Genomic DNA, 72,089 nt, shown 5'->3' on the forward strand with positions numbered 1-72,089 from the left:
AGATGGAAATGCGACAGCACTTACATAATACCACCGCACTCATAAGGACACAACGAAGCACCTATTGGCACGACGACGACACCACTACTTTACACGGCGCTGATTGGGAGAAAGCCGTTAGCTTCTTCTTCCCTTGGGCTGGGACGGTCATGAACAGTTACCGCATTGACAAAATTGCGTTAATCTTAGAAACTGTGGCCAACGCCACCGCTACAGCACACGACGAAATGTTGGACACAGTTGTCCATCTGCGTACAATGGTTATGCAAAATAGGGTTGCATTAGATATGCTATTGGCAGAACGAGGAGGGGTATGTGGGATAATTGAGGGTAAATGTTGCACTTTTATTCCTGACCCCTCACAGGGTGTCAGTGCTGCTATTATAACGTTAAGGGAAAGCGCTCACTCATTGACAAGGGATCGATTGGATCGGGAAGCCTCCCACCAGTGGCTTACCGACTGGTTCAAGGGGTGGACAGGCACAATTGTAAAGTGGGTACTAACCGCCTTGGCAATAGTCCTTGGAATCGTGGTTTGTTGTGTAATAATCAAGGCTTTAGTCCTTGCGTGTGTGAGGAAGTTTTCCACAGGATGGACACTGAAGACGACAACAGAAAGGGCCATGGTGATGCTTGAAAAGCTGACCGTGGGTCCAGAGGACACACTGGCCGTCGACGTGACTGCAGACCGCGGATCCTGGAACGACGACCCGGACGAGCCACTGGGCCGCGACAATGAGATCTCCGCTTCCGAAGATTGTTCTTCCATTGTTGATATTACCGATAATGACGTCGAGTACACTTATGCGGACCTCGAAGCATTTCAGGCTACCAGGAGGCCGTTTAAACTGGGCCCCGACACGTCGGAAGAAGAAATCGACGATTTCCTGAAGGATTCCTCTCGTTTCTTCACGATATGCCATGCCGTGGCTATGACTATGGGCCGTCCACTCCGCAGGCCTACGCCACCTGAAAATAATGTTACTGATGATGTTACCAATGATGATGTGGGCCACTTGCGAGGGTCCCCGGCTGATGTTTATGTTTCAATGCAGGCTCTGCCTCTCCATGTTTCACGAGCTCACCTTTATGTCTCACAAGCCCACAGTGAGTCAAACGCCACTGACCCAGTTCGGGATTTGGACCCAGCTGTGAACCCAAGCCCGGATGGAGAGGAACTCGATCGTGAAAATACTCTGAGTTCCGAGTCTGATTGTTTTGGAGATTCGCCCTTGAATAACAGCGAAGCAAGCAGCATCGCCTCGGACGATCTCGACTTTGACCCAAAGGAAGTTTCTCTCCCACCTTTGGATCGTTATGCTTTATTTCATGGCCATAGGTTTGAGCCACCTGATACTGACGATGTTGTGTCTTCCCCAGATCACCAGCACGTAAGAGACCTCATGAACATGAATATCGATTGAGCGCTGAAGATCGACAAGGATTTCACTTGGGGAAGCCTGGGCGAGCTCCAGTTGGGGAGGAGTCCGGCTGCACCTCTGTGGACCAAGGGTGGGTCGGAGATCTTCCTGGGTGTGGACCCCGGTGGAACCAGAGGTCTTCGTTGTGGATTTGGCGCGCTATTCGATCTTCATGTCTCTACGGTCTCACCTCATACACCCATTTACACCCGACTTACATCATACATCCACTTACACCCACTTGCACCCACACACCCGCGGATCAGCCTGCTGGGTTCGTTGTGCGGTACTGGGTACGGGACATGCTCACTGGGCTGCATTCGTGTGGTACGTTACGTTTAGTTACACTCTCTCTCTCTCCCACCTCTTTTGGTGGATTTTGTGTGCCATTTGATCATTCTGCTTTTACGGCCTTACATTGCATACTCACATACAGACGCGAATCATCCTACTGAGTTTGTGTGGTGCTTTGGTACGGGACATTCTTACGGGGCTGCCTTCGCGTGATATGTTGAATGATTTTTCTGTTTTTGTTTGAAATAAAGGCCTTTGATTGGCTCGTAGATAACTTTGTATCTTAGATCCAAAAGGGCGGTATGTAGGGAGCTGTAATGCCCCTCCCCCTTTGTATATCCTTGCTGCTTTACCAATTACCAAGTATAACCAATTATATGTTTTGTTTTGACTTGCTACTGTACTCTTTTATGATACTGAGTTCTTTCTACTGCATTGAGGATGTGTAATATCCTAATAAGGAGTTCTCTGCCTTTTGCTTTGGCCTGCGTGGGCACAATCTCTAGTTCCCCTTTCCAAGCCTTGGAGGCAACTCTTATCTCTCTTTGCCTTTTTCCTGATTTTGCCATTATCTTGCAAGTTGACAGTTTTACGAGTGTCCACTCCCCTTTGTACTTTCCCAAGCCAGCTGCTATACAGAAAGTTGTAAACATGTTGTCACATAATGCTGACCATCTCCTTATCAGAAGCTAACCCATGACTGGCCTTGGATGAACTTCCTTTAATTAACTGAACAACAGGATGGGACTATGGTGGGGGACCCAATGAGCCCATTCTGTCTCTGTGTCTTGTGAGCTAACTCCACCCCTGACTTTCCTTTATATAAAGCAATGTTAATTGAATTATTTCAGAGCATCTTGTTGTACTGTTGGTCATTCCTTGTGAGTTTCAATGCAACTTTGCTGTCCTCAAGCTTGAGTACTCGAGTTCCAATAAATATATCCGTTGCTCCTTTCTTCTGAGTTCTTCTGAGTCCCAAGTCCTAAGTCCCAATCCGACATATATATATATATATATATATACTGTATATATATATATATATATATATATATACAATATATATATATATATATATATATATATATATATATATATATATATATATATATATATATATATATATACTGTATATATATATATATATATATATATATATATATACAATATATATATATATATATATATATATATATATATATATATATATATATATATATATATATATATATATATATATATATATATATATATATATATTGTTGCGGATATGGGATTTGCATCCACCCATATCCGCTTGTAAATATTCCCCTATTTCCTCAATACTTCCCAACTATCCCCAATCCCCCATTCCCTAGTCCCATTTTCTGTAAACAACACTCTGTAGACCCGACCTCCCCCTATTTCCCCCATTAAATGTCGTGCCCAGGTTCACCGCATCTCATGTAAGACAACTATAGGACATCTTGCTAGTTATTCTTAGGCTATGTCAGTTAAGGACTCGTTTCCATTAATTCTGACCCTTCGTTGCACCAGAATGTGATTGTATGGCACCGTTAGGAAGTTTAGGACCTCCCAATACCTCCCCGCAGCTCTTCCTCACGGTTCAGCAACAACAACAACAACAACAGCAATGGCGGCGGCGTGCACAGGGAGTGCGCGTCCTCACTCCGGCTTGGTTGGTAGGGGGTGTTGGGAGGGCATGAGGCCTTCCCAACGAGCCGCCATCGAACATGTGCTCGACGGGGTTACCAAATAGGGGCTCCCTGTCAGCTCCTCGTCAAGGGCAGAGCCCGGTAACCCCCGCACCCAATGGAAGCGGCGGACCGGCCCCAGGGGGGCGGAGCCAACCAGCCGAGGGCGTGTCACTCCCCGCTGAGCATGCGCAGGAAGAGGGAGGTGACGTCAGATGCGCGCTGAGCTTGGAGCAAGCAAGACGTACCCTCCGAGCGCTGTGAGGCCTCCCCGCATCTCTGGACTGGACCGTGCTTTATCCTGTCCCCGAGCCAAGGTGCACCTTGTGCTATCGACTACCTGTCCCTTCCTGCCATCAATCCCTGTGTAAGTCAGCCTTGTTCCGTTTGTCTGTGGTCTGTCTGGGCTAAGATAAGACGGTAATTAAGTGTCCATCTCTTCTGTGTCTTTTACCTCACTCTGCCGTGTAATCTACCCCCTTTTCTCCACCACTGTAATTATACCCTCCTCCGGAGGTCTTGAGAACTGTACCCCTTGCGTCGTTTCATCTATCCCAGTCGTTGTGTCCTTTCCATCATTGATTTAGCATAGCGCGATTTGGTCAACGTCTGGGTGGAATCGGGGTCTAGTCGGGGAATAACTGTTCGGTCGCGGTCATACCAACCGCTCTGTCAAAATAACATCTAAACCGCGTCCGTAACAATATATATATATATATATACTGTATATATATATATATATATATATATATATATATATATATATATATATATATATATATATACACAGACTTGGCATTTAATATGGAATATTTTTTTGTGGGGGTGAACTTACTTTTCAAGATGACTTAGAACCAAAAGTTCATTGGAATTATGTTGAAATTATTCTAGATTTTGTTAATGTGACCTTTAAAAGAAACAAAAACCACATTTGACATTTTGAAGCAAATAAATTGATCCTTGAAAGTGATGTAAACTGATATCGAACTCAATTCACGGACAGTACTGTGTTAAACCTCTGTACGTTTTCCAGAAGTATCTCTTTATTTTGCACATTAGCCAAAAATTTTTTCAACAAAAACAAAAGCTAAATTATGACTGGGATTACAGACAGTAAAATTACAGTTCAGTACTTCGTGTAACCCCCACGAGCATTCAGGAGAGCACGTACATGTCGAGACATGCTGTTCACGAGATTTGCCAAGGTTTGGACAGGAATCGCTTGCCATGCAGTGACAATAGTCTGCTGCAATTCACGCACAGAGGTCGGCTGCTGGTCCAAGTTGTCGATTTGATGCGTTAATTCTGCTCACAAGTTCTCTATCGGATTCATATCCGGGGACATGGCAGGCCACTCCATATGCCCTACACCATGGTCAGCAAGAAAGTGTTGGATCATGCGAGCACGATGAGGCCATGCATTGTCATCTTGGAAGACAAAGTTTCCTCGAAAGGCTGCACGAGCAAATGGAAGCAATGTTTCTTCCAGAATGACCCTGTACTTGAACTGGTTCAGGTTTCCATTCAGAACAACCAGGTCAGTTTTGCCCCCTGCATGAAAAGCAGCCCAAACGGGCACCCCACCACCTCCAGCTTGGACTCTTGGCACTATACAATCTTCGTTGTGGGCTTCTTGCACTTGTCTGCGCACTCGGACGCGGCCATCTTGACGATAGACCAGAAATCTAGACTCGTCACTGAAGGTCACATGATTCCAGTGTCCTGGTTGCCATTGACGGTGCTCTCTGGCCCACTACAATCGGCGCTGCCTGTGTTGTCTGGTCAGGCGTGGCTTTCTCAGGGGACGCCTGGCACGATAGCCTGCTTGAACCAGTCGTTGGTTGACTAGCCTTCTGGATACAGGCACATTTGTCAGTTGCTGCCACTCAGCCCTAAGCCGATTAGCTGACTTGGTACGGCCATTGCAGACTAACGTGAGCTGGCGATCATCTCTCCTTGTGGTTCTGCGTGGACGTCCTGGCCTCGGTATTGGAGTAGGGACACCCCTCTGAGCATTTCGTTTCAGGATCTTTGACACCTGACCTTGAGTGATGCCATACTGCCGAGCAATAGCACGCTGTTTCATGCCAGAATTTCGTAAAGCCACCACTCCATGACAAACAGCATTGTCAAGTTGATGGACCATCTCCAGAGGAAGCGGCAATAACTTTTGTAGACGTGCAGCAGTTGTTTTCCACTAATACAGAACACAAAAACCCTTATATACCCGATTGTGAAGCCAATCGTCAAATGTACCTGTCCTTACATTTTGTCACGCCACCTGTGATATAATCCTGTTATTGACGTCTTGCTGCGAAAGACAATCAGTGACATGGTTCTTTCAACAAAGACATCACCGAAGGGTAAAAGAAACTCACCAGATTGATATACTGAGGTCAGAAAGTAAACCCAAGTCAAAAAAAAAAAAAAAGTTCCATATTAAATGCCAACTCTGTGTATATATAAATATAATGTCTTCCTCCCAGGAAGAAGTTATAAATATAAATCTCTCCTTCCTTCCTCCCAATCTCTTCCTGGCGTCAGGAAGGGCATCCGGCCATAAAAACATTGCCTCAAACAGGGAACCATGATTGTCATGGGGCCCGCAAGGCTAACCCCCGCTCCAGCGGGGAAAATGGCCTTAAAACGATCATTCATTCATTCATATATTCTTCCCAGGAAGGGATATATATGTTGGAACCCATCTGTGGATCGGTCCCATCGGCTGATGGGTCTGACCCGTTTGCGGATCCGCAGATGGGCGACCCATCTGTGGATCCGCAAACGGGTCAGACCCATCGCTGAGGGCCTCATAGAATCACATAGGGCCTCATAGAATCACACTGAGGGCCTCATATAATCACATAATGCGTTATTGTGTTTATATAATTGACAATGCCCCGATTACGAAGCCACACCTTCATCTTTAGCTTTGGGGTGATTAAGGCATGCCAGGAATTGCTATATAAACAATGGAGAGCTGAGTCTGCCAGTGCCACCAGCGAAGTAGACCAGCGTTTTTAAATGGAGCGACATTATCTTATTTTTATCTTTTCGACAAACGGTTATCGACAAACCACATGTCACGGACTGCTTTATAAACATTTATGACATCGATTGCTTATTTTTAGGTTCAAATAAACATACTCATCCACCATTGATGCATACACATTCCTTCAAGGTGAACAACACATCCGCAGATGGCGCAGACCCATCGGCCGATGGGTCTGCATTGTCATTTCTCGTGCATCCACAGATGGGTCGCCCATCTGCGGATCCGCAAACGGGTCAGACCCATCGGCCGATGGGACCGATCCACAGATGGGTTCCAACATATAATATATTATATATATATATATAAAATAGGTTTTGTCAGTCTTGGAGTCCATCAATGTGGACGATGAGTCGTAATAAGGTAATGATGGCAAATTTATCGGCAAGTCCTTTCATTACCTCTGCCACCGATGGTGGATGGAGGTTGTGTTTTTACCCATGTCTGTCTGTTTGTCTGTGAACAAGATATCTCAAAAAGTTGTGCACGGATTGGGACGAAATTTGGCAGTGTGGTGGTGTATGTGACGAGGAGGAGATGATTAGATTTTGGTGAAGATCAGGATTCGGATCCGGCCAGTAGAATTTTAAAGTTGTTCTTCAGCATTGGAAGATAGGGACAAAACCAACATATAGCAGGATATCTCAAAATGTTATGGACGGATTTGGACGAAACCTGGTGGACAGGTTGGATGTGTGACAAGGACGAATCGATTCGATTTTGGTTAAGATCTATTTATGGATTCGGATACGAGAATTATTTAATTTGTAAGTGATTCTTCACCATTGAGAGATCGGGCGAAAAGCGATTATATTACATGATATTTCCAAAAGTTATGGACGAGTTATGACTAAACTTGGTGGACGAGTTGCTTAGGTGACAAGAACAAGCTGATTAGATTTTGGTTCAGGTCCGAATCCAGATCCGGCCTATCTGTGGATACAAAACATAAACTGTTCAGCCTGGCGGAGGTGTGCGCCCTGCCGAGTGCCGTCCTAGTTTAGACAGTAATGGAGAATCGACAGAATTCACAAAGGAGCCATTTTTATTGCATTTAACACAATGTTCAAAGTGATACATATATGTTATCTTTATCATAAACAGGGCATTGCAATTCATTATTTATTATTTCATGCTCTTCACTTGCTATTCACTGTAAGGTAGAACTTCCTATCTATCATTTTTGTGACTTGTGGACTTTTCTTATCCTGAGCGTTCTTTTCATGCTTTTTTATTTTATTTTACTGCAGTTACCTGTGGCTTTCTCTCAGGTAAGAAATCCTTGTGTGCAGCTGGTTCACCCCTGCGTCCTTCTTCCCCGTCCCCCTTTATTCCACCCTCACTTTCGCTTCGACTCTGCTGTTGGTGTTTCATCTTCTCCCCTCTTGTTCCATTTCATTTGCTCTTGCTCTTCCATGAGCCTCGATCATGTATACAGAAAAAAAAATCTTCCTCTCCTCATTTTGATGTATTTGATGAGAGGTACTGAAGCTTGCCAAGCAGATTGGATGCACAAAATGGCGCAGCTTGTGTGTATTCTACCTTTGTCTGTGTTTTGTCTTTCCAGTTCAGACTGACATAAATTCACAAATCTAATTCATTTGTGCCATTTCCTTGTGATGATCTGATCTATTTTGCCATTTCGATCTCAGATCTGCACGTGGTGCCACAACTCCTTTGTGTGACGTTTAAAAAGCAAAAGCAAAATATTCGCCACAAGCTGTACCAGTGCCCTCATGCCATTCCTTCAGGGTGTGTGGGTGTTATGGTGTGCCCAGCCTTCATGAGTACACCCTGAAAATTGATCTCCACCTGGGTATCCCTCTACCTCTGAGCCTGCACTCCCCAGCGTGACAAAGCCACTCTCACCACCTGAACCCGGGCTCGCCGCTGGTCCCACCATAGCGGAACCGCCTCGAAAGGATGACAGGGGGGCGAGCCCCCCGATACCGTTGCGGCTCCCTGTTCTGTTCTGCTCTGATATAATACGGTGGAGGTCCAAGCTTGATCCCTGCCCCGGTGAAGTCCACAAGCCGGCCGGGCAAGATGGCTCTGTCGGGGGCTTGGCCGAACGTCTGGGGATGAGGTCGGTGTTTAAGGAGGTTAGAGAGAATTAAAAAACAGTCTTTGCAGCAGCATTTCAATCCATAAAGTATCAGGTGCAAAATGCCCTGGATGAGCTCAAATAGGACATATGGACCAACTATCCCTCCTATTTTATTATTTATGAAAGCACTAATCACACGACACCTTTATACACAATTGTAAAAATAACCTGTTCATCCCTTACAATTCATTTCTGCCAAAGGTACCCTTGAACTGCCAAAGGTACACCTTGAGGCCATTTCAGGTGTCATATAAAGTACCTCTTTCTACTATATGAAGAGGGTATGACTGCCTTCGTCAAACACAGAGAAGTCTTTTTCTTGCTTTTTAGCATCCATGTCTTTATTCATCTTTGCACCTTACTCTTTGTCGCCATTTTTGCTGTGTGTTTACCGAGTGTTGATGTAAATATTTTCATACCGACCGTATACTTATAATTAAATGTATTTATCATTATTGCACAATGCCTTTTTGCTTGATGATGTGGATATCACCTGTACGGACAGTGACTTCAGAAAGTATTCACACCCCTTGACGTTTTTCACATTTTATTGTTACAGCCTGAAATTAAAATGAATTAAATTGAGATTTTTTTCTCACTGATCGACACATAATAACCCACAACGTCAAAGTGGATATTTTTAAAAGAAGCTTTACAAAATAATTAAAAATGAAATACTGAAATATCTAATTTACATAAGTATTCAGCCCCCTGAATCAATACTTCATAGAAGCGCCTTTGGCAATGATTACAGCTTCAAGTCTTCTTGGGTAATGTCTGTATCAGCTTTACACATCTGGATTTGGGGAGTTTCTCCCGTTCTTCCTTACAGATTTGCTCAAGCTCTGTCAAGTTGGATGGGAAGCATCAGTGAACAGCAATCTTCAAGTCTTTCCACAGATTCTCAATGGGATGCAAGTCTGGGTTTTGGCTGGGCCACTCAAGGACTTTCACGTCCTTGTACTGTAGCCATTCCAGTGTTGCTTCGGCTGTATGCTTGGGGTCATTGTCCTGTTGGAAAGTAAATCTTTGCCGCAGTCTAGGGTCTTCTGCACTCTGAAGCAGGTTCTCCTCAAGGATTTGCCTGTATTTGGCTCCATTCATCGTTCCCTTTATCCTTACAAGTCTCCCAGTCCCTGTCACTGAAAGACATCCCCATAGCATGATGCTGATGCTGCTACCACCATGCTTCATGGTAGGGATGCTGATAGATGGGCGATGAGCTGTGCTCGATTTCCGCCAGACATAACGCTTTGCATTCAGGCCAAAGAGTTCATTAAATTTTCATCTCATAAAACCACAGAATATTTTGCCTCATGCTCTCAGAATCTTTCCCGTGCCTTTTTGCAAACTCCAGGTGTGCTGTCATGTTCCTTTTTCTCAGGAATGGCTTCCATCTGGACACTCTCCCATAAGCCTAGATTGGTGAAGTGCTGCAGAGACTGTTGTCCTTCCGGCAGATTCTCCCATCGCAGCCAAGGAACTCTGGAGTTCTGTCAGAGTGGTCATTGGGTTATTGGTCACCTCCCTAACCAAGGTCCTTCTTACCCGGTTGTTCAGTTTGGTCGGACGGACAGCTCTCGGAAGAGTCTGGGTCATTCCATGTGCTTGCCATTGCCTATTGATGAAGATCATTGTGCTCTTGGGAACGTTTAACATTCTAGAAAATGTTTTATTCCCTTCCCCGGATCTATATTCCTCCTCACAATTCTATCTCAAAATTCTACAGACAGTTCTTTGGACCTCATGGTAGAGTTTCTGCTCTGGCATGCACTGTCAACTGTGGGACCTTGTATATAAAGGTGTTTCTTTCTAAATAATGTTCAATCAATTGAATTGGCCACAGGTGGACTCCAATCGAGTTGTGGAGACATCTCACGGATGATCAAAGGAAATGGTATGCACCTGAGCTCACTTTGGAGTGTCATTGCAAAGGGGTTGAATACTGATTGACTCAAGACATTTCAGCTTTTCATTTTAAATTATTTTGTAAAAAAATTCTCAAAATAAAATTTCACTTTGACATTATCGGGTATTATTGATAACAAAAATCTCAATTGAATCCATTTTAAATTCAGACTGTAACACAACAAAATGTTTAATGAAAAAGCAAAATACTGTATATTCTCTATCTCTTTATCCCATTTGAAGTAAAAGCATCAGCTTAAGAATGACCTCAAGGTGAACACTACTCATTTAGACATTGGGTCTTGTACCTTGCACATGTTAAGACACACACCTAACCCTAATGGAAACTGGGAGAGCCGACTGAACCACAAGTGCATTTTGGACCCCAGCACCGCTCGGAGTCAGGGTTTCTTTAGAAAAAGGAGTTTTTGGCCTATGGTTGATGACTAACCTTTGTCCAGATCGGGTACACAAGAGCACAATCACAAGAGCAGCAATGAGAATCAAGGGCAGCAGAGGGAGGAGCAGAAGAAGAAGAGGCTTTGATCCTAATAAGAAAATAAACGAAGATTTCATTGGCTACAAATAAATCACAAACATTCAGTAATTTTAACGCAAGAGGCAAAGATAAGGCAATATAGGTTTTAGTTAGGGTTATAATTCAAGGAGTGGGGTGGGGAAGGAGTAAGATTAAAGTGAAGTAAGGTTGAACAAGGTGAATCTTGAGGTATAGTAGAGGAGAATGCCAGGTGTAAGCGGAGTGAGTGTGTTCTTGCTTTCATCTTTACCAAAGCTTTCCTTGGAAATGATGGAATCATCAGGAAAAGGCAGGATCGAAGGGATTGAGGTGTAATCTTCTGAATGAGGGAGGGATGGTTGAGGTGTAAAGTTAGTTAATATTCAGATAATGAGTACAGTATTTCAAATTTCTACTTTCTGCCGAAAATTGCACACACACACACACACACACACACACACACACACACACACACACACACACACACACACACACACACACACACACACACACACACACACGTAAGAGGATGTTCTCGAAAGAAGTTGGTGACCTAGCTAAGGTTTAGAGGCTTGAAGGAAGACAGGAGAGTAGGCCGCCACCAGGCACACATGGCTCAAGAGCTGGCATGCTGTCGACGCAGGGATGCATGATTGGGACTCCGAGAAAGATGCGTCCGGGTTCGGAGCGGACGAGAAGCAAACGAGGCTCTACAGATGGCAGAGCGGGATGTTTAGGCTCCATGGATGGTTGCCTATCAGACGTGTTGTATGGATCTGTGGCCGGTTGCTGTGCTGCGAGTATGGCGACCAAAGTCGAAGCCCTCCACAAAGAAGAAAGCTAAGCACAAAGTGGTATGACACCGGACGGAAACGAATGGTGCCAAGATGGCGAGAAATGATAGGGGAGCGTCAGAACGGATAGGGGAGGGAAATGCGCAACAGGACACATTGCATGGAGCTGTGGACAGTTACTGTGTCGTGATTATGGCGACGAAAGTTGAAGCTCTCACGAGCCGGATACAGAGAAAGGAGATGAACCCAAAGCAGGATGATACCCATCAACCGAGGGAAGTGAACAGCGCTGAGATGCCGGGAGAGGATGTGGAATGGGGCAGAATGGCGAGAGGAGAGGCAGGATGTGGGAGAGGGAGGATGATGGGTGGAGAAAAGTGTGTTGAAAATACAACACGAAATGTTGGAACACAAACTCCATACAGAAATTCTACATTCAGGATGCACACTGAAAAGGAAATAGCCTGCACCGCATCATCTCACACAGAGACAGGAATCTGCATGGAGTCGAAAGACTGATGAGGTGCGACCTGTTTTTGGCAAAGAAAAGATGAAGCTCCACAGAAAAAGAATAAATAAGGAAAATTATAGCAAAGAGTAGAAATACATCATCCTTCTATGCCAGGTCTATTCAGCCCATGAGCTTTGGAGAATGTAAGGCGACTAGACTAGAGACGGTCCAATTGTATAAATTTGACAGGATTGATTTGACATCGACAGCATATGGGTCACTAGATAGAAAACTAATAAAGAGATAACAGACAAAGCCAGAGAACGAGCTGCAGAAGATTTGAGGCGAATGGAAGTCGAGGAGTCACCATGCGATAGACAACGGGTGAGTGAGGAGGTGACTGAGGGCACAGGGAGTGTCTAGGTGGAAAAACCAGGTCTTGTAACATGGCGTAGCGTCCAGCACCCACCAAGCCCCAGACAGCTTCCAACTTCAGTTCGTTTGTATTAATATTCCCAGGGATGGTTTTTAAGATCTCTGTATTCAGGGCCGGCGCTACCATTAGGCCAACTAGGCAGCCGCCTAGGGCGCAGACATCAGAGGGGCGCATTACTGAACCTTAAAGGGTCACAGTTTTATACAAATTATTGTTTTAAGAAAAAACATAATAAAAGGAAAATATAATAGTTCATTGTTCATAATAGTGTAAGTGATTAATTTTGAGCATGTACGTTTCGTGGCACACGTCACATCCTGGTTGAAACAGATTTAGCCTCCTCCCATGCGCCTTCTCCCATACCTCACATCCGGCATGTTCAAAACGCTGCCGCCATTTCGTCGTTGGGCGCATGGATTGATCATCGTCAGGAAAACGGGAGAATTAATAATCGAAGTTGGCAAAAAAAAAAAAAAATTGGGGGTGGGGGGCGGGGATGCAAGTAGCTGGCCTAGCCGAGGGTGCAAAATAGTCTGGCGCCGGCCCTGTCTGTATCTTAAAAAAGAACCAACTCATTGCAAATTCAAAGAAGGAGAAAAGGACATAAAATGTCATAGCCCCTGTGGTTTTAGTCATTTTGCTGTATGGAGTTGAAATCCGTCAATTGGCCATCTTTGGTCAGATTACAAAACAAAAAAATCTTCTGCATATGTATACTCTCATGTATTGTCTTTGTGCCAAGTTTGAACAAAATCCGTCTATGCATGTCGAGAAATGGTTGGGGACACGTTTAAGTAACAAAATGGCCACCAGTCGGCCATCTTGGATCTGATCTCGAAAAAAAGGACGTGTATACGCGCAACAGGACACTTTGCGTGGAGCCGTGGACATTATCTGTGTGCAAAGTTCTAACAAGATCTGTAAATGCATGTCCAGGAAATGGTTGAGGACGTGTTCGACATTGGTTCTTTTTTTTACAACTAAAATGGCCACCAGTCGGCCATCTTTGATTGCATCGTGAAACAAAATGATTTACTTATGTATACCATCATGTATTGTCTTTTGCCAAGTATGAACAAAATCGGTCCATACATCTCTGAGATGTGGCTGCGGATGGACAGACGAATAGACCAGACCCAATACCTAAGCATCCGTTTCAGACTAAGTCCAATGGGGGCTAATAATGGCCGTCTTGGAATCGTTCATTTGAAGGTGCACCTGGAGAGCATATGACATCAAAATCTATCAGTTGGAATTTCTAAGCAATGATTGTCTGACAATCCTGTGTGAGAGGAATTGCAGTAAGCAGGTTGAAAATCCGTTTTTAACCACATGACCCAGTAACCCATCTCATGTTTGACTAACCACATCCCACATTTGACTCAAGACTCGAGATGAACACGAAGAAACAACACGAGTATCACAAGACGAATACCTACAAAGTCCTGACATATTCGACTTAATTCCCTCTTCCCTTCACATACCAGCAGTGGAAATGCAGGCAGGCAGGCTGGGAATCACACCTGGGGAACCTCAAACACAGACGTCATTGGCAGACATAGAAACCTCATGCCTCATGTCACAGATCCAAGATGGCCGACCGGCGGCTTATTTTGTTACTTAAACGTGTCCCCATCCATTTTTCAGACATGCATGGAACAATTTTCTTCAAACTCGGCACAAAGATAATACATGTGTATACATATGCAGAAGATTTAGTTTTGTCATCCGACCAAAGATGACCGACTGACGGCCTTTAACTCCGTGCAGCAAAATTACTAAAACCACGGCGGGGACTATGACATTTACGTCTTTTTCTTCTTGTTGATACTCAATATCCCTATCTGTCTTGTTTTTTTTTACATTTTGACTGGAAAGAGGATATAAGAAACCCTGTTGTAGGAATGGGCGACACAATGTATCAAGATGAGAGCCTATTGAGATTCCAAGGTGCTCATGGTGTGGAGGACATTTCCACAGCCTCCGATAACACGAAATAAGACCTTCCTCATGCTCCTCACTCTGGAACTTTGGGATTCCTAGCTCATACTTTGTGTCCTTCCGATTGTTTATTTCTGGTTGATTCTCAGTGGGGTGGTCACATAAGATAATTTTTGGCAGGAGCTACTAGTAAGTGGCTCATCATGCGGTAAAATAATTTTCAGGTTATGGCACAACTCAAAAGCATCTTAGTTGTTTGCATCCCCCCCCCCCATGTTGAAGCACAACATATGTGGAAAGACTTTCGCTGTTGGTATTTGAGCTTACTTACGCAAAACAGACGAGTTGGCAGTCTCGGACATCTTTTCTGAAACAAAAGAGTAAAACTTGTGTTAGTGTACTTTTTTCAATCAACAGTAACAACAATTACAACATAACATGGCAGTGTGCCACATAATTCGGTATTCTGGCTTCCTGACTGTGATTGAAGCCATCGAGACCTCATCTCTACAAGGGGACAGAAAGCACAATGACTACCAAGTGGGAACATCACATAGTGCTTGTTATTTCAAGTTTTTTTTGCATACATGGTCGAGGCTCGTGGAAGAGATGGAGCAAAATTCAAGAGAACAAAATGGAAATGGGGAAACACAAACAGCAGAGTAGAAGTCAGAGAGATGAAAAGGAGAGGCAGAAGGACATATCAGGGCGAACAAACTGCGCATCGGCTGAATGAAACACAACGAGAAGAGGAAGGGGAATGTGAGGATGAAATAGAAAAGGAACAAACCAACTAAAAAGAAAACTAATGTCAACCCTGCATATTTTGCATTCACATTGTTGATGCAAAATTTCATTCTGAAAGTCCCAGCCAGCTCTGAGATACAGTTCGGAAATTTATACAGTTCGGAAAGGTTGTTCTATGTGTTATTATTATGTCAAATGCTGGCAAACTATGATGCTGTCCAAGGACATTCATAGCAAACTCCATAAATATTCCACACTCCATTGGGAATAAATTATCTTACAAATGTAATCTGGGACACCTTACTTATGCTTCAATTTTATTTTCATGGATGTGCGATGTGTACAAATGACTTTGCTGTGGCAATGCCTTGTGTAAGCGGAGGCACAAAGTTTAATGGATGGTGTATAATCGCAGTCACTGGTTTGAAAAACTTACATATTCACAATCTTTTCTCTCATCTCCCATTCCTGTTCAGGCTGGAGTTCCCCAAGGCAGTGTTTTGGGCCCTGTGCTTTTTCTGATCTTCATCAATGATCTCTCTGACTCCCTGGAAAATCCTCTCTATCTCTTTGCTGATGACTCTACTCTCTGTCGCTCCATACCTCATCCCTCAGATCGGCAGTCTGCAGCCTCCTCACTCTCTGCAGACCTGGACAAAATCACAGATGGTCAAACAAGTGGAACATGTCTTTCAATCCTGACAAATCTCACACTCTTACTATGTCTCTCCGAAAAGACCGACTGGACAACCCTCCCATCTACTTTCTCAACAATCCTCTCCAAGAAGTTCTGTCACTCAAGCTTTTGGGTCTCACAATCTGCCATGATCTTTCCTGGGAAAACCACATTTCCAAGCTGGCCTCCAAAGCCAGTCACGGACTGGGCATCCTCCCTCCGTCGTGCAAAGTCCTTCCTTGGCACACCTGAGCTCCTCACCACATATAAGGCTTTCATCCGCAGCTCAATGGAATACTGTTCCCCCCTCTGGGCTGGTGCACCTGCCTCACACCTAGTTCGGCTTCACGCTGTTGAAACCAAAGCTTTCAGAATCATTGGAATCTCCCACGATGAAGCTAACTCCAAGAACCTTTCACTCACTCACCACAGGCAGGTTGATGGTCTTTCTGTCTTCTACCAACTCCTCTCCGGCCTTGCTCCCCCAGATCTATCTGTGCTGTGTCCCCCAAAGATCCGCCAGCAACCTTCTTCTGGTGAAACTGCCAAAAATCACAACTCTCTTCTACCCCCGTTAATTCACCCCAGATCCACTTTTTTGAAATACCGACTTCTTTCCTGGAAGTCCTAGCAGTGTCCATTTGTTTTATACCTCTCCCACCCCCCCGCCCCCTTTCCCACGCCTCCTCCCCCAAAGCCCTCTCCCTCCCACAGATCTCCCGATGTCCCTGTTCTCTACTGTTGTACTTGTGTGCTTCCCTCTCTCTCCCCATCTTGTCTCCCGCTCCCTTTATCATGTTTTATGTGTCCATTTATGCTTTTTGTGTTTCATGTTAGCTCTTCCACAAGCCTCGATATTGTATACAAAAAAAACAAAAACTAAACAGTCAATTCCGTCGAAGGTATAATTTCCTGTTCGTAGATTTCCTTCACAGAGAAACTTCAGCAGTATTAACAGATAGTGGGTATTCAGATTCATGGTTTGATTTTGTGCTGGATGTTCAGATTCTTTTTTCAATTTGGTGCTGGATGTTGAGATTCTTTGTTCGATTTGGTGCTGAATGCTCAGATTCTTTGTTCGATTTGGTTCTGGATGTTCAGATTCTTTGTTCGATTTGGTGCTGGATGTTCAGATTCATGGTTTGATTTGGTGCTGAATGTTCAGATTGTTTGTTCGATTTGGTGCTGGATGTTCAGATTCATGGTTTGATTTGGTGCTGAATGTTCAGATTGTTTGTTCGATTTGGTGCTGGATGTTCAGATTCATGGTTTCATTTGGTGCTGGATGTTTAGATTCTTTCTTCGATTTTGTGCTGGATGTTCAGATTCTTTTTTCAATTTGGGGCTGGATGTTCAGATTCTTTGTTCGATTTGGTGCTGGATGTTCAGATTCTTTGTTCGATTTGGTGCTGGATGTTCAGATTCTTTCTTCGATTTGGCGCTGGATGTTCAGATTCTTTTTTTCAATTTGGTGCTGGATGTTCAGATTCTTTGTTCGATTTGGTGCTGGATGTTCAGATTAATGGTTTGATTTGGCGCTGGATGTTCAGATTATTTGTTCAATTTGGTGCTGGATGTTCAGATTAATGGTTTGATTTGGCGCTGGATGTTCAGATTATTTGTTCAATTTGGCTCTGGATGTTCAGATTACTTGTTCAATTTGGTGCTGAATTTTCAGATTCTTTGTTCGATTTGGTGCTGGATGTTTAGATTCTTTTTTTCGATTTGGTGCTGGATGTTCAGATTATTTGTTCAATTTGGTGCTGAATTTTCAGATTCTTTGTTCGATTTGGTGCTGTATTTTCAGATTCTTTTTTTTGATTTGGTGCTGGATGTTCAGATTATTTGTTCAATTTGGCTCTGGATGTTCAGGATATTTGTTCAAGTTGGTGCTGGATGTTCAGATTCTTTGTTCGATTTGGTGCTGGATGTTCAGATTATTTGTTCGATTTGGTGCTGGATGCTCAGATTCTTTGTTATATTTGGTGCTGGATGCTCAGATTCTTTGTTCGATTTGGTGCTGGATGTTCAGATTCTTTGTTCGATTTGGTGCTGGATGTTCAGATTCTTTTTTTCGATTTGGTGCTGGATGTTGAGATTATTTGTTCAATTTGGCTTTGGATGTTCAGATTATTTGTTCAATTTGGTGCTGAATTTTCATATTCTTTGTTCGATTTGGTGCTGGATGTTTAGATTCTTTTTTTCGATTTGGTGCTGGATGTTGAGATTACTTGTTCAATTTGGCTCTGGATGTTCAGATTATTTGTTCAAGTTGGTGCTGGATGTTCAGATTATTTGTTCAATTTGGTGCTGAATTTTCAGATTCTTTGTTCGATTTGGTGCTGGATTTTCAGATTCTTTTTTTCGATTTGGTGCTGGATGTTCAGATTATTTGTTCAATTTGGCTCTAGATGTTCAGGATATTTGTTCAAGTTGGTGCTGGATGTTCAGATTCTTTGTTCGATTTGGTGCTGGATGTTCAGATTATTTGTTCGATTTGGTGCTGGATTTTCAGATTCTTTTTTTCAATTTGGTGCTGGATGTTCAGATTCTTTGTTCGATTTGGTGCTGGATGTTCAGATTAATGGTTTGATTTGGCGCTGGATGTTCAGATTATTTGTTCAATTTGGCTCTGGATGTTCAGATTATTTGTTCAATTTGGTGCTGAATTTTCAGATTCTTTGTTCGATTTGGTGCTGGATGTTTAGATTCTTTTTTTCGATTTGGTGCTGGATGTTCAGATTATTTGTTCGATTTGGTGCTGAATTTTCAGATTCTTTGTTCGATTTGGTGCTGGATTTTCAGATTCTTTTTTTCGATTTGGTGCTGGATGTTCAGATTATTTGTTCAATTTGGCTCTGGATGTTCAGGATATTTGTTCAAGTTGGTGCTGGATGTTCAGATTCTTTGTTCGATTTGGTGCTGGATGTTCAGATTATTTGTTCGATTTGGTGCTGGATGCTCAGATTCTTTGTTATATTTGGTGCTGGATGCTCAGATTCTTTGTTCGATTTGGTGCTGGATGTTCAGATTCTTTGTTCGATTTGGTGCTGGATGTTCAGATTCTTTTTTTCGATTTGGTGCTGGATGTTCAGATTCTTTTTTTCGATTTGGTGCTGGATGTTGAGATTATTTGTTCAATTTGGCTCTGGATGTTCAGATTATTTGTTCAATTTGGTGCTGAATTTTCAGATTCTTTGTTCGATTTGGTGCTGGATGTTTAGATTCTTTTTTTCGATTTGGTGCTGGATGTTGAGATTATTTGTTCAATTTGGCTCTGGATGTTCAGATTATTTGTTCAAGTTGGTGCTGGATGTTCAGATTATTTGTTCAATTTGGTGCTGAATTTTCAGATTCTTTGTTCGATTTGGTGCTGGATTTTCAGATTCTTTTTTTCGATTTGGTGCTGGATGTTCAGATTATTTGTTCAATTTGGCTCTGGATGTTCAGGATATTTGTTCAAGTTGGTGCTGGATGTTCAGATTCTTTGTTCGATTTGGTGCTGGATGTTCAGATTATTTGTTCGATTTGGTGCTGGATGCTCAGATTCTTTGTTATATTTGGTGCTGGATGCTCAGATTCTTTGTTCGATTTGGTGCTGGATGTTCAGATTCTTTGTTCGTTTTGGTGCTGGATGTTCAGATTCTTTTTTTCGATTTGGTGCTGGATGTTGAGATTATTTGTTCAATTTGGCTCTGGATGTTCAGATTATTTGTTCAATTTGGTGCTGAATTTTCAGATTCTTTGTTCGATTTGGTGCTGGATGTTTAGATTCTTTTTTTCGATTTGGTGCTGGATGTTGAGATTATTTGTTCAATTTGGCTCTGGATGTTCAGATTATTTGTTCAATTTGGTGCTGAATTTTCAGATTCTTTGTTCGATTTGGTGCTGGATGTTTAGATTCTTTTTTTCGATTTGGTGCTGGATGTTGAGATTATTTGTTCAATTTGGCTCTGGATGTTCAGATTATTTGTTCAAGTTGGTGCTGGATGTTCAGATTATTTGTTCGATTTGGTGCTGAATTTTCAGATTCTTTGTTCGATTTGGTGCTGTATTTTCAGATTCTTTTTTTCGATTTGGTGCTGGATGTTCAGATTATTTGTTCAATTTGGCTCTGGATGTTCAGAATATTTGTTCAAGTTGGTGCTGGATGTTCAGATTCTTTGTTCGATTTGGTGCTGGATGTTCAGATTATTTGTTCAATTTGGTGCTGAATTTTCAGATTCTTTGTTCGATTTGGTGCTGGATTTTCAGATTCTTTTTTTCGATTTGGTGCTGGATGTTCAGATTATTTGTTCAATTTGGCTCTGGATGTTCAGAATATTTGTTCAAGTTGGTGCTGGATGTTCAGATTCTTTGTTCGATTTGGTGCTGGATGTTCAGATTATTTGTTCGATTTGGTGCTGGATGCTCAGATTCTTTGTTCGATTTGGTGCTGGATGTTCAGATTCTTTTTTTCGATTTGGTGCTGGATGTTCAGATTATTTGTTCAATTTGGCTCTGGATGTTCAGAATATTTGTTCAAGTTGGTGCTGGATGTTCAGATTATTTGTTCAATTTGGCTCTGGATGTTCAGATTATTTGTTCAAGTTGGTGCTGGATGTTCAGAATATTTGTTCAAGTTGGTGCTGGATGTTCAGATTATTTGTTCAATTTGGTGCTGAATTTTCAGATTCTTTGTTCGATTTGGTGCTGGATGTTCAGATTATTTTTTTCGATTTGGTGCTGGATATTCCGATTATTTGTTCGATTTTGTGCTGGATGTTCAGATTATTTGTTCAATTTGGTGCTGAATGTTCAGATTATTTGTTCAATTTGGTGCTGGATGTTCAGATTAATGGTTTGATTTGGCACTGGATGTTCAGATTAATGGTTTGATTTGGCGCTGGATGTTCCGATTATTTGGTCAATTTGGTGCTGGATGTTCCGATTATTTGGTCAATTTGGTGCAGGGTGTTCAGATTAATGGTTTGATTTGGCACTGGATGTTCAGATTAATGGTTTGATTTGGCGCTGGATGTTCCGATTATTTGGTCAATTTGGTGCTGGATATTCCGATTATTTGGTCAATTTGGCTCTGAATGTTCAGATTATTTGTTCAATTTGGTGCTGGATGTTCAGATTAATGGTTTGATTTGGCGCTGGATGTTCCGATTATTTGGTCAATTTGGTGCTGGATATTCCGATTATTTCGTCAATTTGGTGCAGGGTGTTTGGAATGTTGGTTTAATTTTGTGCTGAGTATTCAGATTCCTGGTTTCATTACTGTTGTGCATATGTTACATGTTCTGCATATATTGTACCTCCTGCATATTTGCAGATGTAGTTGTGCCGCATATTACAGCGATCATCATTCCAGCGGTACAGGTATCGGCCACCAAAACCTGGTCGTGCTGTGGGTTGGTGGTACATGACTACGCATGCCTCTGCACCACATGATGGTTCATCGGTGTACCAGTGTCTGCAGTACCACACCACACACTGCTTCTTAATATTACTTCACCACACACCACGTCATTCATGTTATAAGCTTCTTCTCATTTACTCTGGTTCAGCAAAACGAGGCCTCGCAGGAAAATTCTCTCTCACAGAATTTTTCATTTGTTTGATGAATGATTTGATGATGTTAAATCCTTGTGGTTGTCACACTAAGGAAATCATTGGTTTATTACTCCCGCGAGGGAGTAATGCATTCACTCGTGTCCGTGTCCGTGTGTGTGTTTGTGTGTGTTCGTGTGTTTGTGAACAAGATATCTGGAAAAGTTCTGAACGGATTTGGATGAAAGTTGGTGGGATGATTGCCCTTGGGATAAGGAAGAATTGATTAGTTTTTGGTGAAGCTCAGGGTATTATTCCCGATCCAGGAATTTTTTGAAGAGTTTTTTTTTACCATTGGAAGACGGGGCTCATTTTTTTTTAACATTATCTTCTATATATTCTATATTTAACATTGTGATATGCAAATAGTTTTCATATTTGTTGTAAATGTAGTTTAAACTCGTGGTTATGCATTAGAGCGGTGTATTTTTTTTAGCAGTGTCGTCTTCAATGTTCATTTTTTTTCTAATAAAGACATATTCTGTCATTTTAAAACCACCAAAGTGTGTATTAGGTTTCCCCGTTTCATAAAATGTATCGTTTGATACGTATAATGCTTTAAAGCTTTTTTTTCCTTTTTTTTTTTCTTACCTCAGAAGAGATATCAACATTTAGCTCAGCGAATGTCATTCGCAGTGTCAGTATTTGATGAACTTATAAAGACTTAGTTCCAGATTTGTCAATGGCTGAGGTATTTTAACAAACGAATAAAACAGATTTGGCAAAATTCCAACTTTTTTCTAAAAGATCGCATATTCACCCAGGGTTGTGAGAGGCTGAAGAAGAAGAAACCTCGCATGGGCTTCCCAGACCAAATAAATAATTCTGGTTCTGGCTCTGCGATTTTCAGCGGGAGTAACACATTCGATCGTGTCCGTCCGTGTGTGTGTGTGTTCGTATATTCGTGTGTTTGTGACCAAGATATCTGGAAAAGTTCTGAACGGATTTGGATGAAAGTTGGTGGGATGATTGCCCTTGGGATAAGGAAGAATTGATTAGTTTTTGGTGAAGCTCAGGATATTATTCCGGATCCAGGAATTTATTTTGGAAATTTTTTTGGGAAAGATTTTTTTCTGTTCTACTGCATTAAAGCTTTTATTCTTATTCTTAAATGATGTTTTTCTCCTCTAATTCCGAGATATATCAAAATTAATTCTCTGACAGTTAGGGCTTACTTTCTTTTTCATTTATTGTTTTGGGGAGAGGGGATGTTAAACAAAACGTATTATTCCAACTAAACCCACGGCGGGAGTATGCGCTCTACTGAGTGGCGTTCTAGTTACCTCTGCAACCAAAGGTGGTTGGAGGTTATGTTTTCACCCCTGTTTGTCTGTTTGTGAACAAGATATCTCAAAAAGTTGTGGACGGATTCTGACGAAATATTGCAGGGAGGTAACATGTGTGACAAGGACAAAATGATTAGATTTTGGCGAAGATCAGCATTCGGATCCGGCTACTGGAATTTTAAAAGTGATTCTTCACTATTGGGAAATGGGGCCAAAGACGACACATAGCAGGATATCTCAAAAAAACTGTGGACGGATTTGGACGAAACTTGGTGGATCGGTTGGGTATCTGACAAGGACAAATAAATTAGAGTTTGGTGAAGATCTGAATATGGATTCGGATATGATAATTATTTAATTATTTAAGTGATTCTTCACCATTGGGAGATAGGGCTAAAACCAACATGTAGCAGGATATCTCAAAAAGTTATGGATAAATTTGGACGAAACTTGTTGGACAGGTTTTGTGTGTGACAAGGAAGAGTCGATTCAATTTTGGTGAAGATCCGGATCCGGATCCAGCTAGTAGAATTTTTAAGTGATTCTTCACCATTGAGTGCTATTGAGCCTGGTGCCTGGTGCCATTGAGCCTGGTGTTGGCTTAGCGGTTAGGGTGCCGGCTTGGGATCCTAGGATCCTGGGTTCGAATCCCGGTCGATCGCTGAATCGACAACGCCAGGGGGGTTGACTCAGCCTGTCATCCTTCCGAGGTCGGCAAATTTGAGTACCAGCTTGCTGGGATGAATGATCCCGGTGTGTACCCCGGTTTAGAATAGGTACACCGTATCGCTGCGCATCGTAAGAGGCGACCAAGGGTTGGCGTCAGGAAGGGCATCCGGCCATAAAAACATTGCCTCAAAACAGGGAACCATGATTGTCATGGGGCCTGCAAGGCTAACCCCCGCTCTAGCGGGGAAAATGGCCTTAAAACGATCATTCATTCATTCATTCTTCACCATTGAGTGCTATATGGGCAAAAATGATAAATAGCAGGATATCTCAAAAAGTTGTGGACGGATGAAGACGAAACTTGGTGGACAGGTTGTGTGTGTGAAAAGGACTAATAGTTTATATTTGGGTGAAGATCTGAATATGGATTCGGCTACAAGAATTATTTAATTTTTAAGTGAATCTTTACCATTGAGAGATGAGGAGAAAAGCGATATATAACATGATATTTAAAAAAGTTATGGATGATTTATGACTAAACTAGGTGAATGAGTTGGTTTGGTGACAAGAAGAAGCCGATTAGATTGTGGTTCAGGTCCGAATCCAGATCCGGCCTATCAGTGGACACAAAACGTGAAGAGTTCACCAGGTGGAGGTGTGCGCTCTACCGAGTGCTGTTCTAGTTTACCGATTTTGTTGTTTTAAATCCTTGAACTTGTGACACTCACTAAATCAACAGTTTGTGAAATGATTTGTTATTTTAAATCCCTGTGCATGTAACATTCACTATAATCTTTGGTTTGTGTAATGATTTTGTTGTTTTAAATCATTGTGCTTGTGACACTCTCTAAATCATTAGTCCTTTGCAAAACTTTTTGGAATGACAAATGTTGATATAATTAGTGTTGTGGAGGGAATTGTCGAGCTTTCTTTAATTTTGGTTGAAATTTTAGGTGTTCAATACAATTGCATTCAACTTGCATTCCATCCACCCTGAGGTTTTCTCTTCATAGACTGGGAATCTGCACTAAATCGTCTCCACATTCTGTTCTTCCTGTGGATCTTGTGATCTCAGGTGCTTCAGTGTGTAGATGAAGCTTTGGGCATGTTAACATTTCTTTCATGGAAATGAAGGTTCAATGGCGCGAGCTCGAGCACCAACACTTCAAAATGTCTACACTCTCACAAGGGTACACAATGGCTGGTTATTGCACTCTGGTATGCAGAAGCTGAGAGAGCTGATGGAGATCTCTCTGAGGGAAACGAAGAAGAATGAGGACACATTAAACCAGACCAGTAGTGTCTTCTGAGAGTCTGCGAGGTCAGTCGTTCAAAGACTTCCTTGTTTGATACTGAACATTTAAAAGGATAGAGCATGACCAACCATGGGTTGGGAACCATATAGCACATGTTTGATGGGCATAAGGTCCTCCTCCTGCATTGATGTTCCTTGTCTGGAAACTCATCATTATCTGGAGGTGGACACAGGAATAAGGGACTTTGGTGAACACCGAACAGGCATGGGAGGTACGTGTAGCTTGTTTGGGGCATGTGCTCAGTAAGGATGTCGTAATGTGTTCACAATGGAGGGGAATGTACTCAGGAAGGTCTTTGATTGTGGATGCAGATGGCGGTAGGAGCAGGGACGCACCAAAACTGAGATGGAAGGATGGAGTTAAGAGAAACATGAGAGAGGATGCTTGGGAAATAGTGTAGCAGCATAGCAAACCTGTTGTGCATTTTGTGATACAAGCACCAAATTTGGTACACTAGTAGACTATCATATTATGAAAAGATCTGGATATTGGGCCATCTCAGATTCAGAGATTTGATTTTTGCAAGATTTCGATTCGATTGGGATCGAAGAGAACACCTTCTTCGTCTTCTGTACAGTGAAGTTGCCAGCCCTGAATTCTCTGGCTACATCTGGGTGCTTCATTGGGAGTGCAACCGTGTCCCTCAGGTGAACAGGGACCCACCTGGCATAGTGTGTGTGGTCTAAGGCATGGAACCATGGGACCAGTTCCGTCAGGGCATCAAGGTACGTCGTGAATGAAGCCTGCCGCAGAGAACGCACGTAGACCAGTACCAACATCTCTAGTTCCAGCACAGTTGCCCAGTACTGAAAGTTGGGAATGTCTTCTCCTCTCTGGTGACACCAGTCTTCGAACTCAGGCAGGTCTTCTGCATCATCAGCATATGTCATACAGTGGCGTTCATACGCACGGTGTTGCAGGATGTGCAGTGCCGCTGCAGTGATTTGATGAGCTCTTCTTGTGCGGGTGACGTGGGCAGCTCGTAGGAAGGAGTCGGCCGTCCCTGGCGTTGCAATCTCAGCTTGCAAAATCTGCAAATCTTGCAAAAATCAAATCTCTGAATCTGAGATGGCCCAATATCCAGATCTTTTCATAATATGATAGTCTACTAGTGTGCCAAATTTGGTGCTTGTATCACAAAATGCACAATTCTTTTGAATATTTGGGCTAAGCCGCCCCACTAAAAGAGGAAGGTAGAGAGGGAATATGTGTGTGTCTGACCTCACAAGATGGGATTCGTTGGGGCCATTGAAGTAGTGGAGGATGGGGAGCCAGTCCCCACTTTTGTCTTGGTCAACTAGATGAGCACAATGCGCATTGTGTTCTGTGAATGTTACGTTGAGATCCATTCCCATTTCAATCCTCACAGTCCTGACCAAAATAAACTCCAGTGCACATTAATAGGACATCTACCACTGTAAAGACTTTTGCCTGGTGTTGGCCTAATGGTTGGGACAGCGGGCTTGGGATCCGAAGGTCCTGAGTTTGAATCCCGTTCAGCTGTTGAATTAATATCAGGTGGGGTTGACTCAGTCTGTCAGTGACAGGGTACTGGGTCCTCTCTCAAGGAGGTTGGTGGCAGGATTTGCACTCCGGCCGTAAAAACACCCCATTCCGTAGCACACACAGTGGTGTGTGTCTGGATGGTGCTGAGGATTTGTCCAAGGATGCAGTGACGCACTGATCCAGCATACGCTCCCATATGTATATATATATATATATATATATATATAATATATATAATATAATAAAAGGAGCTGTGTCTATCTGTCTGTTTGTCGTGTTATAAGTTGAGAACGGATTAACAGATTTTAATGAATCCAACTCTGGTGGATTCGGGTAACTCCCGGGAATGTCTGTGATACAATTTTTTTTTCATGGGGACATGGACACACGTGTCAAAACTGCAAATGCCAACACGTGACGTTGGTTATCTCTGCACGGAGAGCAGGATCTCCCAGGAATCCTTTTTTTCGCCATGGATTAGTCATCGCAGCAACGATTGGTATTTCCGCTAGCGAAGCGACGTGTTTTATAATCGAGTGTATATAAAGACTTTTGCAATTCCACCACAACCAATAATTGTTTCCTACACAATCCTGTCACAGAGAAACCTCCCCTGTGTCATTTGAGATCACACACCCCATTCTCCCACTGAGCTCAGGCTTTCCTGCAATCTGATTAGATTTTCCTGCTACACGAGGCGAAGGAAATCTGCTGGAAAATGTCTCTCCAACAATAAATGGAGAAGGGATTGGCAAGAAAGTGACCACAGATTGAAGGGATACTGACCTTAGCCTCAGCCCCTACACCTCCATGCACCGGAGTCACCCATCCATGTCACTCTGAAGTTCGATTCGACAGACTCCTTACTGGCCTCCGACGCACAGCCCGGCTTCGGACGCACATCCCGGCCTCAGACGCACAGCCCGGCCTCAGACGCACATCCCGGCCACAGACGCACATCCCGGCCTCGGACGCACAGCCCGGCCTCGGACGCACAGCCCGGCCTCGGACGCATAGCCCGGCCTCGGACGCACAGCCCGGCCTCGGACGCACAGCCCGGCCTCGGACGCACAGCCCGGCCTCGGACGCACAGCCCGGCCTCGGACGCACAGCCCGGCCTCGGACGCACATCCCGGCCTCGGACGCACATCCCGGCCTCGGACGCACAGCCCGGCCTCGGACGCACAGCCTCAGACGCACATCCCGGCCTCAGACGCACAGCCCGGCCTCAGACGCACAGCCCGGCCTCAGACGCACATCCCGGCCTCGGACGCACAGCCCGGCCTCGGACGCACAGCCTCAGACGCACATCCCGGCCTCAGACGCACAGCCCGGCCTCAGACGCACAGCCTCAGACGCACATCCCGGCCTCAGACGCACAGCCCGGCCTCAGACGCACATCCCGGCCTCGGACGCACAGCCCGGCCTCGGACGCACAGCCCGGTCTCAGACGAACATCCCGGCCTCAGACGAACATCCCGGCCTCAGACGAACATCCCGGCCTCGGACGCACAGCCTCAGACGCACATCCCGGCCTCAGACGCACAGCCCGGCCTCGGACGCATAGCCTCAGACGCACATCCCGGCCTCGGACGCACAGCCTGGCCTCGGACGAACATCCCGGCCTCAGACGAACATCCCGGCCTCAGACGAACATCCCGGCCTCGGACGCACAGCCTCAGACGCACATCCCGGCCTCAGACGCACAGCCCGGCCTCGGACGCATAGCCTCAGACGCACAGCCCGGCCTCAGACGCACAGCCCGGCCTCGGACGCACAGCCCGGCCTCGGACGCATAGCCCGGCCTCAGACGCACAGCCCGGCCTCGGACGCACAGCCCGGCCTCGGACGCATAGCCCGGCCTCAGACGCACAGCCCGGCCTCGGACGCACAGCCCGGCCTCGGACGCACAGCCCGGCCTCGGACGCACAGGCCGGCCTCGGACGCACAGGCCGGCCTCAGACGCACAGCCCGGCCTCGGACGCATAGCCTCAGACGCACAGCCCGCATGCTGCTTCACTGGGACACCTGGCACTGTCTACTGTGATTGTGGTGTGCACGAGTGAACAGCAGTTCATATTGTCGAGTACTGTCCATAAATATCCATGTCTAATGGTTTTGTAGAGTTTGGCTTTGCAACAAACACCGAAGGAGTTGTACGACTCTATCGGACAACCCTTTCAATGCTCTGGAGACAATGCACATGTCAAGTTGCTGCACATGAGTTATAAAGTACGAATGTTAACGGTATGCTCATAAAACACAAGTTTTGGTATAATTTTGGCAGATATATAAATTAGGACTAAGCTTCATGTACTCTATGTAATTTGTTCTTCGTCTTCTTTGTCAACATTTGATTGTCCTAATTTATATTTGCTCGATTGGTTTCCTGATGAAAACATCCCAATGGGACGTCCGGGACTTCGTCGATGTAAATTTCTACAAATCGACAAGACCGTGTTACTTTGCCCTTTGAAGACGTTAATTGGTGTCCAGACCTTTGGAGATGTCTGTTATCCCATGTGTTATATTTTAGTTCAAATCTCTAACCTCGTCCGAATGAAAACTGAGATGATCACTTCCTTTTGATGTCCCAAGATTTTCATATCTTCCCTATCAATCTTCCACATATCGGACAACTTCCGGATGCATACTTTTAAACATTTTCCCCCCCGATATCCCATATCCTAACGTCAGCATTTATATCTTCACTCAACTTCAAGCAATTTACCTTTTGCACACCGACGCGTCGTACCTGTACTTGGACTTGCTGCCATCAATCCAACTGTATCTTTGAGCACACGTGGAACCTTCTCTGGAATCTCGTCTCAGGCCAATCCAAAAGTCTCCATCTCCTCCTGGTGGAACCCTCAGGCTGGAGAGCAGCGACTCCAACAAACGCTGCTCTGCCGGAGAGTCCACCGACACCAAAGTGGCTCCTTCTGTCTCGCAAGCTCGTCGAGCGGCCATGAACGGCAACCGGCGCGACGCATATGGAAAAGCAGCCATTTTGTAGCAAGGACGTTGAGTTCCGTGCAGACAGACCGTCTGTCCTAATGAGATCGGAGACCAGAAGATGTCTAAACGAGTTAAGAACGCATCGACCAAACAGGATCATCACTGATGCACTCGTTTAGCCTGCCAGGTAGCGTTACCATGCAAAAACTCACCTGTTCAAATTCAGATTGGAATTAGTCGTATTATCAACTCACATTTCAGCCTCACAGAGGTTGACCTTCCTCCAAACAAGATCGAGGCTCATGTAAGAGTGAGACGACAGAGGGTAAAAGGCACCACGAACTAACAGTGAGACAACAGGTGGACACAACAGGTACGCGGGTGAACGAAGAGGAAGGGAGGAAACCCAGGAGATCGCAGGTAAGATGTTTCGGTCAGGAGGGTTAGTGGGGATAGAAAAAAACAATGGATAGGGATGGGAATGCCATGAACATCTGGAGGGAAGAGTGGGATCGAACAACCTCTCACTTCCATCTCTCGCTGACAAATTCCCAACCCAAGGCTGCTCTTCCCGATGTTTCCCTTCCTAAATCCCTGCTTCCCGACTCACCGCTGAGAAGAGGTTTTTCCGTTCCTTGCGTCCACACCTCTGAGCCTGCAGCACTCGCATTCATGAGGCTCAGCACACTCGTCCACGTCCACACAGCTAATATTACACACCTTGCCATCTCTTGCATTCCGTCTACCTTTTTGTCCCAGATTGTCTTGTGCTTTTCCTCTTTTTTTTTCTTCTTTTTTTTTTTTACCCCTTTTCCCCTTTTTATGTAGCAGTCCCTGTCCTTGTATCTACGCCACTGTCGCTCTTCAGATCTTCTCTTGCTGTTGGTCTGTCTGTTCTTCCTTTCTGTGGATGATGTTCATCGTTCTCTCCCCCTCTGTCTCTCTCCTGGATTTTATCCTATTCATTAGGAAAAAATCATGTCCCTCTCCCTCTTCCCACCACATTCCACTCCCCTCTCTCCTCTCTCATCCACTCCCCTCTCCCTATCTGCACCCCCGACCTCTCCCCAAACCACCGAACCCCCTCCCCATCTCCTTCGTCACTAAATAACTAAATCTGTCCCCAACGGACATGTTCATCTCTTTTGTCACATCTTTGTCTTTCTGAATGCTTTTGTCTTTATGTTAATGTCTCTATTGTAGCATTGTCTCTTTGTGTTTGTCCTTAATTACCTCGAAATCTTTACGATCGTAATCGATAGCTGATCAACTCTAAATACATTAGGAGATGGGGTGACGGAACTGCGACATACAGAGAGCTCACGGATATGCAAGTAGTGCCCCCCATCGCCCCCCTGAGTTTTTATGGAGTCAAGCTGGAGGGATTTAGGGGGCTGGACGGGGCTAAAGAGGGTCCACCTGTGCGACTTGTAACCCACACTGTTCAGTACAACCTGATAGTGTTTGCACACTTTAAAATGGTACATTAATATTCAAGGCCTCGTTACATGTACTTACCCCCCCCCCCCCCCACTTCCCCAATGGGGTTGGTGATTGATGTGCCCTTTGTTGTAAGTATCCTGATTAACAGGCTGATGGAGTTTATACCTGATACTTTAGCAGGAGTCGATGGTGATCTGATTGTGGAAGAGACATATTGCTTTGCTAACGACAACAAACTCAACATCCAGCTTAAATATACGACTCACCATGACACGTGTCATACGGAATGGCACGTTAAGCCGGCCGTCTCATGTGCTTGCACTTCTGTGTAAACACTTGAGATCCGCCTTGTGCCGTGGAGGAGTGCGACAGCTTGTGAGATTCATTTGCTCGTGGTGGATGAACGTGCAACCACTCAACCACACATGTATCAAACCTTTATAAAAACACCCAGTGGTTTGGAAAATCCATGAGGTTTCGGATTTAATGAAGCTCGAAATGAATGCTCCACTCCAGTGTGGCCGTGTGCGGTTTTACAAAACTTCATTTGAGTGAGCACTTACAAATCATTGTTATTTTGATGGGGAATTGCCATTAAACTAAACTAATATGGGAATTTTGTATGGGATAAGTCAATTCTGTATACACTGCAAAACATTTAAAGGACAACATCGGCTGTAGATTGGAGGAGGAACTTGTTTTAAGTTACATCACCATACATATGTGTGTGTGTGTGTGTGTATAATTATTTTTTTGTATAAAATGTACAAATAAATAAAATGTTCAAATTTTTTTTTGTATATATATATATATATATATATATATATATTTATTTATATATATATATATTTATATATATATATATATATATATATATATATTGTTACGGACCGCGGATTGGATGTTATTTACCGAGCGGAGGTAACCGCGGCCGAACAGTTGCTCCCCTTTTCTTCCCTTACACTCACCCGATTCACCCAGACGTTGGCCAAATCGCGCTATGCTAAATCAATGATGGAAAGGACACGACGACTGGGATAGCTGAAACGACGCAAGGGGTACAGATCTCAAGACCTCCGGAGGAGGGTATAATTACAGTGGTGGAGAAAAGGGGGTAGATTACAAGGCAGAGTGAGGTAAAGACACAGAAGAGATGGGCACTTAAATACAATCTTATCTATTCCCGGACAGACCACGGACAAACGGACAAGGTAGACTCACACGGGGATTGATGGCGGGAATGGGCAGGTCGGTCGATGGCACAAGGTGCACCTTGGCTCGGGGACAGGATAAAGCACGGTTCAAAAGATGCAGGGAGGTCTCACAGCGCTCGGAGGTGGTCTTGCTTGCTCCAAGCTCAGCGCGCATCTTACCTCACCTCCCTCTCACTGCGCATGCTCAGCGGGGAGTGACACGCCCTCGGCTGGTTGGTTCCACCCCACTGGGGCCGGTCCGCCGCTTCCATTGGGTGTGGGGGTTACCGGGCTCCGCCCTTGACGAGGAGCCGACAGGGAGCCCCTGTTTGGTAACCCCGTCGAGCACATGTCCGATGGCGGCTCGTTGGGAAGGCCTGGTGCCCTCCCAACACTCCTACCAACCAAGCCGGATTGAGGACGCGCACTCCCTGCGCTCGTTGTTGTTGTTGTTGTTGTTGTTGTTGCTGAACTGTGAGGAAGAGCTGCGGGGAGGTATTGGGAGGTCCTAAACTTCCTAACGGTGCCATACAATCACATTCTGGTGCAACGAAGGGTCAGAATTAATGGAAACGAATCCTTAACTGACATAGACTAAGAATAACTAGCAATATGTCCTATAGTTGTCTTACATGAGATGCGGTGAACCTGGGTGTGACATTTAATGGGGGAAATAGGGGGAGGTCGGGTCTACAGAGTGTTGTTTACAGAAAATGGGACTAGGGAATGGGGGATTGGGGAGAGTTGGGAAGTATTGAGGAAATAGGGGAATATTTACAAGCGGATATGGATGGATGCAAATCCCATATCCGCAACACTGCACCCTTCTCGACCTCGGGGCGTCCCGACCCGATAAATTTTTACCTACTTTAGTGTGGCACTCAAATGTAGTTCCCTCTACTATTAACTCAACCCTGAGTGCGGCAGTTTTACAGATGTTCACAAATGAGTAAATATGTCCCCCTGCGACGTTGCACCCTTCTCCTAACAGAAACACACCCACAGGATAACCGAATCGCGGAAAGCATCCTCAAACTAAACATACAGCCGGTAGGGAGCATTATTTACAGTTGACACTACTTTTATTTACAAAACTAACCCAGGACCTGTGATTGTTCTTTCTGGGGTGGGGGGAGACAGTCTGCTCTGCATCGACGCACCATGAAAGCACCTATAACGCACCAATACACCCTCAAGCACCAATCGGTGTGGTCACCATAGTTCATCAGTGTTCAATGCATGAAAATAAACTCAACAACCCCTAACCCTGCAGGTGGTCTCTTGCTCTTCGGCTCCCTCTGCTGGCTATTATTATTCTTCCAGATGTTGTCATTTCCTTTAATTTTCTTACTGGCGGCCTATTTGAGCATAAAATGAAATGCACCCAACGTGTCCCTTTTATTTATTTATGGCCCACCAGGCCGACTACTGTGGTTCACCTGTGGGGCATCGGTGCCCTGTGGCCAAGGTCAGCCAGCAAGATTTTGGGCCCTCATGGCCGGTTCCAGCAGAGGGGCCACGCCCCAACCCATGGGGTCCATAAGTGGTGTTCGGCCACAGACATGTGGTCCATAATGTGGTGCATCGATGCAGACAGCTGGTTCTGGGAGTTCCGGGCGCACAATGGCCGACTCACGCACGCTCCCCTCGGCGCCCAATGGCGCACAGGTCATGTGGGAGACAAAAGGGGGGCAAGACAAATGAGCGAGGGGTAAGGTCACAAGGGTACACATCAATAAGGCAATGCAAGGCGAAATGCGTATGGAGAGCGAAATGAGAAAGCTCGTCCCTACCGTACGTCACCCCCCTGTCACCTACACTACCCTTGCCCTTACCCCATATTTACAAAATCTACACATTTACAAATTCGTCGCTACTGTCACGTCTTCCCCACATTTCCCTTACACCAAATTCGTCACCACAATCCCTCTATCCAAAATTTGCCATCACCAAATTCATCATCAATCCTCATAAGGAGGAAGAGATGGAACATCAAGCACAATGTCACACCCACGTCATGATGCGTCTCACAATCCAAAACATTTGCACATAAAAATAATTAAACATGGCATGGTGTGGAGTACCTGTCACCTCAGGTGAGTGGATGTAGATGGTGCGAGGAGACTTCAATCCTAACTATCCTCTAAATGACATTAACACACTTTACACTACCCAGGGTCTCTCCCTGCCAATCCATTGGCCAACTTACACTATGGGTTCTAAAAACCAATTCCCATTGATCAAACTGTGGTGCTTCTCAATTTGGGGTCTCACTCCCCCGATTCATCTCCCGGTGCCCTTGCACAATTTCTGGGCTGTGACGTGTAGCTCTCCTAGTAGGTCTACCCACCTGCACACCTCCACCACTGCAGTTGCCACCCGAGCTTACCTAGCTCCTCACCCTAACCTAACTAACTGGGGAAGGCCCCTCCTGGCTCTGTCACCCCTTGGTGCCCTCTGGCACTGGGCTACCCGGGTCCGTCCTCCGGATCCTCGGGCCCCATCCACAACAACTCTACCGGCTCCCAGAGCCCACCTGCGGCCTCACCTGGCCGACATCCTCACAGTGGTGGAGTGCCCAAACTAACTACACACACTAACAGGCTACACGCCCAGCCATTTCCACAACACTAATGCACCCATCCAAATACCATTCTTTCACCTCGCACCACAGATGCCAATATCCAACCACAATTTACCTATACCCTCTACCTAACACTTACACTACCCGCCCCAGGTATTCGTGATGGGGGTCCACTCTTCCCCCATTCACACCTTCGCACCATCCACTCCACTCCACAATTTCCACCATACTCACTCCACGACCATCCATTCCAATACTCCAGATATTCCACACTACCATTTATTCCACATAGCCACATACACCTGTTGTTGCACACCTGTGCAATCACCTGGTGCCACCTGCACCCTCCTTCCTTCCTGGACCATTTGGTCATCACAATACACATCACCTTCTCTCCCTCATACACTGCTCCACACACCTGTTCAGTTGCACACCTGTGCAATCACACCTGTTCAATCACACCTGTTCAATCACACCTGTTCAATCCTCACACACTGCTCAATACACTTGAATACACCTCCAACACTCACACGGCATCATCTGAACTACCTGTTGCCCTGCTAACTTAGTGCTCCCCGTCTTCCCTTTAAACTAAGCACATACCACGTCATTATAATCCACACTAATCTACCTGCGTCCCCACTACAGGTATCCTTGTCACTAACTAATCTTAACGTTACCTAATGTCATCTTCTAGGGCCCTACACACAATATCCTAACCCACCCGGGCTAGTTTTCACTGCCATCAACCCCATAAAACTAGTGCTCCTTTGCCCCCCTTGTGAGGGATGACAGAGTTGCCATCCCACCACATCGGGGGCGTTCCACTACCAATTTTGCTCACCAAATTTCAGCTAATCAAAAATTTTCCAATTACTGCCAATTCTACTCACTATTATAAATTTCGTATCAAATCACTATCACCATCATCACAGTCCGCTATATCCTAGCCTCGGTGCGTCATGACGTCTTTAAACTCGGCTTCGTAAAGCCGAGCAATGAATTCGGGTGGTTTGGTCGCCTGCAGGTTGAATCCGTCCGGCTTTCGGTTCAAGGGAGGTGGTTTGGTCGGGCCGAGATTCCACGCACCATCTCGGCGCGGTACCTTGCGGCCCCAGGCCCGATGGCTCAATCTCCCTCGGTCGGAACCCCGTCCCCATGAGGGGGCACCGTTCCGCTTCCTCCCACTCGCCCTTGAACCGGACCGGTCGCCTCGCCCGACAAGGCCCGGACTCGACCGTGCGGGGCGGAGCCAAGCCCGAATCGGCAACGACGCTTCGAAGAGAAACGACGCAGCTTCGATCCGCGCCGGGCCTCGCATCCAACAAAGGGCTCCTCGCACCGAGTGCTCGCATCGGCTATCCGTCGCTCTAACCGCTAACCCGGTTACAGTCGATGCTCCACCGGCATGCTCACACGCATACGCTACCCCTTTCACCCTCACAAAACCCGGCGTTCCAACGCCGTCCGTACATTCCACCAACGCTCTCCCTGTTACACACCACACCTCTCGCGCACACTCTTGCGCACACCTCGGTCCACACCTCTCCTCCGTTACGTCCTCCGTAACACTCACCATGGACGTGCACTCTGGCATCCACCCACTAACGCGCTCACATGGGCTCTCCCACACTCGCGCTACCACCAACTCAGGTGTGCTTCCTCGCACACCCTCAACCATTCCAAGCGTGCATTCTCGCAGCCGCTCCACCATCAACTCACTCCTCGTGTCACACTCCCCCTCGCACGTCCACTCCGTATTGCTCTCACTCCCTGTGTCACACCCCGTACACCCCGACGTGCATTCTCGCTCGCACTCGGTATCACACTCGCGCTTCGTAACACGCTCACCCTTTGACGCACACTTTTTCCTCACACGCGTGCCATTTTTACTCACACGGGACCCTTCACCAACGCCCGGATGCCTCCTCGATCCCAAGCGCGCGAAAATTCTTTTGTCGCCAAACAGACAGCACGTCTCACCTTCGGGGTTCTTCTTCCTCCCTGCATCAAAACCTGCAAACTTCCATTCGGGTTAAGCACAGCATCGTGATGTGAGCAGGGACTTTGCACATTTTCCATTTCTCCCTGCAATTCCTGGGCTACCTCCGTCATCTCTTCAATTTTAATTCCCAGCACTGCTTTGTCTTTGTTCCCCTCGACGACCGTTGGCTTTAATAAAATTCCCTCTACCTCATCGGTCGCCGGCTTTTCCAAACCCCGTGTCGCGATTTCTACCCCCGTCATTGTACCCGCGCTTTCCTCTGCTTCGCTCAACCGGCGCTTCTCGACCCGCGTTACCTCCTCGTGCACCCCTGGGACCCTTTCGCCCACCATGCGATCCATGGTCTCCCCACATTTTTGCATGCGGTCACCCATTCTGTTGGTTATTGCTTCAATTTGGTTTCCCAATCCGTTCGTTATTGCTTCCATTTGGTTTCCCAATCCGTTCGTTATTGCTTCCATTTTATTACTCAATTTCTCCCCCTCTATTCTCAGCATCTCGGTGAATTGCGCCATGAAGTCCCCCACATCAAAGCCCGCTGCTACGGTCACGGCGCGGCAAAATTTGGTGCCGCTGTAACCACGTGCGCGAGAGCGCCATTTTGTGCACCTGATACCCCCTCAACCACACCTTCTTTACTCTCCTCCACCATTTTCCCCACTTCTTCCCTGGGGTCCTGGGTCGATTCTACCCCACTCTCCTCTACCGGAACCCAGCCGTCTTGATCTCCCATAGCGCGACTTTCAAAATTCGGGTTTTTGTAAAACAAAAGCAATTTCGGTACTTTGTAATTTTGACCAAATTTTTTTTTTCTAGCTGTTTTAAAAATTTGGTTCAGGCCTCGTATCTCACTCCCCGACACCAGTTGTTACGGACCGCGGATTGGATGTTATTTACCGAGCGGAGGTAACCGCGGCCGAACAGTTGCTCCCCTTTTCTTCCCTTACACTCACCCGATTCACCCAGACGTTGGCCAAATCGCGCTATGCTAAATCAATGATGGAAAGGACACGACGACTGGGATAGATGAAACGAAGCAAGGGGTACAGTTCTCAAGACCTCCGGAGGAGGGTATAATTACAGTGGTGGAGAAAAGGGGGTAGATTACAAGGCAGAGTGAGGTAAAGACACAGAAGAGATGGGCACTTAAATGCAATCTTATCTATTCCCGGACAGACCACGGACAAACGGACAAGGTAGACTCACACGGGGATTGATGGCGGGAATGGGCAGGTCGGTCGATGGCACAAGGTGCACCTTGGCTCGGGGACAGGATAAAGCACAGTTCAAAAGATGCAGGGAGGTCTCACAGCACTCGGAGGGGAAGTCTTGCTTGCTCCAAGCTCAGCGCGCATTTGACCTCACCTCCCTCTCACTGCGCATGCTCAGCGGGGAGTGACACGCCCTCGGCTGGTTGGTTCCGCCCCACTGGGGCCGGTCCGCCGCTTCCATTGGGTGCGGGGGTTACCGGGCTCCGCCCTTGACGAGGAGCCGACAGGGAGCCCCTGTTTGATAACCCCGTCGAGCACATGTCCGATGGCGGCTCGTTGGGAAGGCCTGGTGCCCTCCCACCACTCCTACCAACCAAGCTGGATTGAGGACGCGCACTCCCTGCGCTCGTTGTTGTTGTTGTTGTTGCTGAACTGTGAGGAAGAGCTGCGGGGGGGTATTGGGAGGTCCTAAACTTCCTAACGGTGCCATACAATCACATTCTGGTGCAACGAAGGGTCAGAATTAATGGAAACGAATCCTTAACTGACATAGACTAAGAATAACTAGCAAGATGTCCTATAGTTGTCTTACATGAGATGCGGTGAACCTGGGTGCGACATTTAATGGGGGAAATAGGGGGAGGTCGGGTCTACAGAGTGTTGTTTACAGAAAATGGGACCAGGGAATGGGGGATTGGGGAGAGTTGGGAAGTATTGAGGAAATAGGGGAATATTTACAAGCGGTTATGGATGGATGCAAATCCCATATCCGCAACAATATATATATATATATATATATATATATATATATATATATATATATATATGACATATATGTGTATATATGACATATATGTATATGCCATATTTATATATATATACAGTACATCTATATAAATATAATCGGGAGATTAAATCAGACGCGGACGTAGTTTCAGGCCGTCGATTTTTAATTTTCAACAAGCTTTCGACCAACAAAGGTCTTCTTCTTAGTCGTCCCGTTGAACTTGGGGACGACTAAGAAGAAGACCTTTGTTGGTCGAAAGCTTGTCGAAAATTAAAAATCTACGTCCTGAAGCTACGTCTGCGTCTGATTTAATCTCCCGATTATTTATTTAATGCAAATGAGACGCCCTGCTCGTACTGTGGAGTTTCTACTATTTCTCACAGATATATATATATATATATATATATATATATATATATATATATATATATATATATATATATATATATATATATATATATACACACACAGACTTGGCATTTAATATGGAATATTTTTTTTTCTTGACTTGGGTTTACTTTCTGAACTCAGTATATCAATCTGGTGAGTTTATTTTACCCTTTGGTGATGTCTTTGTTGAAAGAACCATGTCACTGATTGTCTTTCGCAGCAAGACGTCAATAACAGGATTATATTACAGGTGGCGTGACAAAATGTAAGGACAGGTACATTTGACGATTGGCTTCACAATCGGGTATATAAGGGTTGTTGCGTTCTGTATTAGTGGAAAACAACTGCTGCACGTCCACAACAGTTATTGCCGCTTCCTCTGTAGATGGTCCGTCAACTTGACAATGCTGTTTGTCATGGAGTGGTGGCTTTACGAAATTCTGGCATGAAACAGCATGCTATTGCTTGGCAGTATGACATCACTCAAGGTCAGGTGTCAAAGATCCTGAAACGAAATGCTCAGAGGGGTGTCCCTACTCCAATACCGAGGCCAGGACGTCCATGCAGAACCACAAGGAGAGATGATCGCCAGCTGCACCGGTTAGTCTGCAATGGCCGTACCAAGTCAGCTAATCGGCTTCGGGCTGAGTGGCAGCAACTCACAAATGTGCCTGTATCCAGAAGGCTAGTCAACCAACTACTGGTTCAAGCAGGCTATCGTGCCAGGCGTCCCCTGAGAAAGCCATGCCTGACCAGACAACACAGCCAGCGCCGATTGCAGTGGGCCAGAGAGCACCGTCAATGGCAGCCAGGACATTGGAATCACGTGACCTTCAGTGAGGAGTCTAGATTTCTGGTCTATCGTCAAGATGGCCGCGTCCGAGTGCGCAGACAAGTGCATGAAGCCCACAACGAAGATTGTATAGTGCCAAGAGTCCAAGCTGGAGGTGGTGGGGTGACCGTTTGGGCTGCTTTTCATGCATGGGGCAAAACTGACCTGGTTGTTCTGAATGGAAACCTGAACCAGTTCAAGTACAGGGTCATTCTGGAAGGAACATTGCTTCCATTTGTTCGTGCAGCCTTTCGAGGAAACTTTGTCTTCCAAGATGACAATGCACGACCTCATCGTGCTCGCATGATCCAACACTTTCTTCCTGACCGTGGTGTAGAGCATATGGAGTGGCCTGCCATGTCCCCGGATATGAATCCGATAGAGAACTTGTGGGCAGAATTAACGCGTCAAATCGACAACTTGAACCAGCAGCCTACCTCTATGCGTGAATTGCAGCAGACTATTGTCACTGCTTGGCAAGCGATTCCTGTCCAAACCTTGGTAAATCCCGTGAACAGCATGCCTCGACGTGTACGTGCTCTCCTGAATGCTCGTGGGGGTTACACGAAGTACTGAACTGTAATTTTACTGTCCATAATCCCAGTCATAATTTAGCTTTTGTTTTTGTTGAAATTTTTTTTGGCTAATGTGCAAAATAAAGAGATACTTCTGGAAAACGCACAGAAGTTTAACACAGTACTGTCCGTGAATTGAGTTCGATATCAGTTTACATCACTTTCAAGGATCAATTTATTTGCTTCGAAATGTCAAATGTGGTTTTTGTTTCTTTTAAAGGTCACATTAACAAAATCTAGAATAATTTCAACATAATTCCAATGAACTTTTGGTTCTAAGTCATCTTGAAAAGTAAGTTCACTCCCACAAAAAAAAAATTCCATATTAAATGCCAAGTCTGTATGTATATTGTTACGGACACGACTTATTAAGATGTTATGCTGGGCCGAGCGGAATGGCCGCCGTGTTCGCACAAGTTACCCGATTATACTCGAACGTTGGCCGAATCGCGCTACGCTAGATCAATGAAGGAAAGGACACAACGGCTGGGTTAAATGACACGACACCAGGGGTACAGTTCTCAAGACCTCCGGAGGAGGATATAATATGGGGTATGCAGAACGTTTAGATTACACGGCACAAGAGGTACAGCACAGAAAGGTGGGCACTTATACACGGTCTTATCTTAATGCCCGACAGACCACAGACAAACGGGACAAGACTGACTCACACAGGGATTGATGGCAGGGGAGGGCAGAATCGATGGCTCAAGGTGCACCTTGGCTCAGGGGCAGAATCGACCCGGTCCGGTCCAAAGATGCGGGTAGGTATCGTCGCGCTGGAGGTGGCGTCCGTTCTTCTTCGTGGCTGGGGCGAATCTGACGTCACCTCCGGTAAGTGGCTGCGTATGTCCAGCGGGGAGTGACACGCCCTCGGCTCGTTAGCTCCGCCCCAGATGGAATCGGTCCGCCGCTTCTTATTGGGTGCGGGGGGTTACCGGGCTCCGCCCTTGACGAGGAGCTGACAGTCAGCCCCTGAGTGGTAACCCTGTCGGAGCACATGGTCAATGGCGGCTAACCAAGCCGGAGTGAGGACGCGCACTCCCCGCGCCGCTGTTGTTGTTGTTGGTGTTGTTGTTTCATGAGGAAGAGATGCGGGGAGGTATTGGGAGGTCCTAAACTTACTAATGGTGCCATACAATCACATTCTGGTGCAACGAAGAGTCAGAATTAATGGAAACGAGTCCTTAACTGACATAGACTAAGAATAACTAGCAAGATGTCCTATAGTTGTCTACGTGAGATGCGGTGAACCTGGGCACGACATTTAATGGGGGAAAAAGGGGAAGGTCGGTTCTACAGAGTGTTGTTTACAGACAATGGGACTAGGGAATGGGGGATTGGGGATAGTTGGGGAGTATTGGGGAAATAGGGGAATATTTACAAGCGGATATGGATGGAGGCCAAATCCCATATCCGCAACATTGCACCCTTCTCTACCTCTGGGCGTCCCGACCCGATAAATTTTTACTTGCTTTAGTGTGGCACTCAGATGTAGTTCCCTCTACTATTAACTCAACCCTGAGTGCGACAGTTTTACAGATGTTCACAACTGAGTAAATATGTCCCCCTGCGACGTTGCACCCTTCTCCTCACCGAAACACACCCACAGGATAACCGAATCGCGGAAAGAATCCTCAAACTTAAACATACAGCCGGTAGGGAGCATTATTTACACAAGACTACACTGATATTTACACTACGATCCAGGACCTGTTTTTGGAGGAACACATGCAGATGTTATGCATAGAGAGAGCACGCATGCCAGCATCGATACACCAACCCACGAGTGCTCTGTGGCCCTACGGCCTTTAATAATGTGCAGAGCACCCCATCCAAGCACCAAAAGCACCACCCCATCATGTACAGTCAGCACCATCCGGTGCACCAATAAAGTGTTTATAGTCACCGGTGGTGTCGCAGCCGGCCGATGTTCTGCCGCTGGTCTTGCCTTCTTGAAGCACTTGGCCTTCTAGCTTCCTTAAAAAATAAAGAAAGGCGCCAACCGCGTCCATTTCTATATTGTGGCCGTCAGGGGGCCAACTAAAAGTGGTTCACCTGTATGGCATAGGTGCCACGTTGACCCATAGGTCCATCGACGGGTGGTGCTTGGCCGCAAAAGACTGCGGTCCATGGTGGGCGGCCACAAAAATTGCGGTCCATATGGTGTATCGATCCCGGCAGCAAGCAGCGAAAGTGCAGGCCCACAACTGCGGAGCCAGCACCTCTCTCTCCTCTCTCTCTGCCCCAAAGCCAGATCCTCGGAGGTGGGAGACAAAAGAAGAAGACAAGTGAGTAAGGTGGTAAGGGCGCAAAAGTGCACGCAATACAAGATGATGCACACTGGGGGCACATGGGAACCAGGTGAGACAGGTACGTTCCTACCGTACGCCCCCCCCCCCCCACCAGGTAACCTACATGGCCCCTCCCTTACCCCTTACTGTATCCACAAAACACAACACTACCCATAAACATCTACTTTACAAATCAACAAACGTCCCTACTGTCTTCCCCGTTCCTCCCATAAACCAAATTCGTCTTCTCTCCCTCCTAACCAATCAAATTTGCCATTTCCAACTCTCATCAAAATTTGCCATCTCCAACTCAACATCAAAATTTGCCATCACCAATTCATCATCAGTCCCTCCTAAGGAGGGAGAGATGGAATCACCCCAATGTCTCATCCACGTCGTGATGCGTCTCACCAATCCACACAGCAATTCGCATCTCCTGCAACACAAAACAAAGAAAACACAGGTGTGGAGTCATCATCACCACAGGCAAGTGGCTGCGTATGGTGCGACAGGTTCATCAATCCTAACTATTTCCTAAATGACTTTAACAATTTTACATTACCCGGGGTCTTTCTCCTGCCAAACCATTGGCCCTCTTACACTATGGGTTCTAAAAACCAATTCCCATTGCCCAAACTGTGGTGCTTTTCAATTTGGGGTCTCACTCCCCCGATTCATCTCCCGGTGCCTCGCACAATTTCTGGGCTGCGACGTGTAGCTCTCCCAGCAGGTCTACCCACCTGCACACCTCCACCACTGCAGTTGCCTCCGAGCTTACCTGCTCCTTACCCTAACCTAACTACTTGGGGAAGGCCCTCTGGCGCTCTCCCCACTCGGTGCCCTCTCTGGCACTGGGCTACCCGGGTCCGTCCTCCGGATCCTCGGGCCCCACTGACACTAACGGCTCCCAGAGCCCACCTGCGGCCTCACCTGGCCGACATCCTCACAGTGGTGGAGTGCCCAAACAACTACACACACTAACAGGCTACACGCCCAGCCATTTCCACAACACTAATGCACCCATCCACAATACCATTCTGCAACCGCACCACAAATGCCAATATCCAACCACAATTTACCTATACCCTCTACCTAACACTTACACTACCCGCCCCGGGTACTCGTGAAAGGGGTCCACTCTTCCCCCATCCACACCTTCGCACCATGCACACCACTCCGTACCACTTACTCCATGTATTCCACACACCTGTACTTGCACACCTGTGCTCTCACACCTGGTGCCACCTGCACCCTTCTCTCCCCAAGCGCATTCGCGCTGATCCACAACACTCACTACTCATACACTGCTCCACACACCTGTCCAGTTCTCACACAGCATCATCTCATCTAACTACTCCCCTCTGAAACTTGCGCTTCCCAGTCGCCCCTTTAAACTATTGCGCTCCCACGTCATTATCATCCACACTAATCTACCTGCGTCCCCACTACAGGTATCAGTCACTAACTAATCTTACCGTTACCTAATGTCATCTTCGCTAGATCCCTAACAATATAACCTAACCCACCCGGGCTAGTTTCCACTGCCGTATACCCCATAAGCTATAGCTCCTTTGCCCCCACTGGGAAGGGTGGCAGGGATGCCACCCTTACCCACCGGGCCCATTGCTCACTACCAATTTTGCACATCAAATTTCAACAAATCAGAAATTTGCCAATCACTACTCATCATCTGCCAATCATTACTGCCAATCCTTTGCCAATCATCAAATTTTGTTTTTTTCTAATTTTGGGTCCAAAACACTAACCTCATCACACAGTCTACTCACTACTGCCTCTCGGTGCGCCAATTCCTGTCCAAAGCCCGGCTTCGTAAAGCCAAGCCATGAATGCGGGTTGTGTTGTGCCAGCGGCTGGATGCGTCCGGCACTCGGTGCAGGGACGGGGGCTTACCCGGGCCGAGATCCCACGCACCTCCTCGGCGTGGAGCCATCCAATGTCCCGATCTCGACCTGCCGGCACGTCTCAATAAGAAGTGGTCGCCATGACGACCCTTCCTATCGGGCTGCCCGCTCCGCCTAGTGGAGCACGGACGCGGCCGTTCCACGCGAGGCCCAGCATGGATCGCGCACGGCGGTCCTTTCGAAACCGCCGTGGTTCGGATCCCCGCTGGTCCTCGCGGCACGCGAAGCCCGGCACGCACCGAGGGCCCGCTTCGGCTAAAAGTCGACCTAACCTCTAACCCGGTTACCGTCGATGCCTCACCTGGATGCTTACAAGCATACGCTACCCCTTTCTTGCTCATACATGCAGCCGTTTCCATGCTCCTCGTCGTACCTTTTCTTACACACCTCGGTACACTCATTCCGGTCACCGACTTGGTCACACACCTGACCACCGAACACCTTGGCACACATTCGTCACTCGCACACCTCACCAACACATCTCTTCGCGCCCCCTCCTCGGTCACCTCCTCTGTGACAATCACAGGTGTGCTCTCACTCGCACACCCAACCACGTGCCTCACTACCAATTCCAGCGTGCATTCCCACTCACGCTCTACCATTCCAGGTGTGCTTCCTTCCATTCCAGGTGTACATCCTCGCTCACCTGTCACCACCAACTCACGCTCCTTGTCACTCTCACTACTCTCACCACCACTCTTGACAACGCACTCACCCTTACTCCCGACAGCGCACTCTCTCCTCATGCACCTGTCCGTTACACACCTTTCTGGCGCACACTCTTGCGCACACTCTCCCGTCACACCCTCTGTAACACTCACCACAGGCGTGCATTCTTCCTTGCCTTTGACAGCGCACTCTTTCCCCATGCACCTGTCCGTCACACACCTTTCTCGCGCACACTCTTGCGCACACTCTCCCGTCACACCCTCTGTAACACTTACCACACCGCGCTTCCATGTGCTCCCTCGCACACGCGCTACGACCGACTCGCTCTCGCCAGCACCTTCACTCCTTGGCACGCACTTTTTCCTCACACACCCCAGAGTCGGACTTTCTCGCACACCTCCTTTTTTGCACACCAGACCTGTCGCACACTTCACCAATGGCCTCTCATGAACACCCGGGTCCATCTCGACCCCCAAGCTTCTTAAATCACCTGGCGCATCATACGCACGACCATATTGGTCACCACTTACACCGGGTCCTCTTCCTCTTCGCTTCTCCTCCATCACATGCGAATCCCTCAGCCGGTTAATGAGCACATCATCATCACGATCCAAATACAGACTTTGGACCAATTCTTTTACCTCCTCTTTTATCTCTTTCTTATCTTCTCTCCGTCGCTTCTTAATTTCGCTCACCCCTTCTTCCACTTCTTCTAATTTCTGCTTCACCTCTTTTATGTCCCGGTACGTCTCCTCAAGCTCGTCCTCTAAGACTACCTTGACCGTTTCCATGTGCGTCCTCACCTGCCGGTCCTTCGTCTCCATTACCTCTATCACCTCGTCCAACCTCGTTGTCAGTCCCTCACGTACCATCTGACATTCCCTCTTCGTCGCTACCAAGTCATTTTTTAGGTCATTTTGTGTCGCTTTTAACCCTCCTATTACCGCTGTGTTCTTCTTTACCTGGTCCGTTAGTTCTTTTTGTCCCTCTGTCAGTTGTTCTACTTCCTGCGTCAGGTCCTCTATGCCCCCTTGTAACTTTACAGTCCCCTTTCTCACCTCCTTCTCCATGCGCTCCTTACAGTGCCTCACCTCCTCGCGCACTCCTCCGACCTCCTCACTCACACCTCTTCTGATCTCTTCTCCCATCACTTGCATCTCCTGCCCAGATGCCACCCTCATCTGCTCCATTTCCTCCCTGTGAGCATCCAGTTTGGTTTCTACCCCCATTCTGACCCCCTCTATCTGCTGCCCCATTTGTTTAACTTCCCTTTCCGCTTGGTCCCTCATGTCCCTCAATTTGCCTTCCATACTGTTTTCTAACCCCTCTAACCCATTTTTCACTCCCTCTATCTGATTCTCCTGGGCAGCCATTCTATTTTCTACCCCCGTTAACCCCTCCTGTATTTCCCCTAATCTATTGTCTAATTTCCCAAATTTCTTGTCTAATCCCTTAAAATTATTGTCTAACCCCTCACCGGTACCCCTCGCTTCGTCCCTCATTACCCCCATTTGGTTTCCCATTACCCCCAATTGCTCACTCTGAGCATCCATCCGGTTCCCCATTACCCCCATTTGGCCCTCCAATCGCTCACCCAATCGCTCACTATCAGCCCTCATTTCCTCCCTCATTTTCTCGCTATTCTGGGCCATAAGGGCTTTCATTTGTATGAAAAAAAGGTCCAAATCTACCAGCGGCGCTACTACTGTCGCGGGCGTGGTCGCCGTGGCCATGTGCGAGGCGCCATTTTGCGCGCCCGTAACCTCGTGCGCGACGATGCTATTTTGCGAACCTGCCACCCTCACCGCTTCGCTCTCCTCATGTCCCTCATTTTGGTCCTGGATCGACCCTGCCTCACTCTCCTCTACCGGAACCCAGCCGTCTTGGTCTGCCATAGCGCGACTTTCAAAATTCGGGTTTTTTTTTTTTTTTTGTAAAACACAATTAAATTTCGCTGTTATAATTTCGAGCGCGTGAAACGCGCTCCGGGACCGATCCCACTTCCCGACACCAATTGTTACGGACACGACTTATTAAGATGTTATGCTGGGCCGAGCGGAATGGCCGCCGTGTTCGCACAAGTTACCCGATTATACTCGAACGTTGGCCGAATCGCGCTACGCTAGATCAATGAAGGAAAGGACACAACGGCTGGGTTAAATGACACGACACCAGGGGTACAGTTCTCAAGACCTCCGGAGGAGGATATAATATGGGGTAGGCAGAACGTTTAGATTACACGGCACAAGAGGTACAGCACAGAAAGGTGGGCACTTATACACGGTCTTATCTTAATTCCCGACAGACCACAGACAAACGGGACAAGACTGACTCACACAGGGATTGATGGCAGGGGAGGGCAGAATCGATGGCTCAAGGTGCACCTTGGCTCAGGGGCAGAATCGACCCGGTCCGGTCCAAAGATGCGGGTAGGTATCGTCGCGCTGGAGGTGGCGTCCGTTCTTCTTCGTGGCTGGGGCGCATCTGACGTCACCTCCGGTAAGTGGCTGCGTATGTCCAGCGGGGAGTGACACGCCCTCGGCTCGTTAGCTCCACCCCAGATGGAATCGGTCCGCCGCTTCTTATTGGGTGCAGGGGGTTACCGGGCTCCGCCCTTGACGAGGAGCTGACAGTCAGCCCCTGAGTGGTAACCCTGTCGGAGCACATGGTCAATGGCGGCTAACCAAGCCGGAGTGAGGACGCGCACTCCCCACGCCGCTGTTGTTGTTGTTGGTGTTGTTGTTTCATGAGGAAGAGATGCGGGGAGGTATTGGGAGGTCCTAAACTTACTAATGGTGCCATACAATCACATTCTGGTGCAACGAAGAGTCAGAATTAATGGAAACGAGTCCTTAACTGACATAGACTAAGAATAACTAGCAAGATGTCCTATAGTTGTCTACGTGAGATGAGGTGAACCTGGGCACGACATTTAATGGGGGAAAAAGGGGAAGGTCGGTTCTACAGAGTGTTGTTTACAGACAATGGGACTAGGGAATGGGGGATTGGGGATAGTTGGGGAGTATTGGGGAAATAGGGGAATATTTACAAGCGGATATGGATGGAGGCCAAATCCCATATCCGCAACAATATATATATATATATATATATATATATGTATATATATATATATATATATATATATATATATATATATATATATATATATATATATATATATATATATATATATATATATATATATATATATATATATATATATATAACTGTGAGAAATAGTAGAAACTCCACAGTACGAGCAGGGCGTCTCATTTGCATTGAATAAATAATCGGGAGATTATATATATATATATATATATATATATATACATATATATATATATATATATATATATATATATATATATATATATATATATATATATATATATTGTTACGATTTTCCGCCGCCCTTCCTACCCTTGCCAAGGGGAGATTAAGCCCCTTGTTCTTTCTGGGCCGGCGTAACCGAGGCTTGAAACGCCCCTTCCGGGCAAACGCAAGGTAGGGTTTCGTGACAAGTCTCGCAAGTACCTAAATACCTGCGCCGCCACAGAAGCGGGGAACCAAACCTCGCACGAGCCACGTGTAATTTGAGTACACCAAGCGGATTGCGTACCACGTGGTCCGTGCAGTTTTCTAGTATTGGAACCCGATTAGAGCAGTTCTATTCATACCACGCTTAGTCAATGATGGAAAACACGAGACAGTCGAATAAAAGGAATAACACAATTTAATTATTATTTACACTTCTGTACAAGTCGGGAGAAAGCAGACACAGAGCAGAACATAATCAGTCTTATCCAAAACACCAGACACGGGCCCGATCACACTCACACAGGGGAATTGCAGGTAGAATGGTGTCCACGCGCTGCCTTGGTTGTCCAGGAACGGCGGCCCGGCGTGCTCTCCACGGTCCCAGCACGTCCCGCGAAGATGGCAAGCAGGTGGTGGAAAGGATCCTCACAGCGCGTCTCTCGAACAAAAGGCAGCAGATGAGGCAGGAAGGCGGGAAGGAATGTACGCATCTCTCGGCGGCTTTCCACAGCGCGTCGAGTTACCAGCGCGCAATCACTCACGTAACCCAATGCAATAGAGGCTCACCCTCAAGCTCAACCGAGCGTCACTTTATTACGAGCGCTTATACTTGGTTCATGCGTGTCTTTCTCCGATCTCGTAACTCTCATCAATACATGCCTCTTCAATAGCTCATAACTCACCGAACTCACCGCACTCAACTGCTCACCCCGAACTGCTCCTCACTTCTCTGTGGGGGCCTTGCGCGACGGGTTATATGGACATGCCCTGAGCCCTCTCGAACGTTCCAACCACGCCCTGTGACGCATTGCCGCAGCCACTCCCTTTGAGCCCTGATTGGCGGCTTGCGCTTACCGTCAGCTTCTTCGCCGCCCTCATTCGGTCCCGACCCGACCTGCCAGGCCCGCCTCGTGTCAATTCGCGCCAAAAAGCCAAAGGCAGCACAAAGAGGCGTAAGGCGGCATAAGGCAATGGAAGCGGCATAAGGCAATGGAGGACCTACTCTCATTATTCTACTCAACGCAAGACTAACACAGGAAAAGGACTATTCTCACACATACTATGAAATGACTGAACTATCGTGAGGCTACGTGTTGTTGGTGTGACTAAACTATGAGGGGGAAATTTAGCCTTTATTGTACAAAACTCAAAACCGCAACACTACCCCTCTCCCTCGTCAGACTCGTACCCGAGTCGAACCTAACAAAATTGGAACGACCGGTTTTGAGAATGATCTGGAAAATTAACTTTTACTTTTACATGTGACATTTCGATGTGGTTCCCTCTAACATTTACTCTAACCCATGGGTGCGACAGTTTTAAAACACTAAATATGTCCCCCCTATTGTGTTGAGTAGCTACTCCAACAGAATCACGCCCACAATTAACCGAATCCGGAATTTGTCAAACTAAACATACAGCTGGTGGACAGCATTTTTATATACAAGCACAGAAACTTACTCTTATTTACAGTTCTATGACCCAGGACCTGTCCTTTTTGGAAAGAAGATTGGAGGGGAGAGAAAGCACAGCAAAATACACGAAAACACACTCATAAATTCACATTTGCTGCTTGCTTCTTGCATCTTGCCTCTTCTGTGTGCCTATCAAACCGGCTAGCCCCCGGACCGGCATACAGGCCATTCCTGCTCTTCAGGGCTAACTAAACTTACAAATCTTCTCATCCCTAGCACACCATAATAAGAATGCACAACAAATGTGTTTGTTGTACAGTCACGTGAAAAAGTAAGTACACCCCATGTAAAGTTTTGACTTTTCAACATATTTCAACATACAGCTATTTGATCTTAATTTCAACAATATTGATAGACAAAGGTGATATAATATAACAAATATCATGAAACATTTACATTTTGTAATCCATTGTATAATTTAAATAAACATAAATGCAAATTTCGCATGTGGAAAAAGTAAGTACACCCCTACATTTATCACGACTTCAAATACCTAAAATTAGAATCAGGTGCACTGGCTCAGGTGCAAATGATTAGAACATCGTTAGAGATGATCTTGGAGGAACCTGTCTTATTTAAACCTCAGACATTTAGTTTGGTTTGCTCTTTGTTGTTGAAGTGTGCGGCGTCACCATTCCGAGATCAAAAGAGCTCTCTGAGGCCTTCAGAAAGAACGTTATAGATGCCGACGATTCTGGGAAGGGATTTAAAAAGATCTCCAAATAATTTGAAATCAATCATTCGACTGTCCGGAAGATCATCTACAAGTGGAGAAGATTCCAAACAACTGCCAACTTGTTCAGGCCAGGCTGCCCCAGCAAGTTCAGCCCGAGAGCAGAGCGCAAGATGCTGAAAGAAGTCTCTAAGAACCCCAGAATGTCATCACGGGACCTACAGGTAGCTCTTGCCACTGTTGATGTCAAAGTGCACGAGTCTACCATTAGAAAGAGGCTGCACAAATTTGATCTACTTGGGAGGTGTGCCAGGAGGAAACCTTTGCTGTCCAGAAAGAACATCAGGGCAAGACTAAAGTTTGCCAATGAACACCGAGGCAAAGACCAGCATTTCTGGAACAATGTGCTCTGGACAGATGAGTCAAAGGTAGAGCTATTTGGCCACAGTACCAGAAGGCATGTTTGGCGAAAACCAAACACAGCATTTGACCACAAGAACCTGATACCAACTGTAAAGCATGGTGGTGGAAATATTAGGGTTTGGGGCAGCTTTGCTGCATCAGGTCCTGGGCAGCTCACCATCATAGAATCCACTATGAATTCTTCATTGTACCAGAGGGTGCTTGAGGATAATGTGAGGCCATCGGTCGGAGAAGTTGAAGCTCAACCAAAGGTGGACCTTGCAACATGACAATGACCCTAAACATACCAGTAAATCCACCAAGGAATGGCTGAAAAGAAAGAAATGGAGGGTTCTGGAATGGCCAAGTCAAAGCCCGGATCTAAATCCCATCGAGATGTTGTGGGGGGATTTGAAACGAGCTGTGCATGCAAGAAACCCCTCAAACATCGCACAGCTGAAAGAATTCTGCATGGAGGAGTGGGCAAAAATTTCTCCCAGTCGATGTCAGAGACTGGTAGACAGTTATAAGAAACGCCTACTTGAGGTTGTTTCTGCCAAAGGGGGCAATACCACCTATTAGATCCAAGGGTGTACTCACTTTTTCCACATGCGAAATTTGCATTTATGTTTATTTAAATTATACAATGGACTACAAAATGTAAATGTTTCATGATATTTGTTATATTATATCACCTTTATGATCAATATTGTTGAAATGAAGATCAAATAGCTGTATGTTGAAATATGTTTAAAAAGTCCAAACTTTACATGGGGTGTACTTACTTTTTCACGTTTTTGTGAAATTTGCATTTGAAATTTGCACAATTTGCACTTACTTACTTTTTCACGTGACTGTATGTCTTTGCCAAGCAGGGCCAACCCGATGTGGTCCAACTGCGTGACATTCATGCCACTCAAAACAAGTGGTCCGAAGATGCAAGGTGAATTTGCAGCAAGGTGCTGCACAGCAGAGGTGCAAGGCCACAAAACATGTGGTCCATAAGTGTAATATGTGCAGCAAAGTGTTTGTGGCAGCAAAGTGCTGCACAGGTGCAGCAAAGTTATAACAAAGGGACATGGCAGCAAAATGCTTAGCATTTCGGCTGCACAGATGTAGCAAAGTGCAGCAGGGGTGCTGCACAGGTCGATGGTGCTGCACAGTTCCACCTCCAAAATGATCCTGGGGTGGGGGGAGAGACAAAGCACGACCAGCAAGGCGGAAAGGGCACAAAGGTACACAGCAACACAAGGTAATGCAGCGTGAGGGGCGCGGAAGAGCGAGCAGAGCAGATTTGTCCCGAGCTGTCCATTCCCCCCATCGTCAGCTTACACTACTCTAGCCCTTCCTTGTATTTACAAATTCGTCTCTACGTCTTGTCTCCAATATCCCCCTCTACTCCAAATTCGTCTCACAATCGCTGCCAGTAAGGAAGGAATGGAACAACAACAATGTCTCATTACGTCATGATGCGTCTTACACTCAAACAGTTCACTTGGTCCTGGTGTGGAGCTTCGTCCTCCTCGGTGCATGGCTGTGGATGGCGCGAAGGGGATTTCTCTCATCCTAACTACACTACTGACATTTTACTTTTAAACTACCCGGGGTCGTACCCTGCCAATCGGCCATCTTTAAACTATGTGGTTCTAAAAACCGAATTCCCATTGCCCACTCTGTGATGCCATCCAAATTTGGGTCTCACTCCCCAATTTTTCTTTCTGTGCCTTTGCACAATTTCGGGGTTGGGTTATGTGGCTCTACCAGCAGGTCCAACTACCTGCGCACCTCCGCCACTGAAGTCGCCAGCCGAGCTTACCTGCTCCTGCGACTAACTAACTGGGGAAGGCCCCTCCTGGCACTTTACCCCCTGATGCCCACCTTGGCATTGAGCAACCCGGGTCCTTCTCTTGGATCCTCGGGCCCCACTCAACAACTCACAACTACCCTAACTGGCTCACAGAGCCTACCTGTGGCCTCACCTGGCCGACAAACTACCAGTGGCAGAGTGCCCCAATAACCATTCGCACCAATTAAACCACACGCCCAGCCATTCCACAATCTCACGCACCCTCCAAAGCACTACTTTGCCACTACCCGCACCACAGGTGTCAATATCCATACAAATTTTGCCTATGCCCTCTACATGGCTTTACACTACCCCCCCCACCCCCCCGGGCTTTCGCGAATAGGTTCCACTCTTCCCCCATTCAGTCCTTCGCACCATGCATTCCACATCTTTTATTCCAAACCAAGCATTCCACACCATATATTCCGCACACCATTTATTTCCACACACCAAATATCTTGCACACCATTTTTCTCGCACAGCTTTTGTGCTTACACACCTTTTTCCTCGCACACCTCAACACAATTCCATTTGTCTTCCATACACAATTCCTCACACACACAGCATCATCTATCTAACTGGTTTTCCCCTAAAACTCGTGCTTCCCCGTCTTCCCTTTAAACTAAGCACTCCAATCATCATTAACATCCATCTAATCTACCTACATCCCCACTACAGTACAATGTCACTACTTAACTCTCATGGTCTCTACAGTCTGCTAAATCCCTAACAATTATCCTAGCCCTCCCTCGGCCAGCTTCGGTGCCCCATGGAGGTAACCATCGGTGGCACCCCCATGTGCCTGTCACTGCCATCCCCCTAATCTAATGCTCATGGGCCCTAGTGAGGAATGGTAAAACTACCATTCCTCCATGTAGGGTACACTATCCTCATTCGTCCACGACACTTGAGCCTCTCCGTGTGGAAATACATTGTCATCACGGCTCGGCTTCGAAAAGCCGAGCGATCCATGCGGTTGATTTGTCTCCTATAGGTTGGGTCCATCCGGCATTTTCGATCCAGGGGAGGAGGCATGGATGGGCCGAGGTGCAGGGGCCCATCTCGGCATGGTGCTTCGCGGTCCCACGCACGATGACCCAACCGCCCACGGATGACCCAACCGCAAAAGTGCGCGGCTCCGAATTCTCCTACGTCCCCTTGAACCTCGCCGATTGCCTTTACCGCCACGGCGCGGCAACAACCATACAGGGCGGGGGCCGGCACGGGTCATGCACGGCGGTCCTTGTGAAACTGCCACACCACCGTTCCTGGCCGGTCCCTCCTGCACACAACTGACTGAGGGCTCACGTCGGCTATCCGTCGCGCTAAACGCTACCCCGGTCGGTGTCAATGCTTGAGCCGTGTTCTCACCACTCGCGACCCACTCCGCACTCGCACACTGAGGCATCCCTGCGCCTCCCATACATTCTGTTACACACTCTTCTTCTATGCACTCAGGTGTGCATTCTCCCTCGCACACCGTACTCGCACCTGCACACCTAGGCGCACTCATACCTTCCACACAATCCGTTATACACTCTTCCCGCACACCGTCTGTAACACCCACGGGTGTGCACTCTCCTGTTGCACACCCAATCATTGCACACTTTTTCTCCACGCACTCTTCTCGTGCACACTCTCTCGTTACCGCACACTCTGGCGCACACTTTTCTCTCTCACACCCGTGCTCCGGTGCACACTTTTCTCTCACACGCGCACCAGTCGCCCTCGTACACCGCACAATGGACATTCCACGATCGCCCGGGTTTTGTTTCTCTCCCAAGCGCGCCAAAACCCCTTTCGCGCCAAACACATTCGTGCCATTAATTCTACTCACCTTGGGGACCTCCTTCCCCGGCTTTCCCGCCAGCACCTGTAAACTTTCCATTGAGTTAGCAAGCCTGACATCACTGTGCAAATACAGTCTTTGTGCGCATCCCATTACCTTTCCTGCGATTTAATTTCTGATTCTGCCGTCTCTTCGGCCCCAATTATTTCTTTTTCTAGCTCGACGACCGCCGGCGCGCATGAAATTTCTTTGTCTTCCAATTCGACGACCGTCGGCTCTTTTACACCCTGTGTCACGATTTCCATACCCCCGGTCAACTTATCTGCGCTCTGCCCAAGCTCGCTCCCCACGCGTTCCTCACATCGCGTCACCTCGTCGCGTCCCAAGGCGACCTCCTCGCTCAACCTGCGCCCAATGTCCTCCCCCAATTTTTTTATTTCTTTTTCCGACACCACCCTCATTTTCTCCAATGTCTCCCCTCGGGTGTCCACTTTTTAATTCATTTTATTTATGTCATTCTTTTGGGCGTCCATTTTCGCATTCATTTCTTTCATTTGGGTCAGGAATAGTTGCATGTACCTTGGCATCGCGGGCTCGGCTCTCGCCGCCACGTGCGAGGTGCCGCCATTTTCTTCGCCAGCTACCGCCCCCTTATCAATTTCCTCCTCTTCTACAAACTCTTCCTGTGGGTCCTGGGTCATCAATTCTACCTCTACCTCATCTTATACCCCCACCGGCATTCGACCGTCTGGGCTAGCCATGGTACGAATATAAAAATTTGGATTTAAAAATTAAATTTCGGTCCCTCGTAATTTTCGAGTACGTGAAGCGCACTCCCGGTCCAATCTCACTCCCCGACACCAAATGTTACGGCCAATATGTAAATTTGGTGTCCAAAATTTTGTCCAGAGTTCCAAATCCCCACTCCTGAATACCAATTGTTACGGCCAATTTGTACAATTTGGTGTCCAAAATTTTGTCCAGGGTTCCAAATCCCACTCCTGACACCAATTGTTACGGTTTTCCGCCACCCTTCCTACCCTTACCAAGGGGAGATTAAGCCCCTTGTTCTTTCTGGGCCAGCGTAACCGAGGCTTGAAACGCCCCTTCCGGGCAAACGCAAGGTAGGGTTTCGGGACAAGTCTCACATGTACCTAAATACCTGCGCCGCCACGGAAGCGGGGAACCAAGCCTCGCACGAGCCACATGTAATTTGAGTACACTGAGCGGATTGCGTACCACGTGGTCCGTGCAGTTTTCTAGTATTGGAACCCGATTAGAGCGGTTCTGTTCGTACCACGCTTAGTCAATGATGGAAAACACGAGACGGTCGAATAAAAGGAATAACACAATTTAATTATTATTTACAGTTATGTACAAGTCGGTCGAAAGCAGACACAGACCAGAACTTAATCAGTCTTATTCTAAAACCCAGACACTGGCCCGATCACACTCACACAGGGGAATTGCAGGTAGAATGGTGTCCACGCTCTGCCTTGGTCATCCAGGAACGGCGGCCCGGCGTGCTTTCCACGGTACCAGCACGTCCCGCGAAGATGGCAAGCAGGTGGTGGAAAGGATCCTCGCAGCGCGTCTCTCAAACAAAAGGCAGCAGATGAGGCAGGAAGGCGGGAAGGAATGTACGTGTCTCTCGGCGGCTTTCCACAGCGCGTTGAGTTACCAGCGCGCTATCACTCACGTAACCCAATGCAATAGAGGCTCAGCCTCAAGCTCAACCGAGCGTCACTTTAATACGAGCGCTTATAGTTGGTTCATGCGCGTCTTTCTCCGATCTCGTAACTCTCATCAATACGTGCCTCTTCAATAGCTCATAACTCACCGAACTCACCACACTCAACTGCTCACCCCGAACTGCTCCTCACTTCTCTGTGGGGGCCTTGCGCGACGGGTTATATGGACATGCCCTGAGCTCTCTCGAACGTTCCAACCACGCCCTGTGACGCATTGCTGCAGCCACTCCCTTTGAGCCCTGATTGGCGGCTTGCGCTTACCGTCAGCTGGGTGAGGATCGGCAGAATTTTGAAATCGGCAGGAGTGAGGGTTAGTTTCACACCGGTTTTCACCCTTCGCCAAGCCCTTATGAGGGTCAAGGACAAGCTTCCGAGGAAGGATAGGTCAGGGGTGTTATACGTAGTGCCCTGTGGTTGTGGAGCTGAGCATGTGGGTGAAACCGGGAGGACCTTAGGTCAACGTATTGCTGAACACCAAAAAGCATTTGAATGTAATTATCCCAGCAAATCTGCTATTGCCAAACATGGCCTTATGGAAGGCCACACACCTTTATGGGACAGGGTTAATATTTTGGGTTCCACACCCAACAGAAACAGAAGACGTGTTTTGGAGGCTTGGCACACAGAAGAAACTGTTACCTCGATCACACAAGAGGTAGTTGACTTACCGGTAGCGTTTGACCCATTCTTGTGTAAACGAAGCAGGCATTCCGTACTTTGAACGAGTCCACATAATATGTCACACAAGGTTTTTATTCGGACAATTTGCCCCCTCCCCCTTCCCCCCCCCCCCCCGTCCCTCCAAACCACCCCTCTCCCAAACCCCCCCTCTGCTTCCAACCCCCCTCTGGTTCCCCCCACCCATTTTATCCCCCCCTTAAACCCCCCTCTCTTCCCACATTCCCCTTTACCGCATAGGGCCACATGTGATGATCTTGATATTATGGCAATTTTATTTTATCTTAAAAATTTTTGCTTTAATATATTTACAGTTTTAATTTAATTTACAATTTAATTGTTTACAAGTATAACTTTTAATTAAATGTAATGATTGGTCCTGATTTTCTAAACACTTGAGTTATAATCCAGCATTGCTTACAGGATTATTTTGAACCGTTAATATGCGGTTGATTTCTGAATTTGGTCAGTAACGTCTCCGTTCACGAGAGCGGTGTGATACGGTTTAATTGGCTGTCCAGCTTTGCCCACCTCACTTTGCATATACCCCACCCACTTTGCATATAAGGGGATGTTGAGATGATTTTATCACTCTTGAGGAAGATTAATGGAGGCGTGTGGCTTTGTCACATGTTGTTAATCGAAACGTTGAGTCATTGTTTGTTCAATTAAAGGTTGGAGATCTTACCATGGAGTCATATATATATATATATATATATATATATATATATATATATATATATATATATATATATATATATATATATATACATACATACATACATACATACATACATACATACATACATATATATATATATATATATATATATATATATATATATATATATATATATATATATATATATATATAATAAAAGGAGCCCTGTCTGTCTGTTTGTTTGTCGTGTTATAACTTGAGAACTGATTAACGGAATGCAAAAAATCAAACTGCGGTGGATTCGGGTAACTCCCGTGAGTGTTTGTGATCCAAAAATAATATAAAATTTTAAATTTATTTTTATTTTTATGGGTACATGGACACGCCTGTCAAAACTGCAAATGCCAACACATGACGTTGGTTACCCTGCACAGAGAGCAGGATCTCCCAGGAATCCTTTTTTTCTTCCCCCATGGATTAGCCATCGCAACAAAGATTGGTATTTCCGTCAGAAAAGCGACAGGTCTTATATTCTAAAATATAATAATAAAAGGTAGTGTCCGTCTGTCCGTCCGTCTCCTCCATAACTCCAAAACCATGAAACCGAGCTGCTCCAAACTTTGCATGCATACATCTGGACCTCCAACAGATTGCAAGGATGAAAACTGGGTGTTTGGTTTGTTATAACATCCTTTTTGAAGGTGATTAACGAGGTGCTCATAAGAAGAAGAAAAAACCGATGAGGTGGTGTACCAATATGGCGGCCCGCCATCTTGGTCATGCCCTGCACCTCGCTGGGTTCTTAAGCCGCCATTTTGTTTCGGCCTACTCAAACGTGCCTTGCCTTGGAAACACGATCGATTATCATTACATAATTGAAGCATATCATCAAAATCTGGATTCTGATATGAGGATTGGATGCTGTTTACTAAATAATGTCCAAATCTCGAGTGAAATCTGACAAAATTTACCATATCTTGCGATTTTATAATTAAGTGTTTCTATGCATTTATTTAAGCGAGGCTGGGATTCTCGTTCTGGTGTTAGTTTTTTAAAATTTAACCTAATAATCGTTTTTAACTTAATTCTTACTTCCATGGGAACTGCTCGGAAACACGTTTTTTGAACGAAACATTTTTAGCAAAGAACACTTTTTTTAGTGGTTGGGACTGCTGTTACAGTTAGTCAATTTTGAAGCTGGAATTTTGAAGATCGGTTCGGCTTAAGAGTTCGTGGAGCTTATCGGATTGTGGTTTTTAACCGTGTGCGGAAATGAAATACAGGGGTGGAGTGAATGATGGGGGCAGGGGCAGGGAGGGGTGGGTGATGGGGGCAGGACCAGCTGCAACTGCGAAACCAGAAAGCATCTCAGAATGCAAATCCCGTCCGCGTCCGTTTGTATTCAGACATCTTCTTCTTCTTCTTCTTCTTCTTCTTCTTCTTCTGGGTGCTCAAAATATCGAAAATAGTTTTTAAAAAAATACAAAATGAAAATTGATGATTTTATGAAGCCTTGACCTTTGAGCTATAGATCTAAAAGACCACACACCCACGGACACACACACACGGGGACACGCACACGGGGACACACACACACGGGACACACAGACACACACACACACACACAGGGGACACACACACACACAGGGGACACACACACACACAGGGGACACACACACACACGGGGACACACAGGGACACACGGACACACACGGACACACACGGAGACACACACACACACACACACACACACATACATACATGGGGACACGCAGACACACACACGGGGTCACATGGACACACACACACGGAGACACATGCACGCACGCACACACACACACACACACACACACACACACACACACACACACGGATACACACACACGCACACACACGCACGCACACATACACACACACATACACACACACACACACATATATGTGCACATTACTAACAATCTGAGAGCAATAACGATACGAATGATTCTAAGAATGACTGGCAATATGAATGATGACTGATGAATGACTAGATGACTGGCAATATGAATGACTGAATGAATGACACGTTTACTGCATTGTGAATGACTGCATTAATGAGTGTAAGTTGAATTAATCGTTGACTGGCAGTGTGAATGACTGAAAGTTGAATGAGTGGAAGTAAATGAATCGTTGACTGGCAGTGTGAATTGATTGGCCGTATGAATGACTGGATGAATGCCTGGCAATTAAATGACTCGTTGACTGGCAGTGTGAATGACTAGAATGTGAATGAATGGCGGTGAATGACTAGAAGTAAATGACTCGTTGACTGGCAGTGTGAATGACTAGAAATGTGAATTAATGGAGGTGAATGACTAGAAGTAAATGACTCGTTGACTGGCAGTGTGAATGACTAGAAATGTGAATTAATGGAGGTGAATGACTAGAAGTAAATGACTCGTTGACTGGCAGTGTGAATGAGTGGAGGTGAATGACTCGTTGACTGGCTGGCTGTATGATTGGCAGTGGAAATGATTGGTCCTGTTGTCCAACTAGCCGACGAAGAAAGCGGGTTTTGGAAGCTTGTGGTGTCGACGAGCAATCATCGCAGCCGGCAAGGTTACCGCTTTATTATTTATGACATTATTACGAACTATTAGTGACACTTTCATTCCTGTAATTCACTCCCACATTGCCTATATATTATAACACATTAAATAATTCGACACAACAACTTGTTTAATACTCCACTGCCTCGCACCCACCACCATCTTGCATCCTGTCACACAAATCAATTCTTACATCCCTATCGGCTATCCCTTCCTTTTCTTTTATAATCATTCCTTAATAATATTCATTTTAAATATATAAATCAATATCCAACCACGCCCAACATCACAAGCATCTTTACTTTCTGTCTCAATAAACAACCACCTCAACACCACATGAACCCAAACCTATCAACAATTACATTAACACCCCGATGATATTAAGCCATCTTGTTCTATAACCACTGACCACCTCAACACTCCAACCATCCGACCACCACTACTCCACAACAATTGAACACAACATTCCTAAACACCTCAGCATCCCGGCACCTCCACCTCAACACCACACTGGTAATGTTTCTCTGGATTGCTCTGCACTATATCCGGCCTACAACACCGCTTCCCCCCGCAATCATCCCTAACCCCATTATTTCCCCACATAAGCACCCCCATGCTCCCACATTCCAATCATGCACGACATGGCCAAGTATGTGGACACCCTAACATCACACCCGCATGTGCTCGTCGAACATCTCATTCCAAAATCATGGGCATTAATATGGATTCCCCCCCCCCCCCTCTCCACCTTGCCTTCCCCCTTGCTGCTATAACAGCCTCCACTCTTCCGGGAAGGCTTTCCACTCGATGTTGGAACATTGCTGCAGGGATTTGCTTCCATTCAGCCACAAGAGCATTCGTGAGGTCGGGCACTGATATCGGGCAATTAGGCCTGGCTCGCAGTCGGCGTTGCAATTAATCACAAAGGTGTTCGATGGGGTTGCTGTCAGGGCTCTGTGCAGGCCAATCAAGTTCTTCTACACCGATCTCGACAAATCATTTCTGAATGGACTTTGCTTTGTGCACGGGGGCATTGTCATGCTGAAACGGGAAAGGGCCTTCCCCAAACTGTTGCCACAAAGTTGGAAGCACACAATCATCTAGAATGTCATTGTATGCTGTAGCGTTAAGATTTCCCTTCACTGGAACTAAAGGGCCGAGCCCGAACAATGAAAAACAGCCCCAGACCACTATTCCTCCTCCACCAAACTTTACAATTGGCACTATTCATTTGGGCAGGTAGCGTTCTCCTGGCATCCGCCAAACCCAGATTCGTCCGTCAGACTGCCAGATGGTGAAACGTGATCCATCACTCCAGAGAACGCATTTCCACTGTGCCAGATTCCAATGGTGGCGAGCTTTACACCACTCCAGCCGACACTTGGCATTGCGCATGGTGATCTTAGGCTTGTGTGCGGCTGCTCGGCCATGGAAACCCATGAAGCTCCCGACGAACAGTTGTTGTGCTGACGTTGCTTCCAGAGGTAGTTTGAAACTCGGTAGTGAGTGTTGCAACCGAGCACAGACGATTTTTATGCGATACGCGCTTCCACACTCGACGGTCCCATTCTGTGAGGTTGTGTGGCCTACAACTTCGTGACTGAGCTGTTGTTGCTCCTAGACGTTTCCACTTCACAATAACAGCACTTACAGTTGACATGGGCAGCTCTAGCAGGGCAGAAATTTGACGAACTGACTTGTTGGAAAGGTAGCATCCTATGATCATGCCATGTTGAATGTCGCTGAGCTCTTCAGTATGGCCCATTCTACTGCCAATGTTTGTCGATGGAGATTGCATGGCTGTGTGCTTGATTATATTGTTGCGAATATGGAATTTGGCCTCCATATCCGCTTGTAAATATTCCCCTATCTTCTCCGATACTCCCCAACTCTCCCCTTACCCCATTCCCTAGTCCCATTGTCTGTAAACAACACCCATTAGAGCCGATCTTCCCCTTCATTCCCCCATTAAATGTCGTGCCCAGGTCCCCCGCACCACACGTAGACAATTATAGGACATCTTGCTAGTTATTCTTAATCTATGTCAGTTAAGGACTTGTTTCCATTAATTATGACTCTTCGTTGCACCAGAATGTGATGATATGGCACCAGTAGGAGTTTAGGACCTTCCCATACCTCCCCGCATCTCTTCCCATCATCTCAAGCTCCAACAACAACCACAACAACAGCGGCTTTGCGTCCTCACTCCGGCTCGGTTGGCCGCCATTGAACATGCGCTCCACGGGGTTACCACGAAGGGGCTCCCTGTCGGCCCCTCGTCAAGGGCGGAGCCGGTAACCCCCGCACCCAATGAGAAGCCATGGGCCGATGCCATATGGGGCGGAGCTAACGAGCGAGGGCGTGACTCCCCGCCGGATATACGCGGCCCCGCGCCGGACGTGACGTCAGATGCGCCCCGAGCTTGGAAGGACAAGACGCCACCCTCCCGAGCGCTGAGCGACCTCCCCGGCATCTCCACCAAAGTCGCGACCCACGAGCGCTGAGCGACCTCCCCGCATCTGCTGGACACCACCGTACGTGATTCTGTCCCTGAGCCAGGTGCACCTGAGCCATCGACTGCCGCTTTCCTTGCCATCAAATCCCGTGTGAGTCAGCGTTGTCCCGTTTATCTGTGGTCTGTCTAGGGTTAATATAAGAGTGTGTCTAAGTGCCTGTCTTCCTATGATGTCCCTCTCGTCCCTGTAATCTAACCTTTTTCCGTACGAATATACTTGAAAATCGAAACCCTGGTGTCGTATTGTGTCATTATAGCCCAGCCGGGTGTCTTCTCTTTCCTATTGAGCCAGCGTAGCGCGATTAGTTAACATTCGGGCACAATCGGGTAACTTGTACGGATACGGCGGCCATCCCGCTCGGCCCACCATACCATCAAAGTCGTATCTGTAACAATTGGTGTCGGGAGTGAGATTCGAGGCCCGACCAAATTTTGAAGAAAAAAAAAACGAATAGAGGAAAAAAAAAATTTGGTCAAAATTTGGAGCGGCCGAAATTTGTTTTGTTTTACGAAACTCGAATTTTGCAAGTCGCGCTATGGCGGATCAAGACGGCTGGGGTCCGGTAGGGGAGAGTGAGGTAGGGTCGATCCAGGACCAAAATGAGGGACGTGAGGAGAGCGAAACAGCGAGGGTAGCAGGCGCGCAAAATGGCGCCTCGCTGGTCACCGCGCCGGCGACCGTGACAGCGCCCCTGGTGGATCCGAACCTTTTCCTCCTGCAAATGGGGGCCCTTATGGACAGGCTAGAAGCCAAAATGGGACAAATGGGGAACCGGATGGATGCTCAGGGTGAGCGATTGGAGGGCCAAATGGGGGTAATAAGGGACGAAGCGAGGGCTCAGAGTGAGCAAATGGGGGTAATGAGGGACGAAGCGAGGGGTACCAGTGAGGGGTTAGACAATAATTTTGAGGAGTTAGACAAGAAATTTGGGAAGTTAGACAATAATTTTGAGGGGTTAGACAACGGGATAAAAGAAGTGAAAAATGGGTTAATGGGGGTAGAAAATAGAATGGCTGCCCAGGAGAATCAGATAGAGGGAGTGAAAAATGGGTTAGAGGGGTTAGAAAACAGTATGGAAGGCAAATTGAGGGACATGAGGGACCAAGCGGAAAGGGAAGTTAAACAAATGGAGCAGCAGATAGAGGGGGTCAGAATGGGGGTAGAAACCAAACTGGATGCTCACAGGGAGGAAATGGAGCAGATGAGGGTGGCATCTGGGCAGGAGATGCAAGTGATGGGAGAGGAGATCAGAAGAGGAGTGAGTGAGGAGGTCGGAGGAGTGCGCGAGGAGGTGAGGCACTGTGAGGAGCACATGGAAAAGGAGGTGAGAAAGGGGACTGTAAAGTTACAAGGGGGCATAGAGGACCTGACGCAGGAGGTGGAGCAGCTGACGGTGGGACAAACGGAGTTAGTGGAGCAGGTTCAAAGGAACACTGCGGTATTAGGAGGTTTAAAGGCGACACAGAAAGAACTAAAAGATGACTTGGTAGCGACGAAGAGGGAATGTCAGATGGTACGTGAGGGACTGACAACGAGGTTGGACGAGGTGATAGAGGTAATGGAGACGAAGGACCGGCAGGTGAGGACGCACCTGGAAACGGTCAAGGTAGCCTTGGAGGACGAGCTTGAGGAGACGTACCGGGGAATAAAAGAGGTGAAGCACAAATTAGAAGAAGTGGAAGAAGGGATGAGTGAAATTAAGAAGCGACGGAGAGGGGATAAGAAAGAGATAAAAGAGGAGATAAAAGAATTGGTCCAAAGTCTGTGTTTGGATCGTGATGATGTGCTCATTAACCGGATGAGGGATTCGCAGGTGATGGAGGAGAAGCGAAGAGGAAGAGGACCCGGTGTAAGTGGTGACCAATATGGTCGTGCGTATGATGCGCCAGGGGATTTAAAAAGCTTGGGGATTGGTTTGGATCCGGGTGTTCGTGAGAGGCCACTGGTGAAGTGTGCGACAGGTCTGGTGTGCGAAAGAGGAGGTGTGCGAGAAAGTCCGACTCTGGGGTGTGTGAGGAAAAAGTGCGTGCCAAGGAGTGAGGGTGTTGGCGAGAATGAGTCGGTCGTAGCGCGTGTGCGAGGGAGCACATGGAAGCGCGGTGTGGTAAGTGTTACAGAGGGTGTGACGGGAGAGTGTGCGCAGGAGTGTGCGCGAGAAAGGTGTGTGACGGACAGGTGCATGAGGAAGGAGTGCGCTGTCAGAAGTAAGGAAGAGTGTCCACCTGTGGTGAGTGTTACAGAGGGTGTAACGGGAGAGTGTGCGCGAGAAAGGTGTGTGACGGACAGGTGCATGGGGAAAGAGTGCGCTGTCAAGAGTAAGGGTGAGTGCGCTGTCAGGAATGGAGGTGAAAGTAGTGAGAGTGACATGGAGCGTGAGTTAGTTGTGACAGGTGAGCGAGGATGTACACCTGGGATGGAAGGATGCACACCTGGAATGGTAGAGCGTGAGTGGGAATGCACGCTGGAATTGGTGGTGAGGCACGTGGTTGGGTGTGCGAATGAGGGCACACCTGTGATTGTCACAGAGGAGGTGACAGAGGAGGGGGCGCGAAGAGGTGTATTGGTGAGGTGTGCGAGCAACGAATGTGTGCCAAAGTGTTCGGTGGTCAGGTGTGTGACCAAGGCTGTGAGTGCAATGAGGGTACCTGGGTGTGTAAGGAAAGGTACGAGGAGCATGGGCACGGCTGGATGTGTGAGCAAGGATCGGGCTGCGGGGTGTAAGCGTCCAGGTGAAGCATCGACGTTAGACGGGGTAGAGTTTAGAACGACTTATAGCCGAATCGGGCCCTCGGTGCGTGCCGGGCTTCGCGTGCCGCGAGAACCAGCGGGGATCCGAGCCACGGCGGGTTCGAAAGGACCGCCGTGCGCGATCCACGCTGGGCCTCGCGTGGGACGGCCGCGTCCGTGCTCCACTAGGCGGAGCGGGCAGCCCGATAGAAAGGGTCGTCATGGCGACCACTTTTTGGTGAGACGTGCCGGCAGGTCGAGATCGGGCAATTGGATGGCTCCACGCCGAGGTGGTGCGTGGGATCTCGGCCCGGGTAAGCCCCCGTCCCTGCCCCGAATGCCGGACGCATCCAGCCGCTGGCACAAAACAACCAGCATCCATTGCTTGGCTTTACGAAGCCGGGCTTTGGACAGGGATTGGCGCACCGAGAGGTATTAGTGAGTCGACTGGGTGATGAGGTTAGTGTTTTGGACCCAAAATTAGAGAAAAACAAAATTTGATGATTGGCAAGGGATTGGCAGTAGTGATTGGCAGATGATGGGTAGTGATTGGCAAATTTTTGATTTATTGAAATTTGATGTGCAAAATTGGTAGTGAGAGACCCCCGATGTGGTGGGATGGCAAATCCACCATCCTTCCCATGGGGGGGCAAAGGAGCAATAGCTTATGGGGTGTATGGCAGTGAAAACTAGCCCGGGTGGGTTAGGATATGGTGTGTAGGGGTCTAGAGAAGATGACCTTAGGTAACGTTAAGGTTAGTTAGTGACTGATACCTGTAGTGGGGACGCAGGTAGATTAGTATGGATGATAATGACGAGGGAGCGCAATAGTTTAAAGGGACGACTGGGAAGCGCAAGTTTCAGAAGGGAGTAGTTAGCTGAGATGATGCCGTGTTTGTGAGAATTGAACAGGTGTGATTGCGCAGGTGTGCAACTGGGCAGGTGTGTGGAGCAGTGTATGAGTAGTGAGTGTTGTGGATCAGCGCGAATGCGCTTGGGGAGAGAAGGGTGCCGGTGGCACCAGGTGTGAGAGCACAGGTGTGCAGGTACAGGTGTGTGGAGAGAGTTGGAGTAAGTGGTACGGAGTGGTGTGCATGGTGCGAAGGTGTGGATGGGGGAAGAGTGGACCCCCATCACGGATACCCGGGGCGGGTAGTGTAAGTGTTAGGTAGAGGGTGCAGGTAAATTGTGGTTGGATATTGGCATCTGTGGTGCGGTTGCAGAATGGTGTTGTGAATGGGTGCATTAGTGGTGTGGAAATGGCTGGGCGTGTAGCCTGTTAGTGTGTGTCGTTGGTTGAGCACTCCACCACTGTGAGGATGTCGGCCAGGTGAGGCCGCAGGTGGGCTCTGGGAGCCGGTAGAGTTGTGGATGGGGCCCGAGGATCCGGAGGATGGACCCGGGTAGCCCAGTGCCAGAGAGGGCACCGAGTGGGGAGAGTGCCAGAGGGCCTTCCCCAGGTAGTTAGGTTAGGGCAAGGAGCAGGTAAGCTCGGAGGCAACTGCAGTGGTGGAGGTGTGCAGGTGGGTAGACCCACTGGGAGAGGTACACGCCGCAGCCCAGAAATTGTGCGAGGGCACCGGGAGATGAATCGGGGGAGTGAGACCCCAAATTGAAGAGCACCACAGTTTGGCCAATGGGAATTGGTTTTTAGAACCCATAGTGTAAGAGGGCCAATGGTTTGGCCGGAGAGAGACCCCGGGTAGTGTAAAGTTGTTAAAGTCATTTAGGAAATAGTTAGGATTGAAGAACCTGTCGCACCATACGCAGCCACTTACCTGTGGTGATGATGATGACTCCACACCTGTGTTTTCTTTGTTTTGTTGCAGGAGATGAATCGCTGTGTGGATTTGTGAGACGCATCACGACGTGGATGAGACATTGGGGTGATTCCATCTCTCCCTCCCTAGGAGGGACTGATGATGAATTGGTGATGGCAAATTTTGATGTTGAGTTGGAGATGGCAAATTTTGATGAGAGTTGAAAATGGCAAATTTGATTGGTTAGGAGGGAGAGAAGACGAATTTGGTATATGGGAGGAACGGGGAAGACAGTAGGGATGTTTGTTGATTTGTAAAGTAGATGTTTATGGGTAGTGTTGTGTTTTGTGGATGCAGTAAGGGGTAAGGGAGGGGCCATGTAGGTTACCTGGTGGGGGGGGGGCGTACGATAGGAACGTACCTGTCTCACCTGGTTCCCATGTGCCCCCAGTGTGCATTACCTTACATTGCGTGCACTTTTGCGCCCTTACCACCTTACTCACTTGTCTGCTTCTTTTGTCTCCCACCTCCGAGGATCTGGCTTTGGGGTAGAGAGAGAGGAGAGAGAGGTGCTGGCTGCGCAGTTGTGGGCCTGCACTTTCGCTGTTCGCTGCCTGGATCGGTACACCATATGGACCGCAATGTTTGTGGCCACCCACAATGGACCGCAGTTCGTTTGCGGCCAAGCACCACCCGGGGATGGACCTATGGGTCAACGTGGCACCTATGCCATACAGGTGAACCACTAATAGTTAACACCACCAAGTGCACCACAAGAAGAGCAAGAGACACCTGCAGGGTTAGGGGTTGTTGAAGTTATTTTTATTCCAATGAACAATGGTGACTGCACCGATTGGTGGTGGGGTGGTGCTTTTGATGCGCGGGAAGGGTGCTCTGCACATTATTAAAGGCCGTCGGCCACAGAGCACTCGTGGGTTGGTGTATCGATGTTGGCAAGCGCGCTCTCTCTATGCATAACATCTGCATGTGTTCCTCCAAAAACAGGTCCTGGATCGTAGTGTAAATAGCAGCGTAGTCTTGTAAATAATGCTCCCTACCGGCTGTATGTTTAGTTTGAGAATTCTTTCCGGATTCGGTTATCCTGTGGGTGTGTTTCTGTGAGGAGAAGGGTGCAACGTCGCAGGGGGACATATTTACTCATTTGTGAATATCTGTAAAACTGTCGCACTCAGGGTAGAGTTAATAGTAGAGGGAACTACATTGCGTGCCACACTAAAGTAGGTAAAAATTTATCGGGTCGGGACGCCCCGAGGGTAGAGAAGGGTGCAATGTTGCGAATATGGAATTTGGCCTCCATATCCGCTTGTAAATATTCCCCTATCTTCTCCGATACTCCCCAACTCTCCCCTTACCCCATTCCCTAGTCCCATTGTCTGTAAACAACACCCATTAGAGCCGATCTTCCCCTTCATTCCCCCATTAAATGTCGTGCCCAGGTCCCCCGCACCACACGTAGACAATTATAGGACATCTTGCTAGTTATTCTTAATCTATGTCAGTTAAGGACTTGTTTCCATTAATTATGACTCTTCGTTGCACCAGAATGTGATGATATGGCACCAGTAGGAGTTTAGGACCTTCCCATACCTCCCCGCATCTCTTCCCATCATCTCAAGCTCCAACAACAACCACAACAACAGCGGCTTTGCGTCCTCACTCCGGCTCGGTTGGCCGCCATTGAACATGCGCTCCACGGGGTTACCACGAAGGGGCTCCCTGTCGGCCCCTCGTCAAGGGCGGAGCCGGTAACCCCCGCACCCAATGAGAAGCCATGGGCCGATGCCATATGGGGCGGAGCTAACGAGCGAGGGCGTGACTCCCCGCCGGATATACGCGGCCCCGCGCCGGACGTGACGTCAGATGCGCCCCGAGCTTGGAAGGACAAGACGCCACCCTCCCGAGCGCTGAGCGACCTCCCCGGCATCTCCACCAAAGTCGCGACCCACGAGCGCTGAGCGACCTCCCCGCATCTGCTGGACACCACCGTACGTGATTCTGTCCCTGAGCCAGGTGCACCTGAGCCATCGACTGCCGCTTTCCTTGCCATCAAATCCCGTGTGAGTCAGCGTTGTCCCGTTTATCTGTGGTCTGTCTAGGGTTAATATAAGAGTGTGTCTAAGTGCCTGTCTTCCTATGATGTCCCTCTCGTCCCTGTAATCTAACCTTTTTCCGTACGAATATACTTGAAAATCGAAACCCTGGTGTCGTATTGTGTCATTATAGCCCAGCCGGGTGTCTTCTCTTTCCTATTGAGCCAGCGTAGCGCGATTAGTTAACATTCGGGCACAATCGGGTAACTTGTACGGATACGGCGGCCATCCCGCTCGGCCCACCATACCATCAAAGTCGTATCTGTAACAATATATACCTGTCAGCAATGGGTGTGGCTGAAACAGCCAAATCCACTAATTAGAAGGGGTGTCCGCATACATTTGGCCATGTAGTGTACTATCTCACGTGGTCTACCTTAGCAGTCAGTTAACCTCGGTTCGAATACTATTGTGGTTTTCTGGGCTCCATTAGAATCCTTACCTGCACTACACCACCCCCATCGCCACCCCCATCCGGCCCATCCCCATCGCCACACCCATGCTTCCCACCCCATCCCCATCTCGCCCACTGCATCGCCATCTGACCCATCCCCATCGCCATCCGGTCAATCCCCATCCCCATTGCCACTCACATCCCCATTCGGCCCATCCCCATCGCCAATCCCATCCCCATCTACACCCACATCTCCATTGCCACCCACATCCCCATTCGGCCCATCCCTGTCGCCAACCCCATCCCACCCACCCCCACGCCCATCCCCATCTGGCCCATCCCCATCTGGCCCATCCCCGTCACCACCGCTATCGCAAACACCACCCCCATCACCATCTCCATCACGCCACCCCCATCGCCACCTCCATCAGCACCTCCATCAACGCCCCCATCGCCATCCCTATTGCCACCTGCATCACTATCCCCATCCCTCCCAAACCTTGCACTCCCACCCACGGCTTGCTGTCTCAGCTTGTCATCAGCAAGATTCTCTCTCTCTCTTTCTCTGTTAAGCACTTACACTAATTGCTTATCATTTTCTGGCCATGAGCTAGAGGATTGTACTCTACTTTGGGAGATGTGTATTGCCCTGCACTGGGTTTTAATACATTTGTAAAGCACGAGCTTTCGTATTGTGACTTGTGTCTGTTAGTGGACACATCGGGGATAGCCTAAGGAATAGGAAGAATGGCATTGAATCTAAAAGGCTCACGTGTTCCTGGCACAGAATGCGTTCGCTTGCTGGTCGATCATCGTGCTTAGTTGATTAAATTGCCAGTGCAGCGGGAAGAAAGCGCAGTAGTGTCTGACTCAGCAGTCTATCAGAGTTGGGGGAGTGCAGCAACGAGGGAAACATTCCATTGATTTACCTTGCTCTGTGCTCCTGAAGCACTTCAGTTCCTGTTTGTATCAACTTCCTGGTGTCTCAACAACACTGCAAACACCACTCGCTGAACTTGCGAAAACATACCTGCGCACACATTCATATACCTGGGCCTGCTCGGGAGGTATCCATGCTACCCTGCAAACAGACAATGCGGAAACAGCGAATGTCAGATCATGAACCAATTAATTCCACATTCCTGTGCCACCTTCAGTCGAACGTCAGGCATGGACAGCCTGGAATGTTCGTGAATGACTTGCAGCTAGCTGACCCCACCAGGTGGGTAATGTTTGTATGCTCGGTCAATGGCAAAACTGCAAATACTGAATCTGTGAATGTTACGGGTGGAAACCTTTACATCATTTCAGTATTCTCCTTCAAACTCAATCTCTTTATATTTTCATTACAGAGAGCATAATTCCAATCAAAAATTAATACTCTACTATGAACATAACAAAATACGTACAATGCTACAAACATTTGTGAAGTAAACGAATAGAGATGCTGTTCTAATGTGATAACCAATAAAGAAGAAACTGCCGGCGAGCAAGGGCAGATACACAAAACCTCGTATGGGTGGAAACTCCAAATCATAATGGTATTCGCATGTCCATGCACATGGGAAATACAGTTTGTAATGTAAAATGAGACTTTAACACCTCAAATCTTCCCCTCTCCCCACTTTCCCTCCCCCTTCCCCCCCCCTCCCTCATAACGCAAACTGCACAGAACAGAGGGGAGAGGATCACACACAAGGGAGAGGGAGAGAGAATCGCACACAAGGGAGAGGGGGGAGAGAATCGCATACAAGGGAGAGGGGGAGAGGATCACACACAAGGGAGAGGAGGAGAGGGGGAGAGGATCACACACAAGGGAGAGGGGGAGAGGATCACACACAAGGGAGAGGGGGAGAGGATCACACACAAGGGAGAGGGGGAGAGGATCACACACAAGGGAGAGGGGGA

The 72,089-nt window shown here is 47.2% G+C and overlaps 1 protein-coding gene across 3 annotated transcripts; it reads right to left on the reverse strand.

Annotated features, from left to right (window-relative positions):
* Positions 1–7,485: 7,485 nt before the first annotated feature.
* On the reverse strand, positions 7,486–30,411 carry LOC137439366 (chondrolectin-like). Of its 3 annotated transcripts, none has more exons than XM_068135082.2 (7): positions 29,979–30,411; positions 29,166–29,463; positions 21,339–21,496; positions 14,944–14,979; positions 11,262–11,330; positions 10,925–11,021; positions 7,486–8,533 (listed from the first exon to the last, which is right to left on the reverse strand). In XM_068135082.2, exons 1-7 carry the CDS (start codon positions 30,103–30,105, stop codon positions 8,206–8,208), a joined length of 1,113 nt encoding a protein of 370 aa, XP_067991183.2. In that variant the 5' UTR covers positions 30,106–30,411; the 3' UTR covers positions 7,486–8,205. The 3 variants fall into 3 exon arrangements, with proteins under 3 accessions (XP_067991183.2, XP_067991186.2, XP_067991187.2); XM_068135085.2 differs by having other exon boundaries at positions 29,166–29,316; positions 29,979–30,234; XM_068135086.2 differs by lacking the exon at positions 10,925–11,021 and having other exon boundaries at positions 29,979–30,337.
* Between the last annotated feature and the right edge of the window lie 41,678 nt (positions 30,412–72,089).

The sequence above is a fragment of the Myxine glutinosa genome, chromosome 14 (assembly GCF_964187855.1).
Source record: "Myxine glutinosa chromosome 14, kmMyxGlut1.1, whole genome shotgun sequence".
Lineage (NCBI taxonomy): Eukaryota > Metazoa > Chordata > Myxini > Myxiniformes > Myxinidae > Myxine > Myxine glutinosa.

Coding starts and splice junctions, on each gene's coding strand:
- LOC137439366 (XM_068135082.2), bottom strand. CDS start 30,105: ATGCAAGAGATGGCAAGGTGTGTAATATTAGCTGTGTGGACGTGGACG. Junction 14,980..21,338: donor CATCTGCAAATATGCAGGAG/GTACAATATATG, acceptor CTTTTGTTTCAG/AAAAGATGTCCGAGACTGCC. Junction 8,534..10,924: donor TGTACCCGATCTGGACAAAG/GTTAGTCATCAA, acceptor CCTCATCCCCAG/ACGTTCGGCCAAGCCCCCGA.